Here is a 58,869-nt window from a genome sequence, read left to right as displayed (position 1 = left end):
GGCAGCATTGGGACATGAACACAGGCAGCATGGGGAAATAAACACAGGCAGCATTGGGACATAAACACAGGCAGCATTGGGACATAAACACAGGCAGCATTGGCACGTAAACACAGGCAGCATTGGCACGTAAACACAGGCAGCATTGGGACATAAACACAGGCAGCATTGAGACGTAAACACAGGCACCATTGGGACTAAATGTGGTTCATCAGTCTGTGTCCAGCTGTAATTCAAGATAAAGAGGAAGTAACATGTTGAAATGCGGTCTTCAAAAAAGTTTCCCTCTTACCTGGTATTCGAGAATTAAGTGGAGCTTAACCCCTAGGGCAGAGGGTCCAGAAAATTTACATCTCAGGAAGCTCTAGTAGTTGGGCATCAATCTTAGTATACGCTTGTGTACTGGGCATACTTAGAGATGATTACTGTTTAAAGCAGGGAGGTGAGCAGGTTTCCCGAAAAAAGAGGAAACATTTAGGGGAACTGGGGGCATGCCCCCCCAAAATGTTTTTAACATTTGATTGCATTTTAAGCAATTTCGTCCAGTTTGGACTACATTCACACCAAGAAATGTAAGAAGTCAATGACAAAAGTCAATAAGTCAAATAAACAAAGATGGCAAATGCAGTAAAATTTCGAAGTTAAATCAGTACTTTTAAAAAATCGGTCATAGCTTCCGCACACCTGGCAACGCACTAACCTATGATGCTGAAAACTCTGATCGAAAACATGACAATCCGCAATAATTGTCCAGTTTTCGATCATATTTTTCAGAGTTTGTTTTTTTAAATATATAATATAATAATATTTTTATGCGGAAGATGATTTTTTCTGAGGACTACTGTTTTAAAAAACTTGATTTTCCACGTTTCCACGAAGATTTCACATCCCTGTTAAAAGCAATTTTAACATGTCATTCTTTTACAGATCAACAAAGCTGGTGTTACTTTTTGTGAAGTGGTAGCAGAGTGTAGGGATCAAGTGTCATTCTTTATGTTGGTACTATCACCACGGACCTATATAAAAGTCCGTGCTATCACTAAAGAGGTGCCACTCTCAGCTTCAAGGATAACATTGTGAAATGTTACTCAAAAAATAGCGGTGTTGTCTCCTAAAATGTTCTTAATCTGCTAATTTCCTTACCTTAACGGCCAACTTTTTGACAAAGCATCTCCATCGTCTTCACTGCACTTTAACATCATGAATCAATGTCTCAGATTTTCTTTATCTTGACGTCTGGTTTCTTTTCTCATATTGTCAGTTATATCTTGTTTTATCTATGTCTTCTTTCTTCAAGTATATCTTGAATGCAAAGTAACTGTTGATACAAACAGTCTCTAATTCTCTTTGCTGATGTGAGTTGAAGGATGCTCAAAACATCCACTGAGGTATACCAGAGAATTCTAATCTCTACACTAACCATACACTCGGGGTCCATTTGCTGTCAAAAGCATTTCCACTGCTGTTCACATGGTTACAGTCTCTGAATCTTCCTCCAGTGTAGCTTTAGCCACATGCACATCATTCACTTTCAGACATCATAATTTCATGCACTTGTCTTCTTTGAATAATATACAGTACTTCTGATGGCAAAAGGCTAGGAGGCCATTGGAACCTGAGAAAAGACAATGCTCTCCATTTTTAAGCGATATGGGTCCCTTGGCCTTCTTTTTTTAGACGTTTTTTCACTGATAAAGAGTCACGTCAGCCAAGATTATTCACATCAATCTGAGACTAAATAAATGTACTCAGAATTTATGGTTAATTATATTTTAACACAAGTTAATACTGATATCACTTCAAATATGTTTTGTCTATTGTGTGGCAGTGTCCTGATAAATGGCTTCTTTTCCTTCAACACTTGATGCAATGTATATGAACAACTTGGTCAATCCAATCAGGGTTAGAAATTGGCACTAGTCCTATAGTCCTTGCCAATCTGCCCAATAGTTAAAGTATCATAAGGACTAGTTGATATTTGTCATTTTTAAGGGTTTTGCTATATGTTATCATCATAAGGACTAGTGGACCAAAAATGTAAGTTTCTACCGCTGCAATCCCATGTCAAACAGTTCATCATTACATATGACATATGTTCTCTAGCTTACTGCATACTTCAGGGATTTATCTAGCATTCCAGGCAAGTTGGGAAAAATCATTATCTAGTTCAAATTTGGGATTTTTTTAAAGTTCTTATTTTCCTAGGTATTTTAACATTGAAATGTGACATTGCATACTAAGCAATAATGTAAAGCCTTTTCCTCTACATTAATCCTGTTACCATGAAGTCATCTTACAAAGCCATAACATTAGTTACAGCATGAATTGGGAAATGTTTCATTCCAATTTGTGAATTTTGACTGACACTTCGGACTTCAGGGCAAATATCGGCCTCTAGATAAATCCCTGCACCAACCACGCTAACACTTGATAAAAGCATAATACAATTATTTCCCGATACAATTCTTTCAAAAAGCATTTGGATGTTATTTTTTGTAACCAACCTGGACAGAATCTGACACTGTCATTTATCATCCCAAAGCTAACACTGTACTGGTATGGCAAATGTCAAGGAGAAACAGCGATTTCAGGACTTGAGCCTCTATGAGGAAGTAATTTTAGATTAAGTTTCATCTTGTGTAATGACAAGTCACTTGACAGTTGGGATTATTGATTCCCTCTCCGTTGTGAATAATTGTGGTAACAACAGCAGTGTCTCACACTGCATGGAGTGATTGAGTGAGTTTGATTTTACACCCACTTTTATCAATATTCCAGCAGTACTCAATGAACGAGGGACACCAGAAATGGGCTTCACACATTGTACGCATGTCAGGAATTGAACCCGGGTCTTAGTCATGACGCGCGAACACTTTAACCACTAGGCCACCCGACCACCCCTCACACTGCATGGAACTCAACAGTGCATTTGTATGATAAACCGATGCTCCATTATCCTGAGCAATGTCGGTACCCTGTCCCATTATTTCTGATTCCTGGACCCTCATTGGTACAGGAATTGGTTACTCAACCCCATGTACTCAAATCATTCACTTGGAGAGGTAATCTTTACTTCAATATAACTGTAAAAGTTATTGTCTTAATATCATGGGATTACAGCCAATCTAATCTTGTGATATGGTGTTGTATGGGGTAATACAGCTATATGACGGCGGTATGTAAATAATTGAGTCTAGACCAGTCAATCCAATGATTAATATCATGAGCATCGATATTAATCACTGGATTGTTTGGTCTAGACTCAATCATTTACAGACCGCCACGTCATATAGCTGTAATATTGCTGAGTGCGGCGTTAAACAACAAACAAAAGAAACCAATCATGGTGAAGATTAAAAGAGACCCACTTATTCCCCTGACACATAATTCTCAATTATACCGCAAAACATGTTTGAACAAATTCCTTTCTTCAAAACACCATAAACACTACTATCACAAGCTTAAGAGCTCTTAATATCACATTTAAACACTGTATTTAAACACTCGGTCTGAAAGCTAAGCCCACTTAACCTACACACTAACAGCCTTAGAAATTCTTTGTTTTTAAAGTCTAGTCCAGAGGACTGGAGTAAACCTTATTTCAATAGTCCTCATGGGTCTGTAGCTAGTCCTGCTAGAACAAGAAAAAAATGTCTAATTTGAGCATAAAAATTATAAGAATTGGTTCTCAGGAAATGTTTTTTTGAAAATAGAGTGTGGACCTGCACTGCGGGCTGGTGGTGTCTTTTTGGTTTTGTTTTTTGTTTGTTTGTTTCTTTGTTCAAACTAGTATGTGACCAAATAAACAGTTGTGTACAATCAACCTGGGAAAGGGCCTCTCTACATAAATGTATTCCTTGACGTTTAAAGTACTGGAATACTGTATTTCACTACAGTTGGACTTGGGGGTTTGTTTTTTAAAAATAAAATAAAAAAACGAAAAGTGCGGTGAACTTTATGATGATGAAGGCGGTGCCTGAGAACCAAGACTATTATTTTTTAACCTTGTACTTGTTTTGTCAGTTTATTCAGTTCCAATTTGTAGCAAAATAGAAACATCGAGAACTGGTTCACAATTATAGCCCTCAAATGCTACTAGCCAATGAGGACTACATCATTGGATTTTCAACTGACCTCAGCACAATTTAATAGTCTCACACCAGCAGACTAGCGTGAATTTCGAAGGCTGCATAGAAATCTCAATCAAAAGAAACAGAAATTCAACAACTACAACAAAATGACATCTTTTGTCACAACAATGGTTTGTGAGTCATCTGCAGAATGAAGACCAGATTAATGATAAGGAAGAGAATTTATGGATGTCAACTTCTGTATTATAAGGGACACTGATTCGGAGCACATGCTTACTCCTTCAACAGGTCAATGACGAAACCATAAACATATACTCCGAAACGTTGTGGTCCTTATAATAAAGAAGTTGACATCCATAAATTCTCTTCCTTATGTGTATCACTTCTAAATGCCTTTCAAAGATCAGATTAATGTATCCTACTGTTCTCGGGAAAGATAAAACAAAGTCATCATGTGAGCTGATAAAAATACCTCTTTTATTATCAGAGCCACCTAACTGTACACATCTAGAGTGTGCCACTTGTATCTACAGTGGGTGGGCACAACACTTACAATCAGGTACACGTTGGTCTTTACAAATAGTTAAGTTATATAGAAACCATCGATGAGATAAAATGTATGTATGAATGGGGGATAAAATGATCCTAAAAGTCCTGTTCACCTCTGTACCTCGTATTAAAAGTGTCAGTCAAACTGAAATGGTATTGTATGAATTTCCTGCACAAGTCAGTTAAACTGCAATGATAATTCAAACATGATTCCTGACTAATAATTGTTTTTGCTTGATTTTATTCACAATATAAAATGAATAAAATATTTACACACTGTATAAAACATAGGCTATTCACACTGGTATACAAAATTTTGGAAACAGTTAAACGATCAGTTTTCTTGGAGGAATCTTAGCAAATATATACATACACTTAAGTCTCAAGCATGCATGCACACACCTTAAAGTTTACTTCATTCTCAGATGATAAAAATTATACAATCCTAAAAGCCGCAAGTTTTTATACAGGCTGAGTGGCAAAAGAAACATAAGGGATAAGTTGTGTAACATGCCCTGCTACAGAAAAGTGTACTTGTCATGAGTTTGTGTTTATATCCAGTAAGACATTACTAGTACTCAGATATGACAGAAGTTAGTTTTTTAGAACATCAACTTGAATTGTAAAATCTGCACCAACAAATTTGCACTGGTTGGATGATTGGAACCACAATATTTTTATTTACACCAAACCATGGAGACGTATCAGGATACACAAATAAACAATTGGGGTGAACTATATATGCTCTTAAATAGAACAAAAATCATAAGACATACACAATGGGTTTACAGGAACTTGTGATTCTCTGTCAAAGATAGCATGTCAGGATAAAATAAATGCTTGTGTTTCACATAATCAAATTGCTGCCATCATCATCTAGAAAAGTCTGATTTTTATCAACATAAAACAACTTTCAAATGTCCCTCCTGGACGAAAAGAGTGTTCAGAAATTTCAAAAAGGTAACCCTAAAACCTACTGGAGAACAATGGAACCAGTATGACTGAATCATGTCCCATGCATTAAGCTTACACTGCATTACACAAATTTCAATGCTTTCAACACGTAAAAAATGTCCTCAAATTTCAATTGTTTTACCCCCCAGCAACTATTCAAATAGAATTAAAGACAAAAATATGTATACATATAAATAAAAGATACATATAAATTAATAATTCCATAGTCAAGATACAAGCAGTATTAAATTTATTGATGTTTGTTGGATGAACTGCTTCGTCTTTTGTTATAATGTTTAGGTATGATGCATAATAATTTAAGTCTCACTACACCATGTATTGCATACTAAATCGTTGTCTGAAATTACAAGGAACTGCTTCGACCCTTGTACGTAAGTACCTAAATGCCCCAAAGACTTTCCAGAACTTCAGAAAGGAGAGTTGAAAACACAAGTGATTGATCAATATAAATAGTTAAATTACACCCAGACATTTCAAATACACATTGGCCCTCAATGCTCAATACTGACTAAAACCTCTCGTCAAAACACAGGAGGAGAAACTGAAGCATCATGATTATCACAATATAAATATCAACATCATCATCATTGTCATCAACATTGTTTTCCATGTAGTTACAGGGAGCTAGCAGATTCCTCCTGTCTGTAGACACCCACGACCTTCACCTTCATGACACTGATCAATGAATAAATATACAAATGTTGAATGAAGAGGTCAAGGTCAGCACGCCTCCAAGATTTCTATAACTCTTGCAATTGGCTGACCTCCTGTGTTTCCAATAGCACTCTGAAAACAAACAGAAATTAGAATCAGGAATATAGTTTAAATATAGCACTTCAAATTAATATGCTTTTGAAACACTTAAAAAACAGCTTAAAAGAATTAGTTATACAAATCAGTCAGCAGTATCCAAAACATGTTACAGTGGCCTAAAGTGACTGAGTGTGGGAGTGAGTATGGTTTTACACCGATTTTAGCAATATTCCAGCAATATCAAAGCGGGGAACACCAAAAATGGGCTTCACACATTGTACCCATGTCAGGAATCAAACCTGGGTCTTCGGCGTGACGAGCGAACGGTTTAACCACTAGGCTACCCCCTCGCCCCCGGTGGCCTATAAATAATCCACTCTGTGCCAGATAAACCAGTTGGAGATTTACAAGCAACGTACATCTCCACCTGGGTACGATGACAAGCAATCAACGCAGGTCTCTACTGAGTTTACATAACAGTAGTCACTGATGATCTGATCTTACTGTCATATTAATATAAATCAACATAATAATACTTGGGTAAAAACTGATTCCTGGAAACCTACCCATTGAAATAATGAAAAATCAAGGAAAAAGGTCACAAATACGGAATCATTTATTTCTACTATAGATGTTCTGGATTGCGAAATTATTATTTCTGATAGAATACACATAATTGTAACACTTACAGTTAAATTCATAAAACCTAAGAATTTCTTGAGGACTTTAATCATGGAGTCAAAGCTGCCATCAGGTAAATACTCCTTGACTCTGTCCACATACATCTGCAAAAAGAAAAACAAGAGTGAGAGCGAGTATGGTTTTACACCGCTTTTAGCGATATTCCAGCAATATCACAGTGGTGAACACCAAAAATGGGATTAACACATTGTACCCATGTGGGGAAATGAACCCGTGTCTTTGGTGTGATGAGCTAACGCTTTAACCACAAGGCTACCCGACAGCCGCAGAAAAACAAGTCTCACAACTGCATCTGAACTCTGGGTGAGACAAACAGATTTGCTGGTGGTAACATCAGTAGGCCATTTACCATCATATTAGATGTTTATCGTTATTTACCAGCTTTTTACCAGTAGAATTACGCTTGGACCGGTAATTCATGTGACTGCCAGTCCCTGTGGACCGACAAATAAAACACCTTATAAATGTTTGTTGCTGAACAAACATCAGTGATATTCATATAAGCATATTTTATTTTTAAAACGACGTCAGCTTGTCTGTTTATCAGAGTCTCCTGTTGTCTTTTTTTAGAGAAAGGGAATAACATTTCGTTTTGCTTCGAGGTTAAAATATATATTTGTAGTCTTGAAATATTTAAAAAAAGAAGAGGAGAAAATTGTGACAACTTTTATGTGAATGACGTGTAGATCTAACTAAGTTACTTAGAGATGATGTCATTGCATTGAACATGATGTTGAAAGAATTAAAACCAGGTAATTTCTACACATATTTCTTATTGTTCAAAATTGGGACTGACAAAAATTAGGGGGACTGGTATTTTTAAAGTTACCAATCCTTCAGGACTGGCACTTACAAAAGCCAGCGGGAACACTGGGCTAATCATGCTAATTAGACAAAATGTTGTAGACATGGTAGACTTTATTGTCACAATGTGACATAAACTGGCTCCCTTACCCTGTTATCTTGAATAAGACAGCCAATCAGCAGGGCCACATAGGATGCAATGATGCTGTTCTCCATATGTTTGCCAGCTTTGTGTAAGGCTGAAACACAAGAAAAAATATTAAATAAAATAAAAAAACACAAAGATAACAGCCTCTACATACACACAGATGCCTTGAACAATTTTGTTGAAAACACTCCAAATTGTCGACAGTAACTGCACCAGCATCACATTCATAACATTAAATTGTATGGAAATCTAATATTTTTTATGGCATGAAGCCAAGTTGGTTGGTTTGTTGTTTAACACCGAACTCAGCAATATTCCAGCTATATGATGGCGGTCTGTTAATAATCGAGTCTGGACCAGACAATCCAGTGATTAATATCATCAACCAAGTCAGTGAGCCTGATGACCCAATCCTGTGAGTCGCCTTTTAGGACAAACATAGTCGCCTTTTAGGACCAGCATAGTCGCCTTTTACGGCAAGTATGGGTTGCTGAAGACCTATTCTACCCCAGATCTTCACGGGTCCAAGTGGATTATACAAAAAGTATCACAAAATAAGTGATTTAATCACAACAGACATGGTTTAAGATACTTGCAGAATTGGAATTATTTTACAACAATTTGCTGATTTCTATTCACATTCTACCATTCTGTAGTAGTAGGGAACTTCTTCAATGGAAGCCCTTTTACCTCAGTCATGCTTAGGACTAAAAGGCCCGGACACAATAATATATACATGTACATTACAATATTAGTAAAATCTAAATATTTTTTACATTTGTATACTTATCCTGCATTACTCCGTATTGCATTTACTGCTGTCTTTGACAGAGTGACGAACTGTGTGAGATCCAGCTGCTGAAGAAAGTTGTCCCAACCAGCTCAGGAGGCAGCGCCCTCTCACAGTCGGCACGTGACCCGGAAGTCATGACGTCACACAAAAACACATAACTGCTTTAAACATAACATCTGAAACTTCGTGGGGAGGTAGCGTAGCGAAAGGGAGGGCACTTAGACTTCGTAATGCAGGATAAGTATACTAATGTAAAAAATATTTAGATTTTACTAAATTTTTTAACTTATCCTGCATTACTCCGTATTGCATCTTTATCAGACGGCATGGCCGGTGGGCATACCTGCAGATGTGAACCATATTAAACCCTCGTCTAGGTCCGATGAATCCGCACCGCATACAAGTGATGACCGGAACATCTACGACCATTCCTGTCTTCAGGAAACAAGAGTCGATGCAAAAACGAAACGCCCGAATAGGTAACCGAAATACAATGAGGCGTGTTGCCAAAATATATAACTTACCGAAGAGCGAAAGCGAAACGCAGTAGAGCCCTCTAATCTGAGGCGATAAACACCAGAGAGTTCGACGGGCCCCGCTCGGGGAATCGAAGAATCAGCGGCGTCGGCGGCAAAATTTACGACCAATCCCAAGAGCGAATGCGAAACGCAGGAGAGCCCTCTAGGCTGGAGGCAAGGAACACCGGTGAGGTCGACGGGCACCGCTCAGGTATCAGAGAAGCGTTGGCGTCGGCGCCGGTGTCCACATCTACTACCATTCCTGTCGTCAGGAAACGAGAGTTGATGCAAAAAGTAAAACCCGGATAGGTGACAGCAATAGAATGAGTCGGGTAACCCAAAACTAAAACTGACCTAAGAGCGAATGCGGAACGCAAGAGATCCGTCTCGTCTGGGGTGATAAACACCAGAGAGGTCGACGGGCCCCTCTCAGGGTATCGGAGAATCAGTGGCGTCGGAGATAGATGACCTGTTGGGCTACAACCAGGGACCAAAACTGTGAACGCCGGCGACAACTTTCAAGGCTACATCACGGAAGTAGTGGTTGGTGAAGGCGGTGTCCGATCGCCACGAACAGGCTTCCCTGAACGACTGGATGGAACAGTATACCGTGAAGAACCAGTGTAAATACGATCGCCCTGATCTCATTTTATTTCAGGTGATAGCCTTTGGGGGGAGGGTCCAATCCGGCGGCTCATAAGCTTTAAGGATGACCGTCCGGAGCCACAGGGAAAAGTATTCCGGCTGACCAACGACTGCGACGAAGGGGAGACCGGCAGAAAAAGGTGTTTCCTAGACTTGCGGCAGTCTTTAGATCGTAGAATAACCTTCAGTGCCCTTACTGGGCATAATGACGCTCATCCTCATCCTCGGCACCCACACTGGACGAGGGGGGAGGGGACAAGGAATGATCTATCAGGCTGTCCTGGGAGTTGAGTCTTTACGCTGACGTCCCAGTACGGTCCATGATGAACGGCGCCCTGGGTACCGCATTCGAACCGGGCACGGGAGACGTCGAGGGCGTGCTGTACATGGACTCGAGCGGCAGTAGTCAAAACCAGTAGAAATACCCGTCTTCTACTTAAGGTCGTAGAAGGAAGACGAGGGGAGTGGTTCGAAGGGCGTTGAAGACCACATTCAGATCCAACGCAGGCGGTCCGAACTTGGCCTTCAGGTCTTCAAGACTGAACGAGCGCAGCCAGGCCCGTAGGTCGGGAATTTTCGTCTTTCTCCGATCGTCCGAGATGGCCAGAACGGAGTAGATGGCGACCAGGTGTGTGGGGGTGGTAAGCCCTTCAACCGACGGGTGCTACGCAAGTACAGAAGGAACTGATCCAGGATCTGCGGTGACGCTGTCATCGGATCCTGGTGTTTGTCAGAACAAAATGCCTGGAACAAGCATCATTTATCAGCATACAGTCCCCCTGTAGATGGACGGTGGGCTGAAGCAATAGCCTTGGTCGCTATAGCCGAATAGCCCTTGGCTTTCTGCAGGTGTGTCAGGCGTGCAGACGATAACATGCGGGTATGAGGGTGTGGCAACAGACCGTGTGGATGGAGCAGAAGGTTGGACCACACCGGAAGTTCCAGGGGTTGTCTCTGGGTATGTTTCGGAGGTCGATAACCCAACTTCTGGCTGACCAATAAGGCGAGACCAAAGTCAATGGCAGGGGTCGAGTGGCCTGGATCTCTGAAGAACCATGGGAGGGAGAACCGGAGTCGGAAAAGCGTACACGCGTAATCCTTCTGAGGAACGATGGAAGGCTTCGACTGCCACAGCGGTCGTATCCGGCACAGGTGGAATGGAAGACGACAGCTGGCCACATTCAGATATGAGGCAAACAGATCTAGGGTTGGGGTGTCGACCGTTTGACATATTCTGGCCCGAGGCGCCGGAGAGCGTGAGGCGTCGGAGAGCTTGAGGCGCCTGGAACGCCGAAGATGGTGATTCTCGGGGGCGCCGGTCGAGTTTGTAGCGCCGGGAGAGGGGCGAGTACTCTGGGTCCGCAAACACCACACTACGGTGACGTCGTCAGTGGACACGATCAACAGGGCGTGACCGAGAAAGCACTGTCAGCAAGCGACGTCCTGGATAAGCCTTTATCTCGAGGCTGTTGCTGTGCCAATGGTGTTGATCTCTGGATCACAGGTGGTCACAATGTGGGCTGGTGTGGGCCACTAGCCACTGACAAGGTGGCAGGGGAGGTAGTCAGCAACAGGGGTCTGCGATTGCGTACCGTCGGTACGATTCGGAAAAAGGTGTGATAGCCTGCGAGCCAACCTCAAGTAGACGAAGTAAACCAGCTTCACAATCGACCGCCGGGGCATCGACGTAACCGGGTAGTAGGAAGTCGAGGCAATATGGCCATTGCACGAAGTAATGAGATCGTTTTCATCCCTGAAGCGGCGTATAAGTACTCCTGTTCTTATATCGAGGTGACGATGGAGGACGACAACACGATACGAGGCAGGTATGCAACAGGGGTCAGTGGGACGGCCGAGGGACTTTAAGTATCAAATCGACACTGTGTCCGGTAGTCAAGGCGGAAGATAGGAAGGTGTCGTAGTCGAAAAGATCAAACCGGACGAATGAAGGCGATCTTTTCCATCCCTTGAACGCCTATAGGCGCTATCGTTCTTACAGCGAAGGGTTGATGAAACAAGGTTCCTCGTGACAGCCGTGTTGGTAGAGGAGGTCTATTGTTTCCAACATCCGTACATGGATGGACTGCGACAGGCGCCTGGTTGAGTGGTAGCACCAAGCGTACAGTTAGACATGGAAACCAATCTGTAGAAATACATGGCACCCCTTGCCATGGTAAGTTGACCTAATTCCGGTCGGAGTTGTTGACAGTCCGAGTACTTGACACGTGACATGTAAATCACACTGCGCAGTAGCCGAGAAAACCGCCTTGGAGTCGGAACTGAGGTGCAAACTCCACACACAGACAATCCTCAATGAACTGCGTGAGAGGCGATCAAGTGGTGTACCCGAGTTTTACGATAAAACACGGAACCCCATGGGCGTCGTGGAAAACCCGGTGAGCGCCGAGGAAGAGTCTCTTTCAGGAGCGCTGGCGCTAGGGTAGGGTAGAACAGCGTTGGTGTCGGCGATGTCGACGAAGTAAACTCTTTGTAAGTGGATGTCGTCGTCGAATCTGATACAGACGCTGTTCACATGACGCTCTGTTTCGATGGAAACCCGCAGGTCATCTCTCCGGAATCATAGCGCTTTAAACGACGGGATTATGGATAACGTCTCAGTGGGCAAGTTGAATCAGACCAACTGTCTATTGGTTGAAAAGATTCCACCCAGGAAGTAGAACGATAGTCACGATCCCGAAGACCGACGGGAGAGGCGACAGTTGTTTCACCATGCTTCTCCGTGTGACGAGTTATGAGACGGCAGCAAGAGAAGAGGGCAGCAAGAGAAGAGGGCAGTGGCGCCGGGGAGGCGATTGCCGATGGTGCCCCTTAAGCCGCAGTAGAAGATCGGATAGTCGGCTCGTTGATCTGAGCTTGATAAAGCTTGTTGATCTGGGCGCCGGAGGTCATCTTAGGCGCCGGATATATCATAGGCGCTTCTTCCGTAACTCTTGAGGCGCCGGAGTAGTCAGAGGCGCCAGAGACATTAGAGGCGTCGAAGATCATGAGATCAAAGACCTTAGAGGCGCCGGGAGCGCCGAAGACATCAGAGGATGCGGAGGCGCCGGAGCGCGGAGACATCAGAGGCGCCGGGAATTCACGAGGCGCCGAGACATCAGAGGCGCCGGGAGCGCACGAGGCGCCGAGACATCAGAGGCGCCGGGAGCGCACGAGGCGCCGAGACATCTGAGGCGCCGGAGGCGCCGGGAGCGCCGGGACATCAGAGGCGCCGGAGGCGCCGAGACATCGGAAGCGCCGGAGGCGCCGGGAGCGCACGAGGCGCCGAGACATCAGAGGCGCCGGGAGCGCCGGGAGCGCACGAGGCGCCGAGACATCTGAGGCGCCGGAGGCGCCGGGAGCGCCGGGACATCAGAGGCGCCGGAGGCGCCGAGACATCGGAGGCGCCGAGACATCAGAGGCGCCGGAGGCGCCGGGAGCGCCGAGACATCGGAGGCGCCGAGAGCGCCGGGAGCGCCGGAGGCGCCGGGAGCGCACGAGGCGCCGAGACATCAGAGGCGCCGGGAGCGCCGGGAGCGCCGAGACATCGGAGGCGCCGGGAGCGCACGAGGCGCCGAGACATCAGAGGCGCCGGAGGCGCCGGGAGCGCACGAGGCGCCGAGACATCGGAGGCGCCGGGAGCGCCGGGACATCAGAGGCGCCGGAGGCGCCGGGGGCGCCGGAGACATCAGCGTTGATGTGGTGGTGTTGGAGACCGTGAACGGTCGTATGTCGTGCCAGGGGAGGCAGACTCTACGTTGGGAGCGCTGGAGCCGCCGGTGGAGTAGGAGACCGTGAACGGTCGTATGTCGTGCCATGGGAGGCAGACTCTACGTTGGGAGCCGCCGTTGGTGCTGGGAGCACTGCGAAGCTCCGCTGAGCGCTGCTGCCGTCAACGTAGGTGGGGGTCGACGAGCACGTTGAGCGAGGTGTGTCCTGGATACTCGCATGAGCTGAAGGATCACAGCGACGAATGACTGCAACATCGGCACTGCCTTGTGAAAGTACAGGGCGTCGTACAATCACGGCAGAAAGGGGCGGCCCCGACCAGATTTGTTCCCGCGGCAACAAGTGCAGCGAGGCAGAAAATCTGGAATTTAAGCAAAACATAACTATGTGGCAAAGCCACAAAGTGCGGGAAGCATAATGTGATTCAGAAACTTTGTTTTTCAATGAAGTTTATGAGATCAAACAATGACGCTAAAAGGTAGCGAAAAAGCATAGCTTTAAGCAAACACATAACCATGTGCAAACACGTAACCATGTGGCAAAAGCACAGAGTACGGGAGACATAATGTAACTCAAAAACTTCGTATTATATTGAAGTTTATGAGAAGAAACAATTACGCTGAGAGGTAGCGAAAAGGCAAGGCTTTAAGCACACCAAAACAACATACATAAATGTAATGTATTACCCAAGCCAAAGAGAGAATTCAAAACGCAGAACACGACATTACGTGGCCACGTGGTGAATGGCCAAAATGGCGGGAAAGAAAACAAAATGGCGGGAACAACATTGCGCCCGTAAATTACTGTGACGTGAGCCACAGACGAGCGATAAACGTTACAATTTACGAATGGGAAGACCCTAAGGTCACGGCCCATAACAGGTAACAATGTAGCAGCATATAATGAATGTAGAAACACGCAAAATATAAAAAACAAATAATAAGCTTTAATTTCCACAAGGGATACACAGTACGTCCGTCTGTGGAGGTGACAAAGCAGTTATGTGTTTTTGTGTGACGTCATGACTTCCGGGTCACGTGCCGACTGTGAGAGGGCGCTGCCTCCTGAGCTGGTTGGGACAACTTTCTTCAGCAGCTGGATCTCACACAGTTCGTCACTCTGTCAAAGACAGCAGTAAATGCAATACGGAGTAATGCAGGATAAGTTAAAAAATTTGATCTTGGTCTGCAAACCTCTCCATTAAGATGTATACAGAATGTGTAAGTCCCTCCTCACCCTGTGTGAAAGTCTCCTCATCATCCAGCACGCTGGGCTCCTCCTGACTCTCGGACTTGGATGGATCTGGCTCGCTGTTTTGCTGTTTCCGAAGCTTCTCTGCAGAAGCCACAATCCACTGCACGCCGGCCTCCGACTCCTGCCACTCTCCACTCGTGTTGAGGGACGGCTGGTCAGTACTGGACGCTGACTCATCCTTCTGCTGCTCTTCCATCTCTCTTGCTGCCTTCTCTCTCTCACAGAATAACTGCAACAGAATACACCTGTAACTATCTTGTGGCAGTTAGAGAGTAAGAGGGATCAAACACGATCTCATCATTTCTGGATGTCTTAATAACGTCTGAAATAATCAACAGTGCTACAGTAAAACACACTGCTGTTTATGATGGAAGCGATGCCACCACCTCCATCACTCCTATCTCCAAATGAGCACAGAATTTCTCTCACTGAGGAATGTAATCTGATTGGATGGCTATTTTTAAATGGGTCCATGGTATTCATCATAATAGAATGGTTGGTTGGTTGGTTTGTTGTTTAACGCCGCACTCAGCAATATTCCAGCTATATGAGAGCGGTCTGTAAATAATCGAGTCTATACCAGACAATCTGGTGATTAATATCATGAGCATCGATCCACTCAATTGGGATCGATGACATGCATAATCCAAGTCAGCGAGCCTGACCACCCGATCCCGTTAGTCGCCTTTTACGACAAGCAGAGTCACCTTTTCCGGCAAGCATGGGTTGCTGAAGACCTATTCTACCCCAGAATCTTCAGGGGTCCATAATAGAATGGAGATACACAGTCGAACCTCGTTGTGTTGAACTTGGATGTGTCAAAGTCCTGGTAGTCTCAAACTCATTTGGGAGTCCCATGTATCCAAATTAAGTTTTACAGTCCCCTGATGTTTGAAACCCTGGATAACTCAAACCTTTTCCCAGGTCCCCACAAGTTCGACACAACGAGGTTTGACTGTAACACACTGGATCATGAAGGATGCCCATTCATTCACTCCACAGACTTATCTTGAATTCAAATCTAAGTGCCCTTAGCAGGTAATTTGGAAATTTTTATAAGAGGTAGGGTATTTGAAGGAATAATGTAAAATTAAGCCTATTGCTCTTTCTTGGTTCTGTTATCAATGGAATACAAGCCACCTTACCACATCACATCAATTATAACTATATTTACAGGAAATACTTCATAATTTCCATTTGGGAATTTTTACTGACTTAGGGTGGAATATCTGCCTCTGAGCAGGTCTAGCTAAATAAATACCTGCACTCAGTTCTACATCACATAAATTACCCTAAATCCTGATACAAATTGCTCTTGAAAATATTTACTGAACAACATAAGTGTCTGATACAGCAGATGAAAGTTTCACTATCTATACCATAAATGAATGTTTTGTAAAGTTCTGACTATTCCCTTATCTTGCCCAATGGAATTGTCACAGTTGTTTTCTCAATCAAAAAATAATTCATAACAAAAAAGGTGTTGTCACCACCACATAACTTTTCTGAATGCTATTTTGGACACTATTGGATTTGTTGTGTTGTGTTGGATTTGTGGTGTGGTGTGGTGTGGTGTGGTGTGGTGTGGTGTGTGGTGTGGTGTGGTGTGGTGTGGTGTGGTGTGGTGTGGTGTGGTGTGGTGTGGTGTGAGACTGCTTGTACCAGCCCGGACTAATGCCGATTTTATAGTGCTAGCACACAGATACCACGCCGCAGTTTAACATGAATACCCCACTCAGACACAGTATACCGACTCCGAGCCAACCAGTAGTTGTTTAACCCCTTCATGCTGAGCACCAGAAAGGGTAGCAAGTACCATCTTTGATGCGGCTGGGGATTGAACCCCGGACCTTCCTCTCTTCCTCTCTCCACGAGGTGGTCTATTTGTTTCCAAACTTCATGGACATAACTATCCTCAGGCATATTTTGACTGTTACTGACCATCAAAGTTACTGTCTCTATTAATATTGAAGCTTATATTGGCAGGATATATCATGATATACAATCATAATGTGAATCAAGTTTTCAATGCCACGAATGAGTCATATATATCCAGTGATTTATCTAGACCTGATTTTGGAGGGTGATAGTCGGTGCTATGTCTGCCGGAAATGTCAGTAAAAATTCCTAAATTTCCCAATTCATGCCGTTATAGTTGTAACTAATGTTAATGGCTGTGTAAAGCAACTTGTATTTCCCCGATAACAGGACCAATACAGAGAAACAGGCTTTGAAGCTTAGCTTTAACATAACTGCAGAGAATGCAATGTTAAAGCTAAACTCTGAATTCAGGAAAACAAGAACTTTTTCAACAAAATAACGATCTTTCCCAATTTGCCTTCCATGGGCACTTAGTTTGGAATCCTAGATAAATTCCTGATATCACCTAGAAACCACAATCCTACTTCAGTCTCTTTTCTCAATTATCACAAAAGGTAAAATCTAAAATCTTCTCAACCTTTGCAGAACGTCGACTACAAACTGGAGCATATTAAATTCCAAGCGTTATATTCAAATTGATGCAACTGACGTTCACTCAATTCCACAAGCTGAGCCGAATACCCAGTTAAATACCAGCAAAAATCTACCATCCTCACTCGACACACAGTAAATTCACCTAACATCCAACAGGCAAGTCTCAGATTAAATCTAGTCCACAGCACACATCTCCTGCTGATAACAATGTGAAGCTCTCTATAGCATCATCACATGTATGCCTTAAGGCCTTCTCAACTATTTGAAATGTGATTGTGGAATGTTCATGTTAGCTTAAGCTCTTTGAAGTTGCTTCTGCATATTTGTTTGTCAACAACAACAGCTTAAGGGTGGAAAATGCTGCTATGGGCTTGGACAACAAAGACGCCTTCATGTAGCTAGGTATGTGTCTAGCTGACAGCCATCCTTCCCTGCTACTACCACATACATAACAACTGCACACTCACACAGCGGCACAATCAGCTGATCACACAATGGTTTGTATCTACATAGAACAAAGGCCAGCATACTGGAAAATCACAGCTTGAACACTGCAGGTATTAACATGGATTAGATGCAGTTCACTGAGGAGCATCATGTCATTCCACTGGTAACATGCTAACACAGGTTCTCGACCTACCACACAGCCAATAATTTGCATAGATAATCACACTGTAAAGAGGATTAAAAGATTATACCTAAGAGTTGGATATATAAGGACATCTTATATCCTTGATGGAAATACTATCACTTTAATGTTTTAAAAGGTGGGTTACTGAATGTTGCTTAATGTTAACAATGCCCCACCAAATATTATCAGTCATAATCAAGTCTGGGCCAGGCACTACAGTGAGTGAGTGAGAGGGTGAGTGAGTGAGTGAGAGGGTGAGTGAGTGAGTGAGTGAGTGAGTGAGTGAGTGAGTGAGTGAGTGAGTGAGTGAGTGAGTGAGTGAGTGAGTGAGTGAGTGAGTGAGTGAGTGAGTGAGTGAGTGAGTGAGTGCCGCTTTTAGCAACATTCCCACAATATCACGGCGGGGGACACCAGAAATGGGCTTCACACATTGTACCCATGTCGGGAATCGAACCCGGTCTTCAGCTTGATGTACTAACTCTTTAACCACTTGGCTACCCCACCGCCCCGGCACAACAGTAAGTGACGGCACAAGCAACAATCCATACCAACAGGGTACAATGAGACACAGTCAGCCAGGTGACCCAATGCAACCACTGATTCATAAGTCCACATACATGTCCCCAATATCCCATGTCATAAGGACAACACATCTTATCAGACTGTCTCAAGCTAGTGACTAAAGGGAGATTTAGTTTGTCAGTATTATTCTAGCAGCTATGATAAAGGTCTTAAAAGTATATAAAAACAATGTGGAAAATGACAGTAGATAGCACAGTGGTCCCTCGCTACAACGCTACCAATGGGGTCCAAATAACTGGTGGGCGTTATAGACGATGAGCCGTTTAACCGAGGCAAAGGCAGGGGAGCGTGCTCGGCCAATCTCACGATCTTTGCCTTGTCTTGCACATTGCAATGATACAAGTTGTTTACCGTTCATAGTGTAAAAATATATATCTGTTATGTTTTCGCCGTTTGTTATTATTTACAAGCCTTAACTGTCACATTCAATGTGAATGTAGTCTACTTGCATGAGAATATCGATCGATAATGGAAGTAACAGACGCTATGAGTGAAGAGCCAATCACAAATCATTACAAGTACAGAGTGTTTCAGTGGCATTGATTGGTCATGTTGCTTAAAATACGGAAAACGGGAGTTTTGACCAGCACTATGCGCATTCATACACATACAAATATAGACACATTCAAGCCAGATTAATTGGTTTGATACAGTTACTTAATCCGAATCAAAAGGAATGACCGCCGTGTTGTGACAGCAACTACATGTGAGTTGACAGTGTCGCCTCAAATTGGATTGCCCACTAATTAAGAATATAAACTTTGCTTGTGGTTCTCTTTTATTGCATGCATGTGCTTTTAAGATCAAAGGATGTATAGTGTGAAAAGTTAACTAGTAGAACAATCGTATTTCCAGGACTTGCCCTGGATGTTTTCAAACAGATTATTAGAACTTCAATCAGCAATAAACGGTTGATTATGCAATGAGAAGCGTTATGTGCAAATGAACAACGAACAACAATACAATCATGTCTGTGTAAAACTCTCAGTATTAAAAGTGTACATAAATTTTGGGAGCCATGCGTTACCGCGCGTAGTAACCGAGGTAGCGCTTTATCGAAGAGCACAATAGCGAGGGATCACTGTAGCTAGATATATATGCAGGTGAAATAGAGAATGTTTTCCTTTCTTTGCCGAAACCCAAGTTTAATCACTTAATGAATTAAACTGTACTAATAATTAAGCATGCATTTAGGGTCATGATTGTCCTTGTGATTTCCCAGTCTACTTGTGTGAAGGTACATTCATAACTGGCTTCATCTACATCAATAGTACCGCTTTAGGAACCAGGAACATATTTCATCAGTGCTGCCATGATTATTACAATGCCAGTGTCACTCTAATACAAGAAATTTCCACCCAAGGCAGTTTTCCTCCTCTCTGTGCTTACACACCTGGATAAGGGCCTTGACAGCAGACACTTTTCCTGAGGAGAGTTGAATCTGGTTTTCTATGAGGTGGCGTCGGTTCACCAGGCAGTGCTCCACCATGTTGATCAGCAGCCCAATACACTGAAGAAGAAGATACATCTCACTCACACAATCACTGCATTAAGCCCACATAATACAAATGGTAGTGACATCATATTCCTGTCATTTCTGTTAATGCAATTATTCCAACCTATTGAAAAATTTACTGCCAAAAGTGAACACGTTTATATTCCCTGATCTTATTTCTATCAATAAAACAAACAAAACAATGATGACAGCACCAATTCATTGATTATCTCCCTTGGATTACAGTCATCTTTTCTGATTTGTTCATTGTCTTCTATTAAAAAAATAAATTTAAAAAACTGAGAAAAAAACACAATGGTTAACCTTATGCTTTCAGCAGTGAGACTATCAGTTGACCAATTTCCTTTATCAGACATTTGTCTCAAATACAAAAAGGATACATTCTTAAAACTTGATGAAAAATTAGAATGACCAGGATTCTTATAAACATGTAGGCAATCAAATTTGTGTTTTATGAATGAGGAACAATAGTTAAGTCTACCCGAAATAACACACCTCCCAGTCACTGCAATCCCATTAAAAATAAGGCTTCCTTACCAGGACGAGGATGTCAAACTTCTGGTCGGCCGGGGCATACTGGGTGGTGGAGAACACACACAGCAACACACACTCCATCAGCCCCTCCTGCTCCCCCACCTTCGTACTCCCAAACTCTGCAAGAAAGATGTCTAATGCACTCTGGTCGACAAATACATATTGAGGAACTCGTTTCTTATTGTATTCATAATAACATTGCTTTATATGGACGCCTTATCAAATAATTTAACGGTGTTAACCCAACATGTCAAGTTGTCAGCCCTTGGCTGAGAAATAAAACACGGCACTGCTGGTCCAATTCAAACCTATTTCTTCATCTTGTACACAACATCTACTGTTTTCTGGTTGAGACTTACCATTGTCATGTGTGACATTGAGCAGCACGCGCAGGATGGCGAGGACACAGCTGATGATAGTGTAGCCTAGTGTCTCCTTCACCATCTTGTTCTTCTCGGGGTCCTCCGTCACAGGATACATGGGCATGCTGTCCTCACATGCCTGCAGGACTCTGTAACACATCACACAAACTCACTGTAGTCATCCAATAATTAGCCTTTCGGACCCAAGAACAAGGGTACGATACCAGGATGATGAAGAATAAGTGATGGAATGTGGTTCAACACTGAAGGCAGTGATATTTCAGCTGTAGCACATAAATACCACTGCAAACAATCAAGTCTTGACTTGGCAAACCAGTGACTGAAAGTATGAACACCGATCCATGCTGTTGGCAAATAATGACATCCTATCAGCCAAATCACTTGCCTGAGCACCCATTCTTCAGATTAACTGACAATTTATGACAAGCGTGAACCTCGGGGGACCATTTTGGACCCTGAACCTCCACAGGCAAGATGATGAAGACATCTAAATGTCATCCATAATTGTTATCATCCAAAAGAACTATTTCTGCTTTGCTCTAATGAGGCCCAGGGGTAGATTTTACAACAAATTTGTACATAGGCAGCAGGGCTTGCTCCTTTCCAAAGTTACTGGCCCTTCTCCAAACCAACTGGCCAAAAACTGTTGGAGGCCATGACAGAGGTACCAAGGGGACTCCGAACATTTTAGAACTCCTCACCCCTAAAACGTCATTTCCTGCATGCTAAGATCAAATCTTGGCTTCCATTTGCCTTATTTTGTAGCAATTTTATAAGCAAATAAAGATGTTGTTGATGTACAGAACATTACAAAATGGCCGTCGGTTGTGTCATGCTACCCAGGTGATTATTGAGTTAACCATTCACATGACCTCATGCCCCACCAAAATATTTTCTCATCGAAATCTCATGATTCACGAGCAGTGTCCAATTAAGAAAATTAATATACACAGAGAAGGGCTGAGATTTTGACCAAATGGGCCTTTTATTTTATGTTTCAGCAAGCCTTTTGTAATTTTAACTGGCCACGGGTCAACAGGCCAGCATTTAGTGTTAAAATAAGCACAAAAGCCTCTTCTTCTATATTGGTCCTGTTGTGAGAGAAATACAAGTCACCTTACAAAGCCATAACATCAGTTGTTGCCTTAACAGCATGAATTGGGAAATGTTTAATTCCAATCTGGGAATATTTAAACATTTGCTGCAGACCTGGAGCGGATATGGCCTCTAGCAGGTGTAGATAAATCCCCGCATTCTGTCATGCAAGGATGGGTACCATACATATAGAAGACTGGGACATCTACTCACCTACAGACGGAAGTGATCAGCAGTGCATTCTCGTAAGAGATCACATAGCTTTGGTTATCTGTGTTCATATAAGTTATCTGCAAACAGAAACACAACAGTATAGTATATTATCACTTCACTGTACCCGTAGCTGTTCAATAACATAAGTCTCTCAAGTTCAATATCAACAAATAAGAACTGGTATCCCTGTAATCAGTTTTGGTTTTAAATACACAAATCTGTTCATAGCACCAGGGCTCGATTTAAGCAACTTGATTTAACTTTCACGAGGTGCATGTTGTTGACATGAAAGCCCAGTTGCACCAAAGAAAACCTGGTTGCACCCTGGTCCCACAAATTTAGCAAAGTTAGAAAACATAGGCTGGTCTGCTGCCAGTGTCTCATTAATCAATGACGTAGTTGTTAAACATTACGTGAGCATATAATCTTGAAGTACCCACAGTTTGATGATGTCAAGCCCACCAAAGCGTTACAAATTCCCTATACACAGAGCTTAGTGATAAAGTGTGGTAAATAAACCTTTGAAGTATTGATTGTGTTAAAAAAATGATGTTGTGTTGACAAGCAAGTGTTAGACAGACACAAATTTTGAAATGTTTTGACATGCACTTGGTGCATGTTGACATAAATATTAGGTTGAAATTTTCAATAACAGGTTGCACTGGTGCATGTTTTATATAGCTAAATCAAGGTCTGGTAGCATTATTATATTAATATATGGCTTTGATCATGTTTTGTACTTCTACATGCGATTTCTTTGTTGTTTAATGTAACAATCAGCAATATTCCAACTATATATGGAACCTTCAAATAATCAAATTAGGCAAAAATAATCCAGTACACGCAAAGCAATGATCTATGCCATCAGGGTACGAAGACACAATCGACCAAGTCACTGACCACCCAATACATTTAGTCGCGTCTTACAACCAGCACAGGTCGATACTGGCCTCTCAGACGATCCCCACATACAGACTTATCATGATCATCTGTGTGAAACACCAATACGAGGTATATTCTGAAATATTATCACATGTACTTACATTCTCTAATACTCGCAGGCATCGGTCTAATTTCCTTAAGTTTGGCAAGGACTTGTCATTTGACACAATCTCGTGACCTACATACTGCGAGCAGGTGTTGACTGAAATCAATATTGAATGAGACATTTACCGGGCATTCGACGTATGATCTCTTTTGTAATATTAAACAGTGAATCTGGCCATGACCACTTGATAAAACTAATGTTTGGGAAATAATATTATATCCAATACAAAGACAGGGTCCACTCTTGGGAGTTTTCTCACTCAGGCACTTCATGTGAAAATTACAAATATTCCAGAGGAACACCCACAATTGCCTACACAGCACAATGTTAAAATGACCCATTGTATTTGAAAAAGTGGACTTTTTTCAAATTCAGGGGCTAAAAGCACAAGGCCCCACCCCAGAATTATCCCTACAATGATCAAGGACTCAATACATATCAGTATATGTAACAAAATCTAAACTGTGAATAACAATTGAAGAAAACTATATTGGCCTTTTTCAGAGTTTCATTAAAGACAAGAACTGAAATCCTCAGTAACAATTCCTCATGACAGTCCTTTCCAAGGCTTTAGTACCTTACCTGTATTTACAATATGATCGAGAGCTCCCTGAGATCGTAGCTCCTCCTTGAACCACTCGCCAGCCTTCCGTGATGTTAGGCTCAACAACGACTCCATGGCCAAGTTACCTGTCTGCAAGGTCCAAATCAGAACTCTTGTTATAATACATCATGGAAATTAACATGTCATGAAACTCCAATTAATTTCATTACCAACAATCCAACTTTAACAATGTCAAAGAGGCAAGTTTGCAAATAACGCATTTCTTATACAGTATAGAATGGTCTGTTGATAAAAGTAGTACTGAGCAATATTCAAGCAATTTGACAACTTGTAAATAATTTAGCCTGGACCAGACAATGCAATGATTGATATTATGATCAATGTCCTAATCTTTCGGGGAACAATGACACACAATGAACAACACACCAAGCTAGACCACCCGATCTATGATCCCTACTGTAGCCTCTTATGATAAGCATGGATTGCTGGGATCATTCTAAACCGGGATCCCCAGTATTAGAGAAAGAGACCTAGCTTGTATCCTCTGATCAATGTCTTACCGATATGGTATCCAAGTCCATCTTGGTCCCGACATTCTGCATCTGTTCACACAGTTCATACACACGCTGCCTAGTGCGCTCCAGTTCCTTGAGATCGGCCTGACCAAGCTGTACCTCACCATTCTTCTCGGAGTCGACCTCGAGGAGTCGGAGCATGAGGTCGAGACTCTCCTGGTCCAGGTCCATGTTCAACCTGTCCTTGCTCAGCATGTACATCATGGTGGCAGTGCTCAGTGCCAGACTCTTCCAGGAACAAACAAGAATTTGGTCAATGTCAAGGTTTGTAAAAGAAATAGTACAAGGTACAACTAATTCTTACTTATTTTTTATATTGGATCGATTGTGTTCAAAAATGAATTTTGTTGGTGATTTTTTAAGGTGTGAATAGACCAACCATAGTTAGGGCAGCATTATTTGTGAAGAAAAAAAGAAATATATAAAATTATCCAATCGCCTTGGTAATCACCCCGATATTAAAGGCATCGTATGAGGCATCAATTTTTCATTTTCTTGATAGCTCGCCTACAAGAGCTGAAAATAAGGACTCATTTTTCTAACAAGTTATCATGAGACTGATCACAAAATATCATGTCAAATGTTAAACAAGTTATGCAAAAAGTTTAACTTCAAACCATTGTTAAGAATAAAATCATCAAATTGTCTTATTATCCAGTTAATAAACGAAGTACACATTCATTGGGAAGGGCATGTGCCATGTGCTGACATCTAAAAAAATTAACTACCAAAATAATAGACAACTTAATCTGACAAAAACTAAAAATCTTCCACAATTTTCTGCTGAAATATGATAATTTCAGAGAATTAAAAAGATCAAATCAATTGTTTAACTTTGGTTTATACTATTTGTTTCAGGAAATATGTCACTGTTTATTGACATGTCATATCACTGTGTGCAAAACAAATATGAATGTCAAGGGTCAGTCACATTTTGAAATTGTTTGCTTTAAATGGCTATGATAACAATACAATACAGTTATAACAGAATCTCACGGAAATGAAACTATAATCATTTTCCAGATTGGTATTGTTTTTGGAGGACAGTGTAAAGATCTTGGTGTTAAATGCAAACATTAGCTACAGAGATTTTACTGACACTTCACTCATTTGCCTCAGGCTCCATTGGCGTCGATCAATAGTCACATCTTCAAACCATTTTTTTTCTGAACATCAAAATTGTTTATTTCCCAAATGAATATTTCATATCACAATGCCATTCACCCCAATGCTCGATGATAACTAGCTAAAAACATTGCCTTAGATTTTTCACATTCCAGGTTAATCTAAGCCTATGCATTGTGTTTCAACCAGGTTTGCTATGTATTATGTATTTGAATGAATGGGGTCCTTGAAGCTCACTATAAGCAAGTATATTATTTGAACCCAGGAATCCCCTAAATCTTCAACATCAAACATCAGGGTTCTGACACTGACCCTTTGATTCTAGGATTTAGTTTGGAATACTTCATGTCTCAGGGTTTAACACACTGGTGTGACCGTGACACAATTGCATGTTCGACTGAATGGCCACCCTGTCATTCTACACTTACAGGATTGGTGTTAGCGTCATGCAGCATGGTGAAGATCTTGGTCATAGTACCATGGGCTCTCAGGTGCATACGGAATGCAGGGAGAGTGCACTTCCCAGCCAGCTGGATACAGCTGAAACCAAGCCATTGGTAAAATGAATGGCTACACAATTAATTGCTTGACCCCTTAATCCCTTTAATATCACAACCTTAGACATCCATACTCTGCTGTGTGAAGCACCTACCTCAGGCATTCATCCACTGCTGTGTGAAACACCTACCTCAGACATCCAACCCATGGACCACATACACTGCTGTGTAAAGCACCTACCTCAGACGTTCATTCACTGCTGTGTGAAGCACCTACCTCAGACATCCAACCCATGGACCACATACACTGCTGTGTAAAGCACCTACCTCAGACATTCATCCACTGCTGTGTGAAGCACCTACCTCAGACATCCCACCAACTGTCTACATACACTGCTATGAGAAGCACCTACCTCAGACATCCAACCCACTGTCTACATACACTGCTATGTGAAGCACCTACCTCAGACATCCAACCCACTGTCTACATACACTGCTATGTGAAGCACCTACCTCAGACATCCCACCCACAGTCTACATACACTGCTATGTGACTGACCACATACACTGCTGTGTGAAGCACCTACCTCAGACATCCAGCCCACTGACCACATACACTGCTGTGAAAAGCACCTACCTCAGACATCCATACACTGCTGTGTGAAGCACCTACCTCAGACATCCATACACTATGTGAAGCACCTACCTCAGACATAGATACACTGCTGTGTGAAGCACCTACCTCAGACATCCATAGACTGCTGTGAAGCACCTACCTCAGACATCCATTCACTGCTATGTGAAGCACCTACCTCAGACATCAATACACTGACCACATACACTGTGTGAAGCACCTACCTCAGACATCCAGCCCACTGACCACATACACTGTGTGCAGCATCTACCTCAGACATCCAGCCCACTGACCACATACACTGTGTGAAGCACCTACCTCAGACATCCAGCCCACTGACCACATACACTGTGTGTAGAACCTACCTCAGACATCCATCCACTGACCACATACACTGTGTGAAGCACCTACCTCAGACATCCAGCCCACTGACCACATACGCTGTGTGAAGCACCTACCTCAGACATCCAGCCCACTGACCACATACACTGTGTGAAGCGCCTACCTCAGACATCCAGCCCACTGACCACATACACTGTGTGAAGCACCTACCTCAGACATCCATACACTGCTGTGTGAAATACCTACCTTAAACACCTGATGGGCATGGGTTCTGAGTCTTGAAGACCATCCAACAGATATTCCACATCATCCATGAAGTCTTGTGTCTCTCCTGATTCCTGCACCTCGAAGGCCTGCTTCACATTACGCACAACCGTGAACAGCTAAAAACAAACAACAATCCTAAATGATACATATTCTATGCACAAGCTTGGTGTAATCACTTTCAAAAGCATAATGCCATCATTTTCAACCTCAGAGCAAAAGTTAATCCTTTGTCATCAATAATGAATTGATTAAGCCATGTCGTAATATAATATGAAATTATTAAATGTTGGTACTACCGGACGATGTTCCTTGTTAACTCGGATGGATGTGTAGGCCTCATCCCCAGCTCTGCTCGGCCAGTGGACGGCCCTGGTCAGTTTGGGAGCTGATTTAGGTTTAGGTTCTGGTTCCGCAAAGCCCTTTAATGCCTTCACGTTTACTGTAGGTGGTGGCTGCCTTTCCTCCTATAGAAGAGGAAAATGAACTTCATGATTTACAGATACGTAGTGTATCAAATACATGATACATAATGATCATATTCCAACTGAAATACATAATGATCATATTCCAACTGAAAAACATACACTGATACAAATCAACTAACTGATAGTTTCACTGTAAGAGTCTAGTTGCAAAACATCAAAGCATTATTTCCCAGCCTTAACAGGTGGTTACAGTCACTGATACCTGTAACACTGGTATGTGTCAGGTGGTTACAGTCACTGACACCTGTAACACTGGTATGGGTCAGGTGGTTACAGTCACTGATACCTGTAACACTGGTATGTGTCAGGTGGTTACAGTCACTGACACCTGTAACACTGGTATGGGTCAGGTGGTTACAGTCTCTGACATCTGTAACACTGGTATGTGTCAGGTGGTTACAGTCACTGATACCTGTAACACTGGTATGTGTCAGGTGGTTACTTTCACTCATACCTGTAACACTGGTATGTGTCAGGTGGTTACTTTCACTCATACCTGTAACACTGGTTTGGGTCAGGTAGTTACAGTCTCTGACACCTGTAACACTGGGGTCAGGTGGTTACAGTCACTGATATCTGTAACACTGGTTAGGGTCAGGTGGTTACAGTCTCAACACCTGTAACACTGGTATGTGTAAGGTGGTTACAGTCACTGATACCTGTAACACTGGTATGGGTCAGGTGGTTACAGTCACTGATACCTGTAACACTGGTATGGGTCAGGTAGTTACAGTCTCTGACACCTGTAACACTGGGGTCAGGTGGTTACAGTCACTGATACCTGTAACACTGGTTAGGGTCAGGTGGTTACAGTCTCGACACCTGTAACACTGGTATGTGTAAGGTGGTTACAGTCACTGATACCTGTAACACTGGTATGGGTCAGGTGGTTACAGTCACTGATACCTGTAACACTGGGGTCAGGTGGTTACAGTCACTGATACCTGTAACACTGGTATGGGTCAGGTGGTTACAGTCTCGACACCTGTAACACTGGTTTGTGCCAGGTGGTTACAGTCACTGATACCTGTAACACTGGTATGTGTCAGGTGGTTACAGTCACTGATACCTGTAACACTGGTTAGGGTCAGGTGGGTACAGTCTCGACACCTGTAACACTGGTATGGGTCAGGTGGTTACAGTCACTGATACCTGCAACACTGGTATGTGTCAGGTGGTTACAGTCACTGATACCTGTAACACTGGTATGGGTCAGGTGGTTACAGTCACTGATACCTGTAACACTGGTATGGGTCAGGCGGTTACAGTCACTGATATCTGTAACACTGGTATGGGTCAGGTGGTTACAGTCACTGATACCTGTAACACTGGTATGTGCCAGGTGGTTACAGTCACTGATACCTTTAACACTGGTATGTGCCAGGTGGTTACAGTCACTGATACCTGTAACACTGGTATGGGTCAGGTGGGTACAGTCTCGACACCTGTAACACTGGTATGTGTCAGGTGGTTACAGTCACTGATACCTGTAAGTAACACTGATATGGATCAGGTGAAACCAGTTTGACTGTGTTGTCACAACACAGCATGGAGAGAGGTACACAGATAAGTACTATAAGTATTACACCACAAGCTCATTATAGTTTGGTTAATATAAACAGGATATAAAACATTGAAATTTAAACAAATGACAACAAGATGCATCAATATTTCAAACCTGAGCCAGCAAGCACAGATGCAATGCAATACTTGGAAAACAAAAGCAGCCCATTCACTGCTATTTCCTCCAAACTGTTGAAGACTTAAAATACTGCCATGTATTTCCATGCCAAAAACATTACCTCTAGACCTTAACATTTATCACAACAACTTAAGATAAGATAAATCAACTCGAACCACGAACTGGCAAAAGAATTATGCACAAATACTCCAAAGATGACCTTGCTCTTTGAATATTTGACCAAAATGTATTGCAAACAGGAATTATATATCAAGTACCTTTGCACCATATTAACAGAAAATATGACAACTATTTATTCAATACTATCCAAGGTGACTTAGACCTTTGACATGGTCAAAAATGACCAGTATCAAAGGCCTGGTGTGGTGAACTCTGCAAGTTAACTCTAAGGGTTAGACTAGACTAAAATCTAGGGGGGGGGGGGGGGAGCAGAAAAGGGGGTTGGACTGTATCCTAAACCAACATCATCTGAGCTGTTTTGAAGGTTCACTAGTCTACAGTGAGTATCCAGTTGAAATTTGCCACTGACTACTGCAACATTCAATTCACATGATTCAGTTATTGTGAATCCTGTGAATTGTAACCATTATTCATTACACTGATGATCTTCTTTTAATTTCATTACATTAATGCTCTACTGAGTCCACGGAGTCCCTTACCTTTGATGCTGGGTTGCCTTGATCCAAACTGCCCTGCCAGGACCGAGGATTGTACACTGCTTTTGTAGGAGACTGAAAGACAATGTAAACATTAATATGTTATATTCTCCATTATAGTAATTTCATGGACTACCAAACCACATACACAAACATATCACTGGGTGAAGAGGACAGCTCCAACTCTCTTTCTTACCCACAGAGGTCGGTAGCCTAGTGGTTAAAGCATTTGCTTGTCACGCCAAAGACCCAGGTTTGAATCCCGACATGGGTCCAAAGTGTGAAGCCCTTTTCTGGTGTCCCCCGCCGTGATAATTCTGGAATATTGCTCAAGGCGGTGTAAAAACCACTGATCACTCACTTTCCCACAGAATTTCTCTGTAATTTCATGTGTTCTTAGTGCCATGTCATATGAACTCATAATAGAATGGATACTTTATACACTGGATAAGGTTAGGTGAAATAGCGAATGGTAAGGGGAGGTGAAAATGGTGTTTCACATTAGGTGACATTATAGATTATTGCATTTATAGCAATGTGCATGTGTCTAACATCAGTTTTATAGTATTAGTCCCAGAGTCTGCTATGACGTCTGTGCATCCAGTACACATTAATGCCTAGAAAGGACGCACTTAAAATATATAGTGTGTCCCTCAGGACACATAGTAACATTCATTGTACCAAATTCTTGAAAGAAATATAAAGGTCCTGTAATTAAAGTAATTATCAAATCTTACAGTACAGTACACTTCACCATTTCATTACTTTACAGGGCCCTTACAATTAATTATTCGGGGTCTCCTGGGCCTCTAGTTTTGTAAGTCAAGGTATAACTTTGTAGCCCACTGAGGTACCATATCAAGGTTTACCATGGAAACCCAACTCAGACAGAGTATACAGACTCTGAGCTGACTAGTCCCTGTTGATCCCCTTGATGCTGTGCACCTGGGACCCGTTCCACAACGCCATCTAAGCGCTTAAGGTTATCGCAACTCCCATACTTTAACACTGGCTTACGATAGTCGTAGCGCTAAGATCGCTTTGTGGAACGGGGCCCAGGCTGGCAAACAACAAGTACAATCTTTTTATGTCTTTTAGTATGACACGGCTGTTGGATCGAACCATCAACCTTTTGCTCTTGTTCTGTCCACTAGATCGGGGGCTGTCCACTGGACAGTCGAGCGTGGCCTGAGGCTTGGTCATGTGATTTGACAAGTCACATATATATCACGTACACCACTCAATATTCGCTAGTAATGTACAGGAATACTTGTGTGGTCTGCACTCCTATTAGGATGCCAATAGTGATTAATTTGCTGATGCACAATATCATAATGTACGTCACACTATGCATCATATTACATTTGATAACTGAGGATATTTGCATTTTCTTGTTAAGTTAACTGTTTATATCATTTTGTGATGTACAAAGTTGTGGGTGGGAAACCCTTGAGTGAAAATGTCAACTTTGTTGGGGCACAAGATGAGCACAAATACATGTATGTCATTTGACAAGAAAATATAAATGTTCTATTGACATGTATTTTCTTACTGATCTTCATAATCATACTCTAAAAATCATAATATCATTGAGCAATGTTGATGCAAACTGAAAGTAGTCTGGCAAAAGGTTATTTCACTTGAGTGGGATATCAATTTTATTTTTTCAGATAAATACTTTATTTCATCTCTAAAACACATATAGGCATTGAGATAATGAAATATTCATTGAGATAGAGTTGGGTTTCATGCAGCATTTTGAAATATTCAAGTTATATCACCAGTAACGTGCTTCAGACATTGAGCTTATGTGGGAGAAGAGAACCTGTTGTCTTCATCATGATGGGCAAACCCTTAACCACTAGGCTACCCATTGTACCACCAAGCGACCCGTGAATATTCCGGGGTAGAATAGGTCTTCAGCAACCCATGCTTGTTGTAAAAAGGTGACTATGCTTGTCGTAAAAGGCGACTAACGGGATCGGGTGGTCAGGCTTGCTGACTTGGTTGATGCATGTCATCGATCCAAAGTGTGTGGATCGATGCTCATGATATTAATCATTGGATTGTCAGGTCCAGACTCAATTATTTACAGACCGCTGTCATATAGCTGGAATATTGCTGAGTCTGTGTTAAACAACAAACCAACCAACCAACCACGCAATATGTACAAGGTTACAATATAGTTGCTGAACGTGCCACTTAAAATCTAAAGTAGGATTAACACTGTTGAACATGTCAAGCTACATCACTTTTATGGAACAGTTGAATGACAAGAGTTGCCATGGTTACTGAAAGCATGGTGAGAGAACCTATTTCATAACATATATCCAAATCCAGTATCAATTATTGCCATAATATTTGCCATGCATTGATCTCCAAATAAAGTCTTCAGAATTTAAAAATATGTCGCAGTGTTCAAAGATCAATCAAAGAGGTTCTTGTCTTAATATTAAAATTATAGATTTAGACGGTCCCACAGAATCCAATATCATAGCCCAAAACCTTGGGATGTCATTGTATATTGATTTACAGACTTTTAATGCTGATGCTGTATGGATACAAGGTTCATACTGCCATGGAACACTAAATTTCAAGGCTTTTCAAAGCTTTCAACTGTCATTTTCCAGGCTTTAGTTGGGTTATTAGCCTTAGCTTGTCAATATTTATTTTTAATTCAGCATACCATATGTTAGTCGTAAGACCTAAAAAACAGTATGAACATAAGCATATGTTGTACAAATTCAAGGCTTTTCAAGCTATTTTGGTGATTTTCAAGGCTTTTCAAGGTTGACACTAAAACTGAAGGCTTTTCAAGAGGGACCTTAAAATTCAGGGCCTTTTCAAGCCTTGATGAACTTAGGAATACAACTTTATGAATATCAATATCAAATTAATAATTTATTGCCAGGAAATCGGACATATTTTTTAAAATGGTCAAGATCAACATGCAATGAAAAGGCAGTAAATTCAACTCTATAAACATTTAATGGATAAGTTTAGTTCGCATTTGGCATTAAATTGATAGATTTCAAGTGTATACAGTTACATATGTAAATTGTATCAATAGCCTACACATATCTACGGAAAAAATAATTTTACTATTAATGTCTTCTCTTTTTTTTATCTATTTAATATACAATGGATGATACATGTATAGCCTATAAACAAATCAAACAGCTTGAAATGGACAACAGACAATGGACATTAGATTAGGCTATATGGCAAAAGACATGCATCTTAATACTTTTCAAATATTATATAATGTTGTCTGCAAGTGATTTCCATATCTGTCATTTTACTATTAATTGAGATATATTTGTGATATTTCTCAGTCGATATCTCAATATTAAAATTTCCTTCAAAATATCAATTCTAAAATTTCCAACCAATGACACCCCTTATTCACAGTGTGGACCTGGTTGTCTTGACAATGTGCAGACAGAACTGCTCCTCTAGGCCTTGGAGACACTGGTCTGACCCAGCTCTGTATGACATTTCCTCAAGCATTCCATCCTGCTGGGCAGTTTCAGTGCTGACAAAAACTGTCCTCAGGCATGGTTCTAAGTCTGACATTCCAGAATGACCCATATTACTGTTAACATGGTTAATGTCAAGCACCTGAAAACACGCTGAAGCCGCTGAAGCCATGAAACTGGCGGATACATGTGGGTGAGGCATGACCTGCACGTCTGACATGAATAAGGAAGGACTCATTCCGTGTTATGTAATACTTCACTGACATCATATTTCATATTCAACCTCCAGTCTGTGACTAATGTTTTGAGTTCAGTCACTGTCCGTTTACCAGTAATTACCAGTTTTTTAGAGGAAACATTAGGCTTGGACCAGTAAATTGTGTTATTGTTAGTGAGTGAGTTGGGTTTAGCGACACTTTTAACAGTATTCCAGTTATATCACAGCGTGTCAGCTTAATGTGGGAGGAAAGCCCGAAGTGATGCAGGTCTCAGAGGTTTACCACAGGGGTCCGGAAACGGTTTTGTGCGCCAGACATGTCCGATTGGGAATTTCAAATGTCCAGTTTAAAATATTGCTAAACGGACACTTAAATTTTTACATTTTAAACAAACGGGGTCCAAATAATTGATGAGCGTTGACGTATCCCTTCAGCAAATTAAGGTGAATAAACAGATATAACAAACTTGGTCAATAAAAGTATGAAATTTGATATAAGACATCACTAGACATGATGATTTACCATTTAAAATGTATTTCCTGCTCTCCAAGGCATTGTTTTATATGCAGAGATTAAGATTACCGTATGTATTTTCTTGTAAACTAAGCCGGAAATAGCAATCAGCTGTGCACACGTTTCCTCCCACTCTACCGGTGATTCAGTTAAAACGTACCCAATGATACAACTTCAAAGAATTTTGATGCAATGGTCCGAAGAAATTGTATCTAAAATTATTATTTTATCAGGAATAATATATTCCAATATCGTGTTATTTTAGTTGCAGCTTCCACAATATTTAATTAAAATCATAAGAACCATAAGAGTAGCACTTAGGTACAGATGGTATGCAGGATGATTTTTGACGTATGGAACGATTTTGACCAGTCACCATAGGGACTTCCCGCGCTACATGTATTTCGATTGCGAAAACGTTATGTTGACATTTAATAGTCAAACTGCCTCAAATATGACTTTTAGCGAATCATGGTACAGCATTTGTGATATGTGTATCTATTCTCTTGCAACTAAAGTTTGTTTCAAGCAGTCAATAGCTGTAATCTGACCATGGTTGCTTTAAATAACGGTGAGTTGTGCGATCTACCGATCACTTCGCATACGAAATTATTGTAAACATTATTATAATTATTGAATGAAATTTTGAATATAATTTATAAAATATATTGCACACATTAGTCCAGATAAACAATGAACAATTTTTTTATAACCAGATATTATAATAACAGAATTAAATTGCGTACTTCAGTTCGATTTGTTGACTGGTACAATGTATTTCCGGTGTTACGTGAACACGGTGATCAGCTGATAAAGTTTTCTGAGATGGGGGAAAACATCCTGTCATTTGAAAACTTGAGTTTATTTAAGATGTTAGTAAATTTTGGGAGCCATGCTTTACCACACACTATAACCGAGTTAGCGCTATAGGAACACTGAACGTAACTTGTAATGTGTGTGAAAAGTCGTACTAAAATACGCTATTTGAAGGGGGCGTGGCCTAAATGCAAATGTCCTATTGGGTTTTAAATGTTCCAAAAAGTGCTGACAAACCTAGAAACATAATCGGGGCGAACTGGGATTCGAACCCACAATCATAGGTTTCTGGTGTGCCCAAGGGACGCAACTCTGCACAGTGTGACTGTTAAGGGTGCACAGTATTACTGGTAAATTGAGGTTCATTCCTTCCTCAATACGTATAACAATATCATTTTTTCTTACTCAGTATATCGGGTGAGTTGACATAGCCACTTTTATCATGTGTTTCATGTTATACACTTGCCAAATACCTTCACTACCCCGGAGTGTGCATCCAGGGAGCCAAGATGGCTGCATATTTATTAAATGAGTAAACATTTCGTTGTACCAGCATCCTTTTGGTTCTATTTGTAAACTTTAATTCATACACTGATCTTTCAGATTTTTCTGAATTCAAAACTTAGAATTATACTACATATCGTGATACGAATCGCAATACGGCCTTGTGCATCACAAAATATGGTGAAACACTTCAATACATCTCCAATACCTATCCCTAATAACTGTCAGTCCCTGTGGACCGGCAAATAAAGTACCTTATAAATCTTTATTGTTGACCAAAGCATCAGCGATTATCAATAAAGTATATTTTTCTGAAAGAAGTCAGCTTGTCTCTTATCATCAGGGTTCCCGGTTGTCTACCTTAAGTGCAAAGAAATAACATTACGATATGTTTGGCTATATGGTACTTAGGACTAGGAGTGCATTAAAGGACAGATCAAACTGTTGTTTGCCCAAGAATTGTACCACAATGATAGGAATTTAAAAGTATTGTCAATAATATGAACAGCAAATGATAGTAGTTGCAATAGTTGCAAATAAAAATAAATAAGACATAAATTTTGCGTCAGAAACAGTTTTTACAGTCAAATTTCAAACCAGCCATGTTTTTTGGTGAGCAAGGATTACAACATTTGCAGACTAGAGTTATATCCCTTTGCTTTGAGTTAAGGGTGAAACGATACACCGATATTCGGATGCATCGCGATACTTGACCCACGGAACGATTTACGATAACCGTGGCCCCATTTATCGATGCGCCACGATACGGAACGCAAATCTCTCAAGTACCATGAGTACAGCTATTCCCTCGAAATTGTGCCTTTCAGTAAACCGCTAACTTGGTTATAGCAGGGGTAACGCATGGCTCCCGAAAACGTACTTACATTTTTAATAAGCTCAACAATGCTCAAGTTTAACACTAACAGATGTTTTTTCCCCATCTCAGAAAACATTATAAGCTGATTTTATATACATTTTATTAATTTTATTCAAACTTTCATTTAATATTGTTTTCATTAAGTTAGGTGAAATCGTGTGTGAAGAGATACAGCAACCACGGTCAGATAACCGCTTTTGACTCATTTAAACGAACTTTAGTTGCTAAAGAATGGATACATATACTGAAAATGACATACTTTGACTCGTTAAAAGTCATATTTGTGGCAATTTGGCTAATATATTTCAACATAACATTTTCGCAATTGAAATACCTGTCGTGGGGAAGTCCCTACTGTGACTGGTCAAATTGTTCCATACGTAAAAATATCCTGCAACAGCAATCACCAGTATCAAAATGCTATGCTTGTGGTTTTTATAATTTTAAAAACATACAACTTCAGTAGTCTTGTTATTATAAAATAATGTTGACTGTTCAAAATCATGAAAGGTTCAATCTTGACATGCTCTAAGTCTTGTTTTTGTATCATTGCGTATCGAGATGCGTATCGTATCATGACCTTCCTGTATCGTTGCAGCCCTACTTTGAGCAGCCACATGGAGGAAAATGTCCTATTTTCTCCTTTTTGTCGGAAATACTTTCTTCATTTCTGTTACACTGATTAATATAATTTTTGAAGCCTTGACGTTGGTTTAATACTAGTGCTGTAGTTGACACTTATCCCAATACTGTTGCAATAGTGTGGAGCACTGTTGCAGTCATCTTCCCGAGGCAAAGGAGTTAACTGACTGTAAACGTCCAGTTACCACCCTTGCCGAACCAGGCTGGAATTTCTGGGCTCAATGGTAGGGCCACCAGTGGATTGGAATGTGTTAATCACTTATTGTAACCTCAAAAGCCGTCAGTGAGCATCAGCAATGATAGGTTTAGCTGACTTGACCCTTGCAATGTAACATGCTTTAATTGGATGTAATAATCACTTCCGGAATGCAAGTTAACTATCTCCCTTCACCATCTCCCTTCACCATCACCAGGCCCAATTGGCTTTAAACTTTCATATTGCGATCTCGTATCCCTGTCACTCACTGGTCATGGCATCTGAGAAAAGAAACTAGACGAGGGCCACATGTATTGAATTTTGCACTGAAGTGTTAATCTGTTCATTTCTTGAGTTTACAATGACGAATTGTGAAGTAATTTACAATTGATGTTTATTGGTTTGTTGGCAACTGAAGTACTGAGTTGAGTTTACAATTGTTTTATTAAACATGACTGTAGGGGGAACTGAAGAAAGTGTAATTTTTTCACTCTGACTGGAAGAACAAACTGTTCTTAAAAACTAAATGAATAAAATATGAAAAGTGAAAATGTCACATTATGTCACATAAAGTGACACTGACAAGTTAAAAAGGTAACATTCTCTGAATCTTATGTCCTTATTTCAATAATATTTGAGTGTGTCCCCTGGTTTCATCTTATGTCCCTAATTCTTAGAAAGGTAGGGAGGGGTCATTGGGCCCCATTTTTCATGTTTCTGAAATGAGAACAGCTAAAGGTCTTCTAAATTTCTAAGATTTTCCACATCCCTGATAACAAAGTTGCAAGCACCACCGGTTTAATAAAGACTTATTCACAACTATTTCAGTCGCCAATATGGCTGAAATCAATGATTGGCAACTTATATATAGCTACTGTTCACCACTTGGCTACCTAAAAATTTATATTACTGTCGACATTAGTTATTTCTAATATGAATAATGTCGATTTATGTAATATTGCACAAGTACTTGTTCTGTGGTATTTCGTACCCTGTTGAAAATTCCACCAACTTTAGCCTTTCAAAAAGAATCTTGTTGCTCTGATTACCCAACAGACCCCATAACTCTGCTGTTTTCACATCACCAGTTCCCTGATTGCAATGAAACTCGTACATTTTTATTTCCATTTTCTAAAAAAACTTAAAATCCTTAAATATTTCATGTTTCATAAACACGACTCTGGGGGTGAAAATGTAAAATAAACCATAAATAGCAATCAGCTGTTCACACATTTTCTCCCCAATCCATGGGTGATTTAGTTTTAAAAATACTTAATGTCATGGCCAATATCATAACTGACAAGAAATTTCAAGAGGAACATTGAAGACTTTGCATCTCTAATGACTAATGTTCGTTTCAAGGCAAATTCATGGTGAGTTGATGTGATTTGCCAATGTTCATACACATTTTTGCCGAAATTGATGTCAACAAAATGGAATGAAATCTTGGATAAAAGTAATACAATGATTTAAAACGTAAGTCCCGATACACACTGAAGACTTTTATAGCCAGATAGTGTAATAACAGCACTAACTGGCATACTTCAGTACAGACTTGTAGACATGCTTCTTCCAGTGTTGTGTCATCATGATATTGTCTACGCCTTGTGAAATAATGCGTGTATTATGCACACACTGGAAGTACAAACGGTAGTTGAATACTGTCTTCAAGTATTTTACTCATCAAGGAATACATTTACGTAAGGAGGCACTTTTCCAGGATGATTGTACACAACTGTTTATTTGGTTACATACAACAAAAAAACACTGCCACCACTCACTATTTTTTCAAAAGCCTTTGTCTGAGAAGCAATTTTTAATTATTTTTTTTAAGCCTTACTGCATTTATCGTCTATGAACATTTCGCTGGCTCCATGTTGTTGTGCCAGAATTTGGTTACGCTAAATGATGATACTGTGTGCAGTGCACTGAGTTTACGAACTTCTGACATACTTAGATCCTTCTGACATACTTGATAACACAAACAGCAAAAAACAACGTTCCACGAAAAGTGAAAAGAATGACAGTTGGTTGGAATTATTATAGTGATGGTGGATATGATTCCGAGCCAATGGATGCAAATGAAAACACAGGGAAACTGTCCATCCTGGCAACAGTCGAAAGTAAATCGCCATTGGTTCTCGTGAACAGAAAATGAGACAAAGGAACAGCTAACGAAGTACGTGCGTCTAAAATATGATTCAAAGACTAATGCTATGACTTGACCATTTATTACAACCTGCATAGGCCATCAAGGGAAACTTCGAAGTAGGTGGCTACATATTCTGTAAGTGTGAAATGAAATACTTGCATTGGAATTTTTTTTGTATAAAAACAGCACGCATAAATACCCAATGAAGTGGTGTAACGATACAGTATTGTATCCCGATGCACAGCCCACGATACGATGCATCGATTTGGAAAGCATGTATCGCGATACATACAATATTTTCATAACACAGTTTTACTTACCGTATTTTCTTGAGTATAGTGCACACTTTTTTTTAAAAAAACACAGCTGTGTAGAAGGGGGTGCGGAAAGACAATATCATGAGCACGTAACACCGACATAAATACCATGTCAACAAATCCATACTGAAGTTCGCAAATTATTCATGTTATTACACTGTCTGGCTATAAAAAGTGTTCTTTGTAAATCTGGACTTATGTTTGTAACTTTTTTCATTAATTTTATTCAAAATTCTTTTTAATATTGTTTTAATTAATTTCGGCGAAATAGTGTGTGAAGCGATCTGAAGATCGCACAACTCACACTTATTTACAGCGACCACGGTCAGATTACTGCTATTGACGCCTTGATACGAACTTTAGCTGACAGAGAATGGATACATATATCATAAATGCCATACTTTGATTCGTTAAAAGTCATATTTGTTTTTGTTGGTCGATTCTATGTCAACACGTAATTCTCGCGATCATGCGATCATGTGCACAGGAGCCTTGACGGTGACTGGTCAGACTGGTTCCATGTAAAAAATAATACCTGGCAACAGCGATCAGCTGCTTCGCTTAGGGTTATTATTATTTTAAATATCTTTCGTAAAAGCTGCATCTAAATTAACAAGATATTGGAATATATAATTCCTGATAAAAAAATAGTTTCAGATACAATTTTTGCTGATCCTTGCATTAAAATCCTGTAAAGTTATATCATTGGGTGTGTCTTGACCGAATCACCGGTAGAATCCAAGAAATCGTGTTTACAGCTGATTGCTGTGTCCGGCTTAGTTTACGAGAAAATACACAATGTAATCTTAATCCCTGGATATAAAACAATGCCTAGCTGAACAAAAAATACAATTTTAACGGTAAACCAACATGTCTGGTGATTTTTTATGCTCAAATTTTGAATTTGTACTGACGAAGTTTCTCATCACCCGTTTGTTTGCCGGACTTCGCTGAAGGTGTACGGTGTAATTTTTGTCTGCGCATACCATTCAAATTTCTTATTTTTCCTCACTAGAGGGGGTGCACATTATACATTGGTACGCACTATACTCAAGAAAATACATGAAATACGTGTAACAGTTTCAAAACCAGTTTGTTGTTTCAGTAAAACATACTGTAGTGCTGACAATTTACTGTAACAGTAAATAAACACCTTATATCTTCTTCAACTGTACTTGACACATCTTTTAGAGAGCAGAAAGACATCAACTTGGCTTAGCTTGTACCAGTAAACACTGTATCGTGATACGTATCGTGACCCCTGTATCGCGATACGTATTGTATCGCGACCCTCCCGTATCGTTTCATCTCTAATCATGACATTATTGCCATCACAATAGTATGCATGCTCTGAAGCCCTGCATGAGATATGTGCTGACTATTGTTTAAAACCAAAGTTCATGACTGAGTGAAGACAATCAGAAATGGACAGTCTGGACTGGATCTTGTGATCATGGTGATACTCTGCAACATGTCTTGAAACCTTGTACTTCACACAACGATCAATGCTTAATATTCATCTAACCAGTTCTATGCTCTAGTCATTAAAATAAAATAAAATTTAAGTTGAAAATAAACTGCTGACTTCATGTTTAGTTCCTTTGTTGAAATCTGAAGTGAAAGTGAAACCAACCCTGTGACTATTGACATACACTGTATTGTGTTGAACCAAGGTTGTGGGACTTAATTAAGGTAATCCCTCAACATAATGTACCAAGCCTTAAGCTAGTTGTTCTCAGATTCAATAATTGCCCCAGGTCAACGACGAGTGTTGGGACAGATTTCAAACTGTTAAAGATCCGATCTTTGATATGATATATCTTCCCGAGGCAAGGGAGTTACCTGACTATAAAAGTCCAGTTTCCATCCTTGCTGAACTATGTTAGAAAAATGGAGATATAATTTGACTGGACAAACGTGTCTATGCATAGTCCAATCAAAATCGCAATTGAATGGGCGCCGCCATTTTGTTTGGAGCAAATGCAAGTGATATGAGAGGTGGAATATGATTGGTCAATTGGTTGGTTAACGCCGTACTCAGCAATATTCCTGCTATATGATGGAGGTCTGTAAATAGTCGACCAGATAACTTGGATAATCCAGTGATCAATATCATGAGCATCGATCCTTGCAATTGGGATACGATGACATGCATCAACCAAGTCACTGAGTCTGACCACCCGATCCTGTTAGTCACCCCTTACGACAATCATAGACGCCTTTTACGGCAAGCATGGGTTGCTGAAGACCTATTCTACCCCGAATCTTCATGGGTCTGGTCAATAGGAGGGGGATAGAAGGAACATAATGTAATATCCACTGGTGGCGCTACGATTGAGCCCAGAAATTCCAGCCTAGTTTACCAAGGGTGTGAATCAGATCTTTTACAGTCAGTTAACTCCCTTGCCTCAGGAAGATGGTGATGATCAGACTCCACCGCCATCATGATCAGGTGAACTACCTCATCAATCAATCAGCATCATGGCTTCTAGTTCTAAATTCACGCATGAGTGAGTGAAGCATTCAGACCAAGCCCAAATCAAGTAAAATTCTGTTGTGTGTGGAAAGCATGGCAGACTCCGCTCATGATAGTGCATAAAATAATAACACTAACATTTACTGTTTCTTTGTTGATTAATGATGCACTCAGCCATATTCCAGCTATATGACAACAATCTGTAAATAATCAAGTCTGAACCAGACAACCCAATGACTGATATCATGAACACTGATCTACACACTACACAATTGGGATAGAATGACATGTGCAAACGAGTCAGCAAGTTTGACACACCCATGAGCGCGATCTACACAATTGGAATAGAATGACATGCATCAACCAAGTCAGCAAGACTGACCACCCAATCCTGTTAGTCACCTCTTACGACAAGCCTGTGTTGCTGAAGACAAATTCTAAGCTGGATCTTCACGGGGAGACTCATGTCAGTGCTACAACTATACTAAGCATAGGATTAAGAGCGAGCGAGCATGGTTTTACGCGTTTTTTAGCAATATTCCAGCAATATCACGACGGGGGACACCAGAAATGGGCTTCACACATTGTACTCATGTCAGGAATCGAACCCGGGTCTTTGGCGCATAGGATTAAGAACAAAGATGATTGGCATGAATTAGAAACAAGGACAAAGAAACTGTTATTTCACTTATCTATAGTACCATGGATAACAGCATATTTATTGTTTCTAACATTTCCTGGCTACTTCTTGCCCTTTGTCCAGGGAAAGAGGCAACCCTGAAATGTCAGAAGCAATAGAAAAACTGCTTTCCATAATAAGTTCCTTGCTTTCAGGAATTTATGTGGTTGCAGTTATTGGAAATAATCAGTCTCACATACCTTCTTTGGACTTTGCAAAACCTTTCTCCTCAGACTATCAGATGATTTCTTAACACTCCTAGAGTTCTTTGATTTGAAAATCCTCCTAGTTTCTGGCACCTGAGATTGCTGACTGCCTGACCCCTGACTGTCATCCTGAGAATCATGTGACTCCTCTGACACAACACTCTGAGAGTCTGACTCCAGGTCAAAGTCCTCAAACACACTTGTAGCACTTGACTTAGCATTAGATGCTCTACTAGCTGCAGGGTCAGGCAGTTGATATTCCTGACTACTACTAGGAGTGGTGTCCATTGGCACAAACTTGTCCTCGTCCTCCTCCTCTTCTTTTTCTTCTTCCTCTTCCTCCTCTGGCTCCACAGACAGACAAGGAGGAGAGACCTGAGGAGAGTCGATGATCTGGGCAGGCTCTAGTGTTGGAGGCTCAATGTCCAAACTTGGCGGTTCAATTTCTTCAGAAAGTTCTTGTTTTATTTCCTCTTTTATTTCCTGTTTTACCTCAGGTGGTGGTGCTCGAGATTTGAATATCCTATATGAACGTCTAGAACTATATGTTACTGGCTTCCTCTCTTTTACTTTTCTATCATCATAGTCATTATTACTATTACTGTCTGTACTAGGAGCTAATGAAGGTTCAGACTCAATGGAGTCTTGTGAACTGGCAGGCACAGGTTCAGAAGAGGAAGATGAGGAAAAGTCTACATGTGAAGATCTATATATCTTATTTCTCACTTGCACTGTGGACACACTATTGTTGTGGGCCCTTGCTGCATGTGTCCGTGAGTTATATGTTATGGGCTGAGATGACCATTGATTACTTTCATCGCTGGAGTCATTGTCAAACTGGTATGTAGAAGTCTTAGCAGCATCAGCATCAGATGTTTCCTCTTCCTCCTCCTCATCTCCTTCAGTGATCACATCAATTTTGATTGGTCTGTCTGCTTTACCCAGAGCTTTGCTAGGATTTCCAAAATATTTATGTTGAACAGTTTCCTTGGTTTCCTGCTCAACCCCCTTAGGTTTGCACACAACAATCAGCGTGGTGCCCTTCTGACCTTTCACTTGAGCTTTGGATATGACAGTGCTATTGGAAAAAGATCCAATAGCATCTTGGTTCTTACCACCAGTCTTTTCAACATACATACGTTTATATTCCTGCAGTAATTTAGGATCTGAATAGCGGGAGGCACGACGGGGGCTATGAGGACCTCGTGTAATTGCTGTTGGCAAAGTGGTAGCAGTGGGAGGAGATGGCTGATTAGTGTTGAGTTGTGATGTTTCCGAGTTACTTGTCTGCTTGTTGCTTCCATATGTCCTCACAGGCTGTTTCTTGAAGGATACAGATGACACATCATCATCAGACAACTCTTCAGTGTTTCGTGCTTCCTTCTTCATGAACTGTGGCATCTTGAAGTTGAAACTAACCTCATCATCATCCTCATCATCATCTTCCTCACTGTCATCCTCATTTATGGAATGTGGAGATTCCCCACTGGATTGAGGCTTGTACTCATCTTCATCATCACCAAATCCAAAGTTCACTACAGGTTTGGTCTCAATTACTTCTGTTACCAGCTTTTTCTTTGTCTCAACAGGATTAGCAAATGGTGTTCTTGTGTATGTTCTTTTAGAGATTGTCACAGCAGACTTGAAGCTGAAATCTCCTTCCTCCTTCACCTCCACGCTCTCATCTTTCATCTTGCGACTGTCATTGGCACTTGGTGGTTGCTCATTTGCAGCACCACGCGTAGCAATGCGAGTTCCTGGGAGTCGAGTTCCTGGAAGTCTGGGGCTTGGGGCAGTACTTGCCTTAGCTAGAACTACTTGCTTCTTAACTGGACTTCTCTTTCGTTCCATATCTGTATCAAAGCTGAAGGGATCTTCAGGACCCTTTGGCTCTTCCTCCAAGCGGGGTTTCTTCGCCTGGGAAGATTCCATCTTCAGTCTTTGGCTTTCTCTCAAGGCCTTGAAATTGGTCTTGCCCCATTTTGTATGTGATGGGGCAGCTTTCAGAGCAGGTTTTGTGGTGACTATTTCATCAAAGGCACGACTTGCAGTACTCTCCTTGGAGCGGCTGTATGTCTTGGCGCCAAATCGCTGTGCAGTACTACTACTCATTCTGACCTACACAAAACAAACATAACATTGTTAAGACATAAATGACATAACTAAACATGCTTAATAATTGAAAATCTTAATTCTGTTTTTCATTCATACATTAAATATTTATGTATCTGCTCAACAAAAATGTTTCTAAAGAGTTACCATAATTACATTTCTTCTACTTCTACACATTATGTCTAAAACTTGTCTTTGCACATACGTTTCAGTGAAATTAATTCCTGATATGTGATCAGGCTTAAGCCAGGTTAGCTTGACCTAAAGAAAATAAACTAGTTTGTTGTATTGTGCACAAGTTCCAAATAAACCATATCAAGTCACTGAGCCCGACAAGAAGAAGATCCAAACGGGTCACCCCTAAACAAACAATAGAGTGACTCAGTCATGGGCAGCGTGGGCAGCTATTCTAATCCTCAGTTCGTTCTACATAGCAATCTGGTGAGGTGAAAAGGGTTTAATGTCGCATCCAAGATTATTGCACTTATATGGTAATGTGCATGCATCCGTGTGTTTGTGTGTGTGTGTGGCTGCTTGTTCATGAATACCCCACTCAGACACAGTACACTGATCCAAGCCACCCAGTTCTTGTTTTAGTCCCTTAATGCTGAGCGCAAGACAGGGTAACAACAAGTACCATCTTTTACATCTTTTGGTATGATGCAACCATGGATCGAACACTTGACCTTCAGCTCTCTGAGCGGATGCTTTACCACTGGACCACGGAGACGGTCTCAAAGCAATCGTGGAGCAAAGGTGATCGTCACTCGCATACTTCAACACATATTTATGACAGTCGTAGTGCTATGATCACTTTGCAGAATGGGGCCCAGGTCCCACTGGGAGGCAAATTACAAAACACACGCTTCGACGTGCGACACACTTGATGCATAATATAGTTTCAAAATAAAAGCTGTTAATTTCTTCAGAATTAGGCAGAAAAACTCACCCTTAAATTGTTGCCAAATTTCTATCACTTCCTAAATCTTTGGGGACATTACAGCATCTAAAACCTGGAAAGAAAGAAAATATATTACCACCTGATTACATTTTCAGTAAGTTACTAATTCAAAATGATTCTGCCTCAAAAAAAAAGGGGGAATTATCACTAAGCATATTGTTATCAGTGTTCCCACTGTTTTTTTCAACAACTTTAAAAACATATGAAAGTTACCTGTTTATAATTCTTTTAACATCATGTGCAGTGCAATGAGGTCATCTCTGAAGTAACTTAGTTAGATCTACATGTCATTCACACAACACTACAAATATCTACATGTCATTCACACAAAGTACAATCACAATTTTCTCTTTTTTGCTTGAATATTTTGAGACTAAATCACTACAAATATATATTTAACCTTGAAGTGAGTGAGTGAGTATGGTTTTACGCCGCTTTTAGCAATATTCCAGCAATATCACGGCGGGGGACACCAGAAATGGGCTTCACACATTGTACCCATGTCGGGAATCGAACCCGGGTCTTCGGCGTGACGAGCGAACGCTTAAACCACTAGGCTATCCGACCGCCCCTATTTAACCTTGAAGGAAAGTGAAATGTTAATTCCTGGCACTAAAAATAGACAAGGGGAATCTGTGATGGTAACAGACAAGCTGACTTCGTTTAAAACATATAGGTATATTTCCGACGTTTTGTTCAACAACAAAGATTTTTATAAGGCACTTTATTTGCCGGTCCACAGGGACTGGCAGTCACATGAATTACCGGTCCAAGCCTAATTTTACCAGTAAACGGGAACACTAGTTATTAATCACTGCTCACAAACATTTGCCTTCGAGAACAAAGCGTCCTGTTACCATTTGTCAGCGGAAGAAAACTCCATCAATGTATTGTAGTGCTGGGTAGTTCATGAAATGTAATTCATCGTAGGGACAGATCCAATACTGGATTTTCTGCTTTCTGATCATCTGACCAAGGACATGCATGCTAAAGGACAAAAAGGTTATCGTGAAACACTTTGTCGAGTGACCTAGATGTTTATATTTATCATAGATATGTTTATATAGTGACATCACAATAAGTCTAATTATATGAAGTCTACATCCCCCAATTACCAGCTGGTTATGCATACATAATGGGAGTCATTTTGTAAGGATAGGTTGTCCTGTATCACCATCCTCATCACATGATTAGCAACAGTTAGAAACACAGAAGACTTAGACTTAGACTATTGCTGAGCTTCATAGGAGTCAATAACTTAACAGTCTTCAGTAGAGTATTGTCTTGCCAACAAGCATTGTTGAGACAGCTCTGATGATTATAGTTCTTTGCCTAGAATGTTTTTTTCAGAATTAAAAGGGATGCTCTGACACAGCAGTGGTATGTAGCTTCCGAAACCTAAGTGACACTAGTGTCTGTTTACATAACTGGTTATTTGTGATCAGCCATTCTTTACAGGGTGGGGTGGGGGGGTTGGGGGTGAGTCAGAGGGGATCAGGGGAGGGTCACCCAAAAATATGACAGTTCTAGGGGTGGGCCATAAAGTGCTTCAACATTTTGTCCTTTCCAGGAGGGTCCTGAAAAACATGTCCAAGGACTTTGGGAGGGTCAACCAAAAATATGACAAGCATTTGGGGAAGGTCATTATATTCTGTACCTCTGACCCACCAAATCCTGGAATAAACGACCGCCCCTTTCATCACATATTAATCTGATGATCAGCTGACCATGTGAATTGTGAACAACATGTAACCAGTGCCTTTAATTACTGGTACAGGTAGCCAACACTGGTGCTCACTGGAAATATTTCTTTCTGATCACGATTTCCCGGTGGACTGACATGTATCAAAAAGTAATCTAAGGTTTATGAACAAATTACAAAATAAAATGAGCAGCAAAGTTTATACCTTATGATAACCAAAACTCTCATTTTAGTTTCTAGCCCTGTGAGGTTTTGGGCTCAGAATAGGACTCTATACCTCGTTCTTTTCGTACAAGGTGGATCGACTTAAATGGTGATTGGGTAGTCAGCTCTGTGATTATCATATCTAAACAGCATAGAGCATTGATCTTAAAAGTTCTTGTTTGTTTGTTTCTTTGTTGTTTAACGCCACACTCAGCAATATTCCAGCTATATGACGAGGTCTGTAAATAATTGAGTCTGGAACAGACAATCCAGTGATTGACATCATGAGCTTCGATCCACGCAATTGGGATTGATGACATGCATCAACCAAGTCAGTGAGCCTGACCACCCAATCCCATCAGTCTCCTCTCCATAAAAGTTAAAATGCGTAAACATTATATGATGGTGGTATGTGATGAAAGAGTGTATGTCAGAAAATATAAAACACATGAAATGAGCAATAGAAATAACAATAAATAAGTCTTTTCTGGCACCATTTATTTCACTATTGGGCCATTACATGTTTCAATTTAAGTTGCATCCCTGCTTGCTCCATCCTAATAATGTATTAGAGCAACATTTACCTGGCATCAGAGGAGCACCTTTAGAATACAGTACCACAACTTCTCGTGAGGACGATCTCTGCCGTAGGTCATGTGTCAGATTGTTAGCCCGACAGCTAACCAGCTGGGCTACGTCCACACTGTGAAACTAAGTGCAAATTTACCTGGTCATGCCTACGCTATAAGGGAACTGAACGAAAAGGGTCGAAAAGGTGACGACACTTACAAAGGTTATGGGTAGGCATGGTGTCTCATGACATTAGTCTACTGACACTTTAGAGTGATCCCGATGCCATTTGGCACTCTCGTCCCAATCCGTAATCTGCAAGATACAGAGTGGTGAGGAATGAGCTGATATGGCGAGAACTGAAAACAGCGCTTGGCATCGGGCATCAGATGTTTAACTCGTGGATACGCCTGAATGACATAGGATTTAATCATTCGTCGGGTGATTTTTGTGACAGAAAAGTGTGGTAGGGAACACTGTAAGGATAATGTGGATAATTGTAAGGAATGAGGGAGACATAAGCATGGGGTGAGTTTGCTTTTTAATCAGTACTGCATAAATGTAGAGGGTGAAAGTGGCTTGTCCGAATGTTCCAGGACAGTTTCCAGTAGCCAAAATATTTGACACTAAACCATTTCATCCTTTTTCTCTCTCGACGTTTTTGTGTGAAGAATATTAGCAGCTATAGAATCAAAACTTCAAGCCTCTCAACGGGTACCTAACCCAAATGATAGTGAAGGGGTGATTAATCATAAAGGGGACCAAGGGCTAAGGATAGAGTTAGGGGTAACTGCTCTGACAACATGTGGATGTGTTCATCGCCAATATAATATAACCTAATAAACTGCATTCTTGTGCATAATAATGAAAATTAATGAATCTAAAAAATAATATATGTCTATTAATTCCCATTTTAGCAACTTGAATTATGAAAAACACAAGATAAAAAATATATTGAAAATTAAAGTGCTTTCATAAACTAGCACTTGCTACAGAATGCGCTGCCGCAGGCTATATTTAGTAAACAAATATTCAAAACTCCCAACATCGCTGGGCGTTTTCAATGACATCGTGTGTAGAGATGATGGATCACTGGGAGGAGCTTATGCACACTTGATGACCCCTGACATCACAGGGCATTGTTTCGCCCGTTTGACTGGCAACAAAATACTACAAATTACATCTTAGGGGATTGTCACGTGTTTGAAAAGTTTGTGGTACTGTATTCTAAAGGTAGGCCGCATCAGACTCTCAAGTTCTTGGAAGTTGTTATGGAACTGATTTGGATACAAACTCACCTGTACATTACATATTTTTTTTATACATTTCATACATTAATCAGTCTCTATTCATTATGTTAATGTTAAAATGTGATGATAACTGCTGACTCGAATACACAAATCTGATTGATTGGTTCTCATATTCATAAACATATGTCTATCTACCCATTTTAGATATTTGGAAGACGGTATTCCCTGATGTCACTCAGCAATATTCCAGCTATAGACATGATAGAAGGGCGGTCTGCAAATAATCGAGTCTTGACCAGATAATCAAGTGACTGACATGAGCATCAATCTACACAGTTGAGATACGATGACATGCATCAACAAAGTCAGCAAGCCTGACAACCCATTGAAATGTCAAAAATGTGACATAAGGGCGGACATACTATATTCAGGAGATGCTGTTTTGTGCAAGAACTTCCAATGTGTTTTTGTTTGAACTTTGTATGCACCTACCAAACAAGGATACAGAAATAACCCAAGCATGGCACCATAAACACTGTTTTGTCAGGACTGAAGGTGATCAGTACTGATTACAGGAAAATGAACACTTCTACAGCACAAATTATCAAGCTTCTTCAGCTGAAATTCCTGATAGAAACAGTCAAGGCCAGGGGTAGTGATCAAGCACTGAGGTTGAGGTGATACATTCTGAGATGCAGTAACAGACGGAGCATCAAAAGCGCTGGCTTCATCTTTACGCTGCTGAGTAACTATCAATATGTGGATTTACTTCTAGAATATGGATTGAACCTCGAAAAACACCACCACCATGACCTACATACCATGCTCGTGGACAACCGGAAATACGAATCTTTATCAACAGCTACAACATTGAATCTGTACGAAAATGATTTATCTGTCATGGGTTCAAACTGTATTATGACAAAAATATGTATTTGAAAACACCGGTTTGTCTCAACGTGTAGATCGATGTGTTGTTTACAACTTGGTATAGGCGATGGAATATGCAAACAGGTTTCCGTCTCCTTGTGTTTTGGTAAGTATGCAATCACTACAGACATAAAATAAGCAAATTTGATAGTAAATATATTACTTATAGACTCCGCAGTGTGTTTGGAGTGGTCTGTCGAAGCTGTATCATCCAGATCCCCTACGAGAGAGAAATTATTAAGACGTAAATACTACAGAGCTTCACGTTGAGCGCCATTTTCCTGTACAAAAGGGGAATTGACAAAGGACGCAGGCGCAGTAGCTCTTGAAAAAGTTGGGTAAGCAACATTTCAATGGGCTCCGTTTCGTATTCTTTCAAAGGGACATAATAACTTCCTTTGCGTGCATATTTAGAGTTGCTTCCCTTTTAATAATTATTTTATGTGCGTTTCAAGAGTTTTCAAGAATCATGTCGGAATCCTCTGATAAAAATGACATTTAGAAGTAAATTCAAGAAATGCAATTTGTTGGATTTGAAAGAAACTACACCATTATTTACACTGTCTTTTATTTTTAGTTGATGTAACTGTGACAACCATTTCCAACTTCGTTTCAATTATCATTCTTTTAAAAAGGAGAGAGCTAATATTTTGGGATAATAATTCAAATGCATTATTTCATGTTCATCAATGAGTATTGTATCCCAGGGCCCCATTTACATGGTAATGAAAGCAAGAATGTTAACCATCAGTTAGATTATTTTGTATAGAACATAACTTCTAATTATGTACTTACCAAAAATTTGTTTCAAAAGTAAATGACGAAACACGTTTTCCTTTTTAAAAGATTCTTTTTTTGACACGTGAATATGGAATTAGAATCCTTTTGAAAATAACGCGAGCGAAGAATGAGTTTCTCTTTCAGATGTCAACGTATAATTGGGACAGTCACGCTAATTCTACACATTTGTAGTTACCTCCCTTACACCACAGCGCGCACTGACTCGCTCAAGAGCCGGGGCGGCAACTCTACCAATACACATGTAACTTACCTCCCTTCCACCAGCCTTCGTGCTGATGAGACTCCGGTTAATATCATATCTATTCTTAGCTGTTTAGAATTTTTTATGGTTTGATCATGTGTTTTAGGTTGAAATGGCTGTGTGGGGGGAATGTGAGTGTTATCAACATGACAATGAGTATTATCATGGATAACAAGTTCTTTATTTTACATACACATTCAGGGAATTATCAATCATTGCTTACATAGTTTGATGTCAAAAGACAACTTTGGAAAAAATTAAAGACAAAAGTATAAACATATTTTACAAATGTGTAACAAAGTATAACACAATGGTAGTCGAAATCGTAGAGCTGAGTCAGAAGTGTTTCAAATTGCTTTGAGCAGTATTTCAGTTATAAGCCACATGCGCCAGGGATGCAGCTCTGCACATCGAATTGTACCCAGCGCTGAAGTTGAGAATCATAGGCTGACAGTCAACTGGGCAAATATACAGCTTTAAAAATCAATCTGAAAATGAGACTTATTGCCCAATTTCATGGTCGCATATTATGCAATTAGCTCCAAACATATTTTAACCACGACGGCACTGCATTGTTACCTAGTATTGTGAAGTCACGGCACTATTTTATGAAGTCATGGCATGAATGGAATGTCGCTGCACGTTAGAAATTGAGAGAAATACGTACATGGGAACACATTTATCTATTGATAAAGTGAGTAAGTATGGTTTTACGCCGCTTTTAGTAATATTCCAGCAATATTACGGCGGAGGACACCAGAAACGGGCTTCACACATTGTACCCATGTCGGGACTCGAACCCATGTCTTCGGCGAACGCTTTAACCACTAGGCCCACCCGATCGCACACCAATCCGCTGATTATTTTCAGTTGGAAAGTTGGGAGTACCAAGACAATACACATATCTCACAAAAAACACTGTATACAGAGATCATCCTTAACTTCACATACAGAGGGCTGATGGATAGTTTCAGCAAGCAGGACGAGGCCTTCAACACATGCTCATTTTGTGTCAAAGCTCTTCAGACAACTCCACGCTGAAAAAACATGCGTTTTCTCACCTCAAATCTCCAATCTCATTAAAATCAGATTGTAGTTCGCTACCGCTAAACAAATTCTCGATTAAACATGTGAAAACCGAACAAAAGATCCTGGAATTACAAAAAGTTGGCTCAGATTGTATGGATTCAGTTGTTAAGCCCATAATTGCCGTTTGGAATACCCCGTGTTCATTTTTCGAGGTTGCATGATTAGAAAACACCGATTAGGAACCAGTGTTGACCTGCAAACACAAGTAATCTGACGTTGTGACATACTCAGTATATAAACGTACAATACAAGTAAGAAGATCGCCAAGGCTGACAAAGTCCGGTATGTAATAACAGAGGTAAAATTCCTACTGTAAGAATTCCTACTCTGGAAGCATCAGCTGTGTCATGTGACGGCTTCTGACTTGGGTCTCGCTACCCAACACCATTTTAGAGCTGCAGCTATTGTGAGGTGAAATGGGGTTGATCGTAGTCTACAATATTATTGCACTTATATAGCTCCGTGTGCGTGCGTGCGTGCGTGCGTGCGTGCGTGCGTGCAAGTTCACTTTACGATGGATACCCTACTCGGACTCGGCACAGACTCCGATACGAACAGTCCTAGTTATACCCCCTTGAAGCCGGACGTCACGCTGGATAAGCAAAAAGTACAATCTTTTAACGTCTTTTGGTATGACGCGACCAGTGCAACGAACCACTACACTCTCAGGGAAGATGGTCTTGCCACAAGTCCACAAAGGTGGTCACACAACTATTGTTGGTCATCGTTATACTTCGCCTGGAGCTACAACTAGTGTAAGTCTTTTAGACGGAGTCAAGAGCTACCACCATATTAGATGCAGTCGCCCTAAAGCCTGTTTTCTCTGATTCTCCTTAAGTCTTGGCATGGTGCTTGTATCGATACACGAATGTTGGATCCACGTATTGGGGTGCCGTTTATCAGAAAACGCACAAGGAAACACAAGTGAATTTTGATTTTCGTGGAAAGCATTCGGGACATAGTACCAAGGACATTTGCTTAGCTGCGTTTTGGCGACCCACTAAATCCATAAATGGTGTCACTTTTTTGCCGTTTACATTAAACTTGGATACAGACTAATGTTAAAAGATGACATACCAAAAACAAAAAGATAAGGTATTTTCATGAATTATTTTCATGAAGTGAACTTTCTTTTGCAGTTCAGTATATTTGAAGTTTAGGTTACTCCGAGTCTTGAGCTACAACCATTTCAAGTTTGATTTTTAATCTAGAGCTACAACTATTAGGCTATATTTAGTCAGGAGTTACAACTATTTAATGTATGTTACTCTGAGTCAAGAGCTGCAACTGTTTTAAGTCTTATGTTCTAATGAGTCAAGATCTATAACTATTTTAAGTCTGTTGTACAGAGTAAATAGCTACAACTATTTTAAGCTATAGATATTGTAAGTATGTAATAATTAGTCTAGAAATAAAACTATTTTAGTAAGTTATGCTGAATTCTAGAGCTACAACTATTTTAAGTGTGTAATATTTAGTCTAGAGCTACAACTATTTTATATTTAGTCTAGAGCTACAACTATTTTAAGTCTATATTATATAGAAGTCTAGAGCTACATCTCTACATCAACTTAAGATCACTTTGTGACAGGCTTCTGGCCATGTACCATCTCTTGTATACCACCAGCCAACAGAAAAAGATAATACTGTTGTATAAAAATATTTTATTTTCATAAGAATGAAGGAATTATACAAGTGTACAAAAAACATCTGAGTAATGTGTTGACACTGGAGCAGGTCAATGGCGGTCATTCCCTGGAGCTGAAGCCAATGACAAGCTCTCATCCTTCTCTCAACCATAATTCTGTTATGTATTTATACAAAAGGAAACACTTTGAAATCAAATGTTCTGTTTAGGTTACAAATTCACCACCCTCTCTGAAATGTGCAGTTAATTGAAATTAATTCAATGAAATGTTTCATAAACTATTCCTTATGAAACCAAATGAAGAAATTTCAAAGTTTATAAATATTGTGTGAATATACTTTACACTGATAACATGTACCAATAATGGAGAGCTATGACCTCAGGATCAAAATATACACACCTCAGACATCCACATTCACACAAATATTACCTCTTAAAATTTCACAAACAAACACAGGTGACACTTAAAAAAAACAAGAAAAGTTGATAAGACACATTCTTTACCCATACATCCGGATGTACAAATTCCCATGAGCTTAATGTATTACATTTCATTTCTTCAACTTTTAAAACTATTCCGGTGTGTCAAAATACCAACAAATAAACACAACTCTGAATGTACTTAGTCTAACGAAGCTCACACTAAACAGACCTTCATGGTCTGGTGATGAAAACATAAAGTGACAGTTTCAGTCCTGAGAGTGTTCGAGTGTTCAACAGAGTTTTGTAACAACCTCATCGATGGACTTGATGCACAAGCAGCAGCATCAGCAGGTGATGGGGACTGTGGCAAGGGAAATGGCAGGTTATCACGGCATGGAATCAAACGTAAGCCTTACATTAATGACCAGGGCCCACTTGCACAAAGCGATCTTAGCGCTAAGATGATCGTAACTACCATACTTTAGCATAGGCTTACAATAGTCTTAGCGCTAAGATCGCTTTGTGCAAGTGGGCCCAGGAGTTTCCACCTTGCATATATGTTCAGCCATATGTTCAGCTGAGCATCATCAACAACACCGGAAAAGTTAGACACCATGAGCCTGACTACTGAATGCTGCCATGTTTCCATCAGAAAAGACCACAATTCATGGTTTAAAATGGGGACATGCCCACAAAACATTACCTATTTCACAGTTTGCTGCCACTGATTTTCTATCATACTTCCCTAGGTGTCTTTTGTCCATGAATTACCAATTCTGTTATCATAAACAATTACCTTATTTGACGTAACAAGCGCCCAGGCCGCTCTCAAAATTCGAAATAGGGGGCTCTTATTAGAATATTACTTTGGTGAAAAAAAAACAGAGTTGAAAGATCGTACATTTCGTGGTTTATGCTGACAGCCTGAAATGTTTACATACGACATATATATTTTCCAGAAATTAATTGCCCATAGTTAAGGGTGCATATAACACACGAGTGTGTATTATACATGAATAAATAAGTCTTGTGTACATTGATTAATCGGAAGGGGTGCTAATTGGGATTGTTCACTAGCCAATATATTAGCAAATATCGCCGTGGGCGCCTATTAGAGTGGGGCGCTTATTACGTTGAATACGGTAAGCCAGTATATTGGTTGTTAATACCAATGCCAACACAAATGAAGTGGAATTAAAAACTAAACACTGCATGAGTGAGATGTTTAATCTGATCAAACTAAACACTGCATGATCGAGATGAAACTAAATACTGCATGAGTGAGATGTTCCTTTTGATCAAACTAAACACTGCATGAGTGAGATGTTCCTTTTGATGAAACTAAACACTGCATGAGTGAGATGTTCCTTTTGATGAAACTAAACACTGCATGAGTGAGATGAAACTAAACACTGCATGAGTGAGACGTTCCTTTTGATCAAACTAAACACTGCATGAGTGAGATGTTCCTTCTGATCAAACTCAACACTGCATGAGTAAGGAGATGGGACTCTTCAACATTTTTATAAGTTATTCGGCAATGTCCTAACCATCTATGTGGGGTATCAACCAGGGACACTGCACCTGTGTTCAATGTGACATGTGGAACAGACATCAGGTCCGGCAAGCTATGTCCAAGCAGCAAAGAGTAACACTAAGCACACAGGTTAGTCTTGGGGAGGCATAATGTCCTGCATGATACTCACAGAAGTAGTCTGATACCACACAATCGAGAACTCAAGATGGATGATCAGAAAACAAGTTCCAAAGAGCATCATTGTATGATAACAAAACGTGAAATCTAAATTCCTAATTTCTAGCATTGGTGAATAAATGTGCAAACAACAGGCACCTGTTACCTGCATTGACACACACACACATGCACACACATACATATACCTGTGAAACACACATATACCTGTGATAACACACCTGTGAAACACACATATACCTGTGCCACACACACACACATAGTGTATACCTGTGCCCCACACACACACCTGTGATGCACATCTGTGATACACACATATACCTGTGCCACACACACACACACCTGTACCGTATACCTGTGCCACACACCTGTGATACACACGTGGCTCTACAAGATGAGCTGAACTACACACAGCCAGCCACTAAACAACATGTCAGGTTAAAATGTACATCTTACAGCTCACAACATCAACTTCACTCACTTCTACTGCAAGACAAATATTAAAGAGGGATGTGCTCCACAGTGTGGCCAGTCAAGGTCTGATTACATAATCAGTGCCATGTGTGAAACAATGTGAAACATTGTCTCTGTGTGGTCAGGGTCTGATTACATTATCAGTGCCATGTGTGAAACAATGTGAAACATTGTCTCTGTGTGGTCAGGGTGGGGAATCACCAACTGATGTACATCATCATAAAATTCAAATTAGCAGATAACAAATTGGTGAAGTTGCCTTGAACCTAACTTGGCAGGACTCCATTCGTTCCACAGTCCAGTCCTTCTCAGAAGAGGACGTCAATAGTGAAGCCAGGCTGTAGTGACGACAGTCCCATTCACATGGAGTTATGAAGATGCTGGTTGACGGGAAGCTAACTTAGCCCAGAGTCCTGTACCACTCAAGAGAGGATGTCAGTAGCGATGACAGTCCCATTCACATAGAGTTATGATGCTTCTCAAGTGGATGTAGATGTAAGACAGAGTGATGGTGTGATGCATGGTGATGCTGACGTCTCCCCACCCCAACAACCAGGACATACACACAGATGCGCAGGTCTCACATGGAAGTTTTACAAGTGACAACATCGAACAGTAGAGATGCTCTCTCCTCTTCTGAGAAAAGGCATAAAAACAAACACCCTTCACCAAATTGATCTAACAATGGTAGGAGTGATTCTTCAGAAAAGACGTTTTTAAAACATGATTTTTTCTTGGTTAGCTATCAAGGTTTGACACAAGAAGTGTTGCTGAAGAAAGTCATCCCTTCGGCGGCACCCTAACACATGGTCCACACACAACATTCTCATCCACATATATACATGATAAAATTGACATAATCTTCACACCTTTCAGCAGAGCACTGACCATCTTAAAAAATCCTACATGGAATTTAACTGCTGAATTTTTAAAGACAAATAATTGGTGTAAGCTCTGTATACATAAACAATTACTGTATAAATAAATATTCAGAAAATTACAATTGATTGGTGGTAATTTGATGTAAAAGTAAAAGTTGAAATAAATGTTGGAGATCAAATTCTTGAACAACACTAAGGTAACGAACTAAATTACTCCTGGAAATCAAGTTTCATTTTGTTCTTTTCTCCTGGACTGTTCAGTAGAAGGCCACCTATAGCAGGTGTGGTACAAGCTGGACACCAGTGCCAATGTGCTGCTAGGATTCAGATTGAGCAAAGTGTGACAGCATCACCACTGATGTCCCCCGTGTCGATGTCCCCAACACCTCCTCCTCGTCATGGCCACAAATTACATCTTTCCCTGAAACATGGACATCATCACAGAATGAGTGTCTGCGTGGAAGGAGAGTCTTTGTGGAAGGAGAGTCTTTGTGGAAGGAGTGTCTGTGTGGAA

The 58,869-nt window shown here is 40.7% G+C and overlaps 2 protein-coding genes across 2 annotated transcripts in view; both read right to left on the bottom strand.

The window, feature by feature from the left end:
- Nucleotides 1–5,300: 5,300 nt before the first annotated feature.
- Nucleotides 5,301–51,363, bottom strand: LOC139467426 (wings apart-like protein homolog). The gene is made up of 18 exons (XM_071248989.1): nucleotides 51,251–51,363; nucleotides 46,420–46,483; nucleotides 43,353–45,476; nucleotides 30,287–30,358; nucleotides 27,737–27,904; nucleotides 27,420–27,556; nucleotides 26,129–26,240; nucleotides 24,561–24,803; nucleotides 24,018–24,129; nucleotides 23,431–23,531; nucleotides 22,388–22,464; nucleotides 21,056–21,207; nucleotides 20,700–20,815; nucleotides 20,040–20,156; nucleotides 14,941–15,187; nucleotides 8,025–8,113; nucleotides 7,058–7,153; nucleotides 5,301–6,401 (listed from the first exon to the last, which is right to left on the bottom strand). Exons 3-18 carry the CDS (start codon nucleotides 45,468–45,470, stop codon nucleotides 6,336–6,338), a joined length of 4,023 nt encoding a protein of 1,340 aa, XP_071105090.1. The 5' UTR covers nucleotides 45,471–45,476; nucleotides 46,420–46,483; nucleotides 51,251–51,363; the 3' UTR covers nucleotides 5,301–6,335.
- Nucleotides 51,364–57,356: 5,993 nt separating this feature from the next.
- LOC139467425 (erlin-1-like) overlaps nucleotides 57,357–58,869 on the bottom strand; it is a 17,465-nt gene continuing 15,952 nt past the window's right edge. Inside the window, exon 13 of the mRNA XM_071248988.1 lies at nucleotides 57,357–58,776. Coding sequence (XP_071105089.1) covers nucleotides 58,765–58,776 — 12 coding nt within the window. The 3' untranslated portion in view covers nucleotides 57,357–58,764. The remainder of the gene's footprint in view (nucleotides 58,777–58,869) is intronic.

This window comes from Haliotis cracherodii, unplaced genomic scaffold (genome assembly GCF_022045235.1).
Source record: "Haliotis cracherodii isolate W230 unplaced genomic scaffold, xgHalCrac1.p SCAF_2, whole genome shotgun sequence".
NCBI lineage: Eukaryota > Metazoa > Mollusca > Gastropoda > Lepetellida > Haliotidae > Haliotis > Haliotis cracherodii.
Note: the sequence above shows the minus strand (reverse complement) of the source record. Positions and strands in the feature narration are given on the sequence as shown.

Excerpts from the sequence above, each read along its gene's own strand:
- LOC139467426 (XM_071248989.1), bottom strand. The coding sequence starts at position 45,470 with ATGAGTAGTAGTACTGCACAGCGATTTGGCGCCAAGACATACAGCCGC. Across the intron at positions 7,154-8,024 it reads GTCTTATTCAAGATAACAGG|ATGTATGTGGACAGAGTCAA; the intron begins GTAAGGGAGCCA and ends TTCTTTTTGCAG. Across the intron at positions 6,402-7,057 it reads TAGGTTTTATGAATTTAACT|AGTGCTATTGGAAACACAGG; the intron begins GTAAGTGTTACA and ends GTTTGTTTTCAG.